This window comes from Nicotiana tabacum, chromosome 3, assembly GCF_000715075.1.
Source record: "Nicotiana tabacum cultivar K326 chromosome 3, ASM71507v2, whole genome shotgun sequence".
Lineage (NCBI taxonomy): Eukaryota > Viridiplantae > Streptophyta > Magnoliopsida > Solanales > Solanaceae > Nicotiana > Nicotiana tabacum.
Window position 1 is genome coordinate 109,020,227 of NC_134082.1, and position 72,089 is coordinate 109,092,315.

The 72,089-nt window shown below is 38.8% G+C and overlaps 2 protein-coding genes and 1 pseudogene across 5 annotated transcripts; 1 reads left to right on the plus strand and 2 right to left on the minus strand.

Annotated features, from left to right (window-relative positions):
• The first annotated feature begins 25,277 nt into the window (after positions 1–25,277).
• Positions 25,278–39,058, plus strand: LOC107787060 (uncharacterized). 4 transcript variants are annotated; one of them, XM_016608579.2, is made up of 10 exons: positions 25,278–25,414; positions 34,755–35,069; positions 35,172–35,204; positions 35,800–36,575; positions 36,798–37,089; positions 37,173–37,394; positions 37,575–37,748; positions 38,098–38,286; positions 38,379–38,492; positions 38,579–39,058. In XM_016608579.2, exons 2-10 carry the CDS (start codon positions 34,938–34,940, stop codon positions 38,888–38,890), a joined length of 2,244 nt encoding a protein of 747 aa, XP_016464065.1. In that variant the 5' UTR covers positions 25,278–25,414; positions 34,755–34,937; the 3' UTR covers positions 38,891–39,058. The 4 variants fall into 4 exon arrangements, with proteins under 4 accessions (XP_016464065.1, XP_075105884.1, XP_016464062.1 ...); XM_075249783.1 differs by lacking the exon at positions 35,172–35,204; XM_016608576.2 differs by lacking the exon at positions 25,278–25,414 and having other exon boundaries at positions 34,328–35,069.
• A 20-nt stretch (positions 39,059–39,078) lies between these two features.
• LOC107787059 (cytochrome P450 81Q32-like) lies at positions 39,079–41,645 on the minus strand (annotated as a pseudogene).
• Positions 41,646–42,662: 1,017 nt separating this feature from the next.
• Positions 42,663–44,901, minus strand: LOC107787058 (xyloglucan galactosyltransferase XLT2-like). The gene has a single exon (XM_016608575.2). The coding sequence runs from the start codon at positions 44,627–44,629 to the stop codon at positions 43,091–43,093; it is 1,539 nt and encodes a 512-aa protein (XP_016464061.2). The 5' UTR covers positions 44,630–44,901; the 3' UTR covers positions 42,663–43,090.
• Positions 44,902–72,089: the final 27,188 nt, after the last annotated feature.

Sequence of the window (72,089 nt, forward strand, 5' to 3'; positions counted from 1 at the left end):
CCAATTGCTATTATTTTAGTTTCTTTTTGGAGTGATTGTCATGAAAACAAAAATCACGTGCTCACAGTGATTATAGTTGCGGGAATACTGAAACGACAGATAAGATTTGAATGTACAAAATTCACAACAGCCTTCTTAGTGACTGATTTAAGGGTGACGGCTTCTACCCATTTTGTGAAGTAGTCGATGGCGACCAATATGAACCTGTGCCCATTTGAAGCTTTCGGCTCAATCGGACCAATGACGTCCATACCCCAAGCAACAAATGGCCAAGGTGTAGACATAGGATGTAGTTCTGTAGGAGGCGCATGAATCAGATCGTCGTGCACCTGACACTGATGACACTTTCAAACGAAGCTAAAACAGTCCTTTTCCATGGTCATCCAGTAATAACCCGCTCGAAGGATTTTCTTTGCCAAAACATACCCATTCATGTGGGGCCCGCATACTCCTGCGTGTACTTCATGCATGATTCTTCCTGCCTCCTCGGCGTCAACACATCTTAACAAATTGAGGTCTGGGGTCCTTTTATACAATACCTCGCCGCTCAAAAAGAAACCACATGCATGTCGCCTAATAGTTCTCTTTTTATCTCCAGTAGTATGTTCGGGGTATTCTTGTGTCTTCAAGAACCTCTTGATATCATGGTACCATGGCTGGGTACTTGATCATGCCTCGACTACATTACAGTAACCGTGTCTTTCTCTGATTTGGATTTCCAAAGGATCGACGTGGGCGTTGCCTGGGTAGGGTAACATTGAAGCTAAGGTGGCAAGTGCATCCGCTAGTTCGTTGTGACGACGCGGGATATACCTGAATTCTATTGATTTGAATCGCTTGCCTAGATCCTCCACGTGCTGTCGGTAAGGGATAAGCTTGACATCCCGAGTTTCCCATTCACCTTGGGCTTGCCGGATAATCAGGTCAGAGTCCCCCATAATCAATAAATCTTCAACATCCTGATTGATCTCCATCTGCATGCCCATGATGCAGGCTTCATATTCAGTTGTATTGTTCGTGCAAAAGAAACGCAGCCTAGCTGTAGCAGGATAGTGCTAACCAGAGGGTGAGATCAAGATTGCCCCAATTCCTACACCTTTGGCATTTACGGCCCCATCAAAGAACATCTTCCAAACATGAGCGTTTTCCGAGACTACTTCTATGGTGTTTATTTCTTCATCTAAAAAATAAGTACTCAATGGTTGGTATTCCTCATCAACCGGGTTTTCGGCCAAATGATCCGCTAACGCCTGGGCTTTCATTGCCGTGCGGGTGACATAGACTATGTCAAATTCAGTAAGCAAGATTTGCCACTTAGCCAGTCTTCCAGTAGGCATTGGTTTCTGAAATATGTACTTCAAAGGATCTAACCTGCTTATGAGGTAAGTAGTCTGAGCTTGGAGATAATGTCTCAATTTTTGAGCGACCCACGTTAAAACACAACACGTTCTTTCCAGCAAAGTGTACTTGGCCTCGTAGCCGGTGAATTTCTTGCTCAAGTAATAGATCGCCTGCTCTTTCTTTCCGGTTATGTCATGTTGCCCGAGGACGCAACCGAAAGAATTTTCCAAGACTGTCATATACAAGAACAGGGGTTTCTCTGGCTCTGGCGGGACCAAAACTAGGGGATTTGAAAGATATTCTTTGATCTTGTCGAAAGCTTCTTGACACTCAGCCGTCCATTCGATCGTTGTATCCTTCCTCAATAGCTTGAATATGGGCTCACATGTGCTAGTCAACTGGGCAATGAATCGACTTATATAGTTTAACCTGCCCAATAGACTCATCATGTCTTTCTTCGTTCTTGGAGGAGGTAGATCTCGTATAGATTTTATCTTTGTTGGATCTAACTCGATACCTCTCCTGCTTACTATGAAACCCAAAAGCTTGTCTGATGGGACTCCGAAGGCGCATTTAGCCGGGTTCAGCTTCAAGTCATACTTTCTCAGTCTCTCGAAGAATTTCCTCAAGTCTTGGATATGATCGTCCTGAGTCTTGGACTTGACTATCACGTCGTCCACATACACCTCTATCTCTTGATGCATCATGTCATGAAAAATGGCAGTCATGGCTCGCATGTAAGTTGCCCCAGCATTCTTCAGACCGAATGTCATAACCCGATAACAGTAAGTACCCCAAGGTGTAGTGAAGGCAGTTTTCTCGGCGTCTTCTTCATCCATAAACACCTGATGATATCCAGCGTAACAATCTACGAAGGACTGTATTTCATGTTTGGCACAATTATCAACAAGGATTTGGATGTTGGGCAATGGGAAATTGTCTTTGGGACTCGCCATGTTCAAATCTCGATAATCCACACACACCCGAGTCTTTCCATCTTTTTTCGGCACTGGAACTACATTCGCCAACCATGTGGTGTACTGGACTACCCGAATTACTCCTGTTTTCAACTGTTTGGTGATTTCTTCTTTAATCTTATCACTGACACCAGTCTTGAACTTTCTCTGCTTTTGTTGAACTGGAGGACAATCAGGGTGAATTGGCAATTTATGCACCACCAGATCAACACCTAATCCTGGCATGTCATCGTATGACCAAGCAAACACATCTTTAAATTCAAAAAGGAGTTGAATTATCGCGTCTCGCATTTTCTCATCCGTGTGAATGCTTATTTTGGTCTCTCGGATTTCTTCAGGAGTTCCCAAATTAATTGGTTCAGTGTCATTTAGATTCGGCTTAGGTTTATTCTCAAAGTGTTCCAATTCTCGATTTATTTCCCTAAAAGCCTCTTCTTCGTCATATTCCGATTCTTGGTTCATTATTTCACAATTAAACAACTCGGTGTGATCTGCACGTGAAGTCCGCAAGCATGTCATATTATTTAAAGCCGCTTTATTATAACCGGATTTCTGCCTAGTTGGGAACGGCGTGGCCTCCCAATTCTGAAGCTTGGCATTTGGCCCCACATATAGCATTTTAGCGGTGCTTGTGCCTTCTCCCGGTTGAACCATGTGAGCTTCGTAGAGCATTCCTCTCATTGCCCCACATATTTCCTCGATTTCCTCGGCCGTGAAAACCTCATCGTCTTCTTCTTCGATGTATTTCGGTCCGACGAAAGTCTCGTATAAATTTGGCAATGGTCGGGGTAGCTTCCAACCCTCATTTTTCCTCTTCCTTGCCCACTCTTCATCTTTTGGAGTGGGTTGAAAACCTATCCCAAAAAGTTTCTTGGTGGAAGGCAAGGTGATGGGTTCCGTTATTCCTTGCAGCGTTCATCTAAGCCCTTTTCCTTGACTGAATCCATGTCGGATCATTTCTTTAGCCACCATGATTGAGGCGTTGGACAGGAAAGGTTGGGGCAAGGTCTTCCTTCTTCATACTGCTCCGCTAGCACAACTTCAAAAGCCTGATAAACCGTGTGCTCGCTCCCTTCCCTTGCTTCAAGATATGGGATGGATGGGTCCCGATAAATAGACTGTTCGTCTTCTCCGTGGACCGCAATTTCCCGATCTTCGTATTCAAACTTCACCATTTGGTGAAGAGTGGAAGGTACAGCCCCTGCCGCATGAATCCAAGGTCTGCCGAGGAGAAAATTGTAAGACGTATCCATATCAAGCACCTGGAAAGTTATTTCGAACTCCGCCGGTCCTATAGTCAACATCAAGTCTATCTCCCCGAGGGTATCCCTCTTGACGCCATCAAAAGCCCTTACGCAAACATTATTGGGGAGAATTCTTCCAGTTCCAATTTCTATTCTCTGCAGCGTGGAGAGCGGACAAATGTCAACACCTGAACCCCCATCCAATATTACCCGCTTGACGTAGTAGTCTTCGCACTTAACTGTCAGATGTAAAGCTTTGTTGTGAGTTGCTCCCTCTGGAGGTAAGTCGTTCTTGCTGAAAGAAACCTGATTAACTGCGAAGAACCTTTCCGTCATTCGTTCCAGTTGTTCAACTGAAGTCTCAGCTGGTATATATGCTTCGTTCAGGGTTTTGAGCAAGAGCTTTTGATGTTCGACCGACCTCATCAGCAGAGATAGCATAGATACTTGCTCTGGGCACTTGCGTAACTGATCCACCACTTCGTAGTCGGGCATTTTCATCTTTTGGAAGAAAACTTCCGCTTCTTCAACGCTTACAGGCTTCTTGGGTAGGAAGCATTTCCGTGTGGTGTTGTTTAACTCTTGAGTGTTGAATATCTTCCGATGAAAGTATTCTCCGGAAGTTCCCCCTGACTTCTCTGCCTTTGTACGTAACCAATGTTCTTTGGTAGTTCCATGGTACTGTGGACGGGTCTGTCATTGGCTTCTGTGGTACGCGTCCGATAACCACTGGCTCATTCAGCCGAGGTGATTGAATCGTCCCCCGGACCATATAGGCCCCTTTTGGTACGTACATTGGTTTTGCCCTTTTGACTTCGAATCTTTGCGTCTTCTCTATTCGACCTCGTGGAACATAAAGAACTTCATTCCTTGCAGGCACCATCGTTACTGTCTTTGTCTCGACCTTCTCTTCGAGCTCAACCTTGACAGTACTAGTCTTCTTTTCCCCTTTCTCTAGCTTCGGGGCGGTTTTAGGCTTTTTCCCTACATCGACGATGGCGATTATAGCTTTTAAGGCAGGATCAAACTCTTTGTCCTCACAAATCATTCCAATCAACGGCCCGTTATTGTGAGAGGGCAACGGATTGTTAGTCACATTTGGGACCTCCCCGTCCCTCAGTACTATCTTCCCCTGCTCTATTAAGTTCTCAACCACCCTTCTCAAAGTCCAACAATTATTTGTATCGTGCCTTTCTGCTCCCGAATGATAAGCACACCTAACACCGGCATTGTAAGCAGGTGATGCCGGATTGTGCCTTGTCTGAGGGACTGGCTGCAGGAAACCCATCTAGACTAGCTTTGGGAAAAAGGTAGAATATGGTTCGCCGATGGGTGTGAAATCCCGTCTTCTAGGTGGTTCCTGAGGGCGGAAGTTATTTTGAGGTGGCTGTGGATTATAGTGGTTCCGGTAAGGAGGTTGATTTCTAGGAGGTGGAGCTTGGCCTCGATTGGCTTGCTGTGGTGGATGGACATAGGGTTGGGTATTCATGACCAGGTAGGGTTGAGGAGCATAGGTCACATTTTGGTGGGGGTAGTAATGCTGTGGGGTTCTTTCGGGAAAACGGGACCTGGGATTACGATATTCCCTCGCTTCTGATGCTGCCATGGACGTTTCTTCCTTTTTCTTTCCTCTTGCCATTCCTCCGGACCCGCTTTGGACGGCTTGGGAGGTTGCCCTTATGGCTGCCTGACTTAAGATTCTACCCGTTTTCAAGCCATTCTCAACCATCTTCCCGATCTTGATTGCTTCCGCGAAAGGCTTTCCCATGGATGACATCATATTCTGGAAATAGTCTGATTCTTGAGCCTGGAGGAAAGTAGTGACCATTTCTATCTCGTCCATAGGAGGTTTTACCCTTGATTCCTGCTCGCGCCATTTGATAGCATATTCTCTGAAACTTTCCGAGGGTTTCTTCTTCAAGTTTGACAGAGAATTTCTGTCCGGTGCGATGTCAATATTATACTGAAATTGTCTCACAAAATCCCTGGCGAGATCATCCCATATATGCCATCGAGATATGTCTTGGTCCATATACCACTCTGAGGCTATTCCTACCAGACTTTCCTCGAAGTATGTCATCAACAATTCTTCTTTGCCGTTGGCTCCCCGCAATTGGTTGCAATACTTCTTGAGATGAGCAATGGGGTTGCCCTGCCCGTCATACTTTTCAAACTTTGGTGTTTTGAAACCCACGGGTAGGTGCACGTGAGGGAACATGCATAGATCGGTATAGGAAACACTCTTCTGCCCGCTTAAACCTTGCATGTTTTTCAAACTCTGCTCGAGGCTCCTCATCCTTTTTTCTATCTCATCTTGTTCAGAAGCTTTAGGGTTCTGATCTTGCCCAGGTGCAAACTCGTATTGAGGTTGTTGAGGATGAGTGCTGGTGGTGAACCGAGTTGGTTCCAGTGAGAAGGATGGTGCTTGAAATGTGAATGAGGACGAGTCAAAATTCGGCCTGTGTGTAGCGGGTTATGCCACGATTGGACAGGGCAGTGCATTGAATATGTTCGTAGCTACATTTGTTGTTGACATCCGGGGATAAGAATAAGAGGGTGATCCAGCAGAGTGGGCTGAAATGGCCGGGTACCCGAACGGGGTAGTTGGATAGCTTATGGGGACATTGAAAGTCCCACTTGTCCTGGAGAACAACTTAGGGAACCCAGGGACTACACTCGGTGGCTCTTTTCTGTTATTCCAGTCATCCAACATTTCCAACATGCGGAGCCTTAGGATTCTGTTTTCCTCAGCAGTCGCTGACTCGGGAGTTGGGATGGCCGAGATTGAACTCTCCTCGGAGACAGGAATTGTCGGCAAAGGAATTTCCGAAGACATCTCTACACTTCCCTTTGATCTTGTGAAGTAAGTGTGGACACTTCCTCTTGATTTAACGACGGGCAACTGAACACTTCCTTTCGACCTCATGAAGTATGAATGTGAGGACAGACCTCCACCAAACCAAACCACCTTTTCTAAAAACCTGGAACTTAGCAGCAAGTAAACGGTTAGTTTGAAACAAATAACAGATAGGTAATCTCACCTTGGGGCGTGATGCACTTATACAGTTAAGTGAATTTCCATATGTTTGCAACAAAGACATGCGTCATTCCGGCTTCTCTTTAGGCTTCCCTTTATTTATCATGTATTTTTTATTTATTATTATTTTTATTTCCTATTATTATTATTTTTCATTATTTGCAGATAAAAACGTGACCGGATCCGATGAGGATTGCCTACGTATCACGATGCCACGTGAATCAGATCATTACGTAGTTCAAAACAGACGAGTGTAACAGAAGCACACATCTTATTACTGAAACAATCTATTACAAACTAACATTTTTGAAAAAGGGGAAAATAACAAGACTAAGTACAGACTCAACAAACTAATACACCCTGATGCAAAAAGACGGACAAAATATGCTAACATGGAAAATACAGACTCGACCTATAAATTCATTAAAGTTTCGAGAATTAGCACCTGTGGGGCATCGTTCGGCCTCGCCGCGGTCTTAGGTGTGAGGTCCCTTTCAAGTTGTTCCAGCTCATGCATGGTCTGTTTGACATAAATCATCACTGCCGATAGAACGGTAACGCTGGTCATGTTTTCACATCGTAGACACCTTCTGATGATGGCATGGGCAATGGTCTTAATCTTATCCCTGGTTTGCCTCTTTTCTTCGAGTAGGCGCTCTATTTGATCATGACGGGCTGCCATAATCCGAGAATCCTGGAGGTATTGATTTTGCCACTGCTGAATTTCAACTTCCATTTGGGCTAAGAGCTTGTGGCAATGTCTATTTTCAGCTCCAAGGGTTCGGGTTTTGCTCAAGCGCTTTGTTCACCTTTCCCTTCAGATTGGCAATGGTTTGCTCATGATCCCTTTTCAACTGCTGCAGGTACCGGTTACGCTTTTCTGTCATTCTTTCCCAGTGTGCTTCGAGTTCTGCTATGGTATTTTCAAGATTTTCTGACTCACTCCGGCATTCCCCAATTTCCATCCTTAAACCTTTTATCAATCGTTCATCCGACCGGCTCCTTTGCTGGTTATCAGCGTCTGTCCTCATCTGTTTGATCTGGGCCCTGAGCATCTCGTTTTCCTTAGTCAACCTGTTCTTTTCTCCCAGATCAGTAGCAACTTGCACGTTGTGCTCATATTTTAGACTTTCAACTTGTTGCTTCAATTTGCTAATTTCGGCACGATAGCCTCTTTCTTTTGCTAACCAATCCCACTGCTTTTGCGACGACTTGGCAAAATTCAAGATGTGGGGTCTTTTAGCCGGCCTTTCGTGTTCAAGTTTTCTTCTGTACCACGCAAGGTAACCTGGCGCCATTTCACTTTTGGCCCGATCCTGCACACAAGTATCCGCTTTCAGATATTGACATTCATTCCAGATCTGGCGGATTTTTGCTTCAGGAAATTGTCCGTCAGGGCTAATCTCAATTGTTTGAGCACTAAGATCTTCCTTGTGTGGCACTATCTGGCATCTTCCGAGTTGTCTCAAGACTCGGCATGGCGCGTAAGGTTGAATGCTCTTAAGTCCCATCAGTAGAAAGTGAGTTCTAGCTGCCGGCATATACATGATCTCATCAACAGGCAACCATCCCAGTGTCCACTGTATTTGGCTGGCAGTGAGAGTCTGAAAGAATGAAGTCCACGCCATAACTCCTTTGGGCAGACTGACCTCCTTGGTTCTCGTGTAAAACTCTTCTATGCAAGTTTTCTTTGAGGAACCATGGCCCAAAATTTCGGAACGATGGCAGAGATGTTCAGTCATCCATATTTGTAGCAGCAAGTTACACCCTTCGAAGAAGTTCCTCCCGGCTTTGCAGGCTGTGAGAGCTCGAAAGATATCAGATACCAACATAGGCGCGAGCGTACTTTCATTCTGAGTGAGCAAAGTACTGACGACCCCAGATATTTTCAGATCAATATTTCCGTCCTTCCTTGGAAATACCAGAAGGCCCAAAAATGTTATCATGAAAGCCACCCGTTTGTGCTCATCCCACTTCTGACGACTACCTTTGCTGTATAGCTTGTTAGTCGGATTATTGAATCCTCCTACATGACCATACCTGTCGTATATGAAGCATGGATTACAAAAACCGGCGGCCAAATCTGGGTTATGGACCGTCCTGGGTATTTTTAGTGAGTCTAGAAATCGATGCACCGTGACAGCTCTTGGGGCAACCAGGTATTTTTGCCTTAATGGAAGTTCAGCATTTCCGATGTACCCAGCCATTTCCTCTAAAGTCGGGGTGAGTTCAAAATCGGAGAAGTGAAAAATATTGTGCGATGGGTCCCAGTAGGTGACTAAAGCTCTTATGATATCTCCCCGAGGCTGGATTTCCAATAAACCCGTGAGACTTTTCAGATATTTCTTGACCTCATCTTGCCCTTCAGCACCTAGATCATTCCACCATAGCCGTAACTTGACAGGGATTTTAGTCATTATTGAAAAGTGTTCATTTTGCATTGTGCTCATCCTGCACATTTATTAAGATGGCTTTAAGCAAAAAATGATTTGACTCAAAATGTTTTGACTATATATTTTTTAAAAGAAAATCCGATTTTCGAACACGGCCTTTCAGCACTTCGGGGATGAATATTTTAAGGCTGTGAGGGTCAACCGATCAAAAACTCTAAAAGATGACCGAAAGTGGCCATTTATGCAAAATCAGCCTTCCGCCGTCCCTTTCGGGAACATTTGGCTATTTCTGACAAAAACAATCACTTGATTTATTTATGACTTTTTTTTAGTAATGAACCAATCATGGGAAACACGGCCTCACAGAGCCTCGGGGACGAGGATCCTAAGGCCGTTGGGCAATTTGGTCAGGAAAATAAAAATGACCAATAATGGCCATTTGTGCAAAGTCGCGTCCCCTTCGGGAACATTCGGCTATCCTGACCAACGGCATTACCCGACTCATTCATGACGAAATTAAAATTCTAACATTTTGGCTATTTTGAAAAGGGGAGGTTGGACCCGATGAGGGTTGCCTACGTATCTCGCACCCTGTGAGAATCAAACCGGCGTAGTTCGGGATGATCAGAAATAGGGGAAACAAACTAAAACCTCTCTTTTTTTTGAATAAAATCTTTTAAAGGAAAGGAGAAAATATTTTTGGATTTTTATATTTTTGTTTTTTTTCTTTTATTATTTTTTGGAAAAGACTAAAGATATATTTTTCTTTGAATTTAAGACCCTTTTTTTTACTCTTTTTTGAAACTTCGAGAAATTTTTTAAGGGAGTATTTGGACTATTAGTATGCATTCATGAAAGAGATACTACAAAAGAAAAAATATTATATTTTTTTTGAATTTCTTTTTTTTTTTGTTTTTAAACAAATACCTTTTGGATTTTTAATAAATCAAACTAAAAGACAAATTTTGTTTTCATTTTTCTTTTTTAGAAAATTCCGGCGAGGTTTTGACACTACTTGGACATTGGTTTTATTTTCCAAAAATAAGTAATTATCTCCCTACGCAGCTTTTTTTCTTTTTTTTTAAATTTTTTTTTTAGAAACCGATCAGCATGCAGAACTGAAGCAGATAAATGCGTCAAACAAACGGGATGCAACAGGATGGTCTTTTCATTTCAGGTTGTCTGTCCTAGACGGACCCAACCCCTGTGTTGAGTCCCCTATGTCAAATGCAACATGATGCAAATCAGCGTTCCTACTAGGGATCCGGCATGAGGTTTTGTTATACTAGGTTTATAACCTGGGTATATGTTCTAAAATGTGTACCCGAGCAGACAACTCGAGTCGAGGAGGGGGTTACGTACCGGGGACCCGCGAGATCGTCCGGCTTTGTAACTTGTCCGGCCTCTTTCTTATTTCAGGTATTGACACTAACAGAATAGGGAGTCTCAACCAGCGAGCTTCTCCCCGGAGGTAAGAAGAGAAAGGTTTCGGCACAGTTTATATACAGTTCAGATAATATCAAAGCGGTAAAAGACAACATTTAGCACGTTATGCCCAAACATGTAATAAAGATCAGATAATAAAGCCAAATATAACAATTATTCTAAGCTCGAATTCTTGAACCCTGAACCAGAGATTCTGGGTTCGTTCCCCAGCAGAGTCGCCAGAGCTGTCACACCTCCTTTTTGCGCGCCCGCCCCGAAGGGTAAAATGCGCGAGGGAGTTTTTCCAATTTAAGTGACAATATTCGAAAATTGGATTATTTATTTATTTCAGAGTCGCCACTTGGGAAAGGTTTGGTTTTTGGTGTCCCAAGTCACCGGTTTATCTTGAATCCCAAATTGAGGAAATTTTCGACTTTCCAAATGAAGTCTGCGAACCAGAAATTCTAAGTAAGGAATTTTGTTGACCCGAGGGAAGGTGTTAGGCACCCTCGAATCCCGTGGTTCTAGCACGGTCGCTTAAATTGTTATAAGGGCTAAATATCTGATTTAATACATGTTATAACTTATGTACTTTTATTAAGTTTAAGCCGCTTTTATTATTATTATATTTTATAGAATAGCAACGTCGTGAAAACGCATCTCGAACCACGTCACAATCAATGCACCCGTGATTGTTAATACATTCCGACTCCATCGAGATTTGAATTTGGGTCACATAAATGCGCACCCGAATTTAAGAATGTAATTTAATTAAGTCGCGCCAAAAGAGTCTAACGCGTTATTATCTTTGGGGAAGGCAGTGAAATTCACTAAACAGTCCATCCCAAATTCTAAGTATTTATTATGATCATTTATGAGGGCCCTGCGATTTGTGCGTTTTATTTGGCAAGGCTCGTCTCATTTATTTTTTAAGGATATCCTAAAGCGACTACATTTCTATTAAATTCGTTTCTAAAATAAATAAGAGAAAATCCTAAACCGTTACAGGCTTAAAAAGAGGCGTAACATATTAAATGCTAGATTGAGACGAACGTTAACTGAAAGGAATATTACTAGAAATTATAAACAAATTCGAGAATGATAAAATAATATATTCGAACATGATTAATTATCCTATAGCTAGATTAACTCATCCTAATTATATAAACAAACGAATAATTGTTCGCGGCTATTAGCACTGAAATTAACCTTAATTATTAATGCTTATTCGGGAGTTTATTAGATCTAAACGCCAAACCATCTTACTAAACTCATGCCTATTAGATTAGTGTTATTAAAATTGTTGCGTTGTTTTGTGCTTCAAAATATGTAAAACCTGTTGATCCTATTAATAGCCACTTCGTTTAAATGATGGGCCGATGCCAATATTAATTATTAATCTGCCTTATTAAAACTATGTTGAAACAAGGAATCCAACAAGAGAGTTGACATACATGGCTAACCCGTTGGTACTAACATAACACAATATGAAAATTTGTTTGGGATACGTTTTTCTTGAAATCAAATTGGACCGGATATAACGAGTTTGACAATTCAAAGATCCAAACAGGAGTACATATAGATGCTTGCCATGATTCTACGTTATACTGTCATCACTAAATTAGACTAAATTATTATGCACATGGAGATACGTCTGATCTAACAGCATACTATTTAACAGTCCATATCAGTTAAGGTACATTCCAATTCATACAGAATAAATGTAGTCGGAATGGGCTTAAACAAATACAGGCTAACTATCATTCAACCTATCGCTATATTTTGAACACAAGTACTGTGAAGCAAGCGACGTTCATTTCTTTATTTTTACTTCAACTTCAAGCTTTCAACAACACATGGTTTCAGAAATATGTACCTGGAAGCACTTACAATTGAAGAAGAAGAAGGGTCAGTAGAGTAAAAGTGGCAAACGAACAACAACACAGCAATTTCAACCGCAGAAATACACTCAAAGGCAGCCCGGAATGTTTTGTTAAAACCCAACAGCACAATCAACACCCGAAAAAAAAACTCAACTGAACTTGAACTTAAACCAAAGCTGAACTAATAGATTGCAGAAGAAGTTCATGCAAATTGAAATCAAACTGAGATGTCGACTTCAACTACTAAACTCGAAACTGAATTGAAAAATTCAATGGAATAATCTTTCTGTTGTTTTTGGTTATCAACTATTTTTGAAACTCATTTAAGCCTCCCCTTTCTGTTCTGAAACTCTTAGTCCGACCCCGCCTTCTAATTCTCAAAAACCCTCTGTTTTTATATCTAAAAATCAAAACATTCCACAGCCTGTTAAAACCCATTAAAACGAACTCCCCCATGTTCTCTTTTCTATTTTTCCACTCATAAGTTAAAAGAAAGGTATCCCTGCTGAGATTCCCCCTGATAGCCCCATTTTTCATTGTTAAAGTGGTTTATCCTTATTAAATTAAGCAAGTATGGGCAGCATGAGTATGTCCTGACAGCACATGTTGTCTATTCTACTTTAATTCATTAAAAACTACAATGCACATGCTGCCCAAGGTCTAAAATGAGTGAACATGCCAGCAATTTCATATCAATTCAAAACTAAACTCTGGGATCTATATCAAACTGCAGCTATAAACCAATCCTTAAATGATTTCTGACTTAACTAATAGAGTAACAAACAATTGTAATCAATTCTCAACTGATTCAACAATGCCTTAGTAAGAACTAAACAGCACGAGTCAAATTACTACCCATTCCAAACTGAAACCAATTGACGACATATATCGAATCGACAATGCGAATTATAACACATACAATCAAAAGCCAATGATCAGAATCCAACAGTATTAACAGGTGATTCAAGTTGTACTGACCAAAACAAAAGTTGCCCTGGAAACTAATTAATCGACCAAATTCATTTCAATCGATTATATAGTTTAAAACACATATACTCAATCAGTGAATAGAGAAAAATTCGACCAAATAAAAGGTCCGGGCAAGGTGGATAGAATAGTTGACACAAAAATGAAAACAAATCAACTAACATTTAAACACATGAACAAGCATCAACAGAAAATAACATGAGACTGACAAGGAAAAGAAAAAAATACCTTAAGGAATTGAAAATCAGATGACCCTGTCTCGGATTTTGAATCAAACCTCTTTTGGGATTGAATGGACTTTAATCGAAGTGTTCTCAACTGAGAACACTTCGATTAAGGTCTATTAGACCCCAACCCTTTCGTTTAATTGGACAAAACCCTCAAATACTGGATTTCTAGGGTTCTTGGGGCTGGTTTGGGACTTGGGGTTTTCTGGTTAGATTCAGACCAAACCAAGCTTGGTGGGGAGTACCTGGAATGGATTTGGGGGGGTTGGCATGGGTTGGGGGTGCGGCTCGAATCTTCAAATGAAGATTCGAGACGGTGGGGGAAGATTCGAGACCCACGGCTTGTGGATCTGTGTTCAGAGGGTCGAGGTGCCCTAGGGATGTCAGTATGGTGGTCATCGGCGTTGTTGCCGCCGGGTTTATGGTGAGGGGAAAGGGGGCGGCGCTAGGGTTCTAAGGGGTTTGGGTTTGGTGAGGGAGACGAAGATGGGGGAGGGGGGTCTGGCTTAGGGGCAGGGGTAGGCTTTAGATTTATATATGGGGTGGGTGGTTTGATCTTGACCGTTGGATGAAGTGTGGTTGACGGACAGGATCTTTCATTTAGGGGGAACGACGACGTTTGGTCCCAGAGGGGACAGGGTCGGTTTTTTGACGGGAATGGGTCGGGCTAATGAGGCGTGTTGGGGACCGTAGGATTGAACAACATGGACGGCTTCGATTGAACATCCTATACGGCGTCGTTTGGTTTTAAAATGGGAGTTGAATTGGACCGTTAGATATGTTTGATCAACGGTCCAGATCTGATAGGCCTTAAACGACGTCGTTTGGTGAGGCCATAGGGACCAGGGAACCGGACTGGGTCATGAAATGGATTGGGCCTGGTCCTTGGTCTCAAATTTGAGCCCAAACCCGGGTTTCTTCAATTTAAACTCCTTTCTTTTCCTTCTTTTAATTTCTAAACAAAACAATTTTTAACTACATTGTAAAAAATCAAAAAAATAAAACTTATACAAATATTAATTAATACTTAAACAACAATTATCAACCACATTAAACATTCAATTAAAATAAAATCACTCAATGACAACAAATAGAATAAAAGATGCATATTTTTTTGTGATTTTTCCTTTTAAAACCAAATTATGGTTTGATTAATTCCTAATAGTAGAACAAAATCCTAATTTTAGGCGCGACATATATTTTTGTATTTTTTAATTGGTAAAACTAAACAATCACAGATAAAAACTACAAATAACTATCAAAATGCCACGCAAATTCACAAAAATTGCACAACAAAACCATTTATTTTATTTTTCGATTTCTTTTGGAGTAATTGTCGTGTAAACAAAAATCACGTGCTCACAATCACAACAGTAAAGAGAAAGAAAATGAAAGATGACTAGAATGTTGATGGTAATAAAAATAGTCACTTTCATTTTTATTTCCTTTGGATGTGTATTTTCCCGAAAACTTTTGGGGTTGACGTGAATGTGATGACTCTAATCTTGAAAGGTTTCTCCATATTGTGTTGTTGATAAACGAGGTAACGATATTGGGAGTTTTTCCATGAACGCAATTGGAGAAAAAGCTCAAAATCATCCATTATCTGCATTATCTTTGGCTTTAGGCCCAAAATCATACATATTCTTTCGCGGGAAGCACTTATAGTCCATTACTTTTACAAAGCGGTGCACTTTTAATCATAACGCTAAACACTGTTAGTTTTTTAACGTTTCTGTCACATAATTTTTGTTCCCTCCAAACGAATCGCTACTATGTCTCTCTGTCTTCAATTGTTTTTGCAAAGATAGTACACATCTATAAAGAAACAATTAGAACAATTCTGAAAATAAAAGAAGCATAAGAGAACAGTTCTGAAAATAAAGAAAGAAAGATAACACGTGCAGTGCTCAATCATTTACTACAGAAACTATTGCAGACAATAAGTTAAAATGTGAAGCTAATTGCTGGTGCAAAGGGGAGAGCTTGAACATCTTGTGAAAAAAGTTAAAAACCTCAATGCTTTCCTAACTAAGAGGATGCTGCGAAAACTCAAAGCAATAACAAGCACAGGAAAAAGCTTGTCAAAATGACCTGTAATAATATAGATTACAAAGCTGAGGATATCTATCAATCTTGATAAGCTCTTGGATCAAGCCAACTTTATGTAGAGACAAACATAATTAAAAGAAGTTGATTGTTGCCTATAGAGTCAAAGAGCTCGAAAATCAAGTGAGAATCGTCATTGAAAGGTGAAGAAAACTTAGTGAAGAAAAGCTTGGCGATATCTCAGATTTTTCAAAAGCCATTTTTGTTTTCAGAAATTTCAGCTGCTCTTGGTATTACTCTCTTTGCAAAAATGATGGAAGATAGAGATAGCTAACCGTTTGCAGTGAATAAAAGGGCACGTGAGGAGGTTACCGTTAAATATCTAACGGCATTTAGGGTTATGACTAAAAGTGCACCATTTTGTTAAAGTAAATGGATTATTAGTACTCTATGTGAAAGAATATGCATAATTTTGACTCTAAAGCCAAAGATAATGTATGTTTTTGGGCTTTTTCTCTAACACAATTGGTTTAATAAAGAGAAATTTTCATAAAGCAATATTTTTTAGTGGTAATTAGATGTATATAGATACCTTTTTGCTATATTACGGATTGTAGATACGTTTACTGTTGTTATAAGATGTATTAGATGTATTTAAGCTACTGTATTCATGAGTACAATAGCAAAAATAGGCGTGAATCAGGGAAGTCCAGCTAATCAGTTGTTGTATTTGAGTGTATTCGACTGTATTCATGGCGTGAAACATTGGATTACAGCTGGACAGATTATTGTATTCGACTGTGTTCAAAGCGTGAAATAGGGGATTACACTGTTTTTAAATGGAAAGTGAATCAATTAATATAATAGACTCCTAATATAACTCAACAAACTCAATTACAACACACAAATTTTGTATTTTCAGTTATAAAAAAATTTCTCAACCGAAAAACACCCCATTAACATAGCAATTTTCAGAGAAATTATATAATACATCTGAATACATAAATTATATTAATTGAAAAAATATATGAATATATTCATGGAATACAAGGATACAGTGAATACAATGAAATACATTGAATACAGTGAGAGACATTGAAATACAATGAAAAAAAAGACAATGAATACAATGAAATACATGAAAATACAACGAGATACATTGAAATATATTAACAGAAAATTCAAGTTGCTCAGCCCCAAACTCCGTTGTCTTTGTTCAAGAACAAACCCTAATTTCCTGCGAATCTACCGTCGAGCAATGGTGGTAGAATAAGGACTCTGTTAAAGAGATGTAAAAAGTCATTCGTTGAATTTTTCTCTTCTTACTTACAGCATACATCATATACTATCAAGCTTCATGATTTCCAAAGAATTATAACTTTCTAAATGACATGGCTTCACTTCAGTTTATTCGTCAATATGAATATCAAGGCACTTGTATGTCATTCCAATTCATTGGTAATTGAGATTCGCACTTGAAGTTGGGCCTTGATTGGCAGCATAATCTAGACCAAGAACAATCTGGCAAGAGACAAGACTTGTGTGATTGTAAACTTCAAAATTACTAAATGAGGAGGCATTATGGAAAGTGAATCAATTACAATGGCGAAGAAGAGCCAAAGCAACGTCCAATGGGATTGGAGAAATTGGGATCGGAGAGAACGTAGGTGATGTGGGTGAGAGGAATTTTGAGATGGAGCATCGTGTTTTCAGGAAATGGGGGAAGAGAATGGCATGTATCAAAATAGAGAGAAAAAGGAAATAGTGTAACTGAATAGCATATTTAGTGGCTTATGTGTAATACCATAATAATAATAATAATAATAATAATAATAATAATAATAATAATAATAATAATAATAATAATAATAATAATAGTAATAATAATAATAATAATAATAATAATAATAATAATAATAATAATAATAATAATAATAATAATAATAATAATAATAATAATAATAAGAAACAACAACAACAACAACAACAACAACAACGACCCAGTATAATCCCACAAGTGGGGTCTGGGGAGGGTAATATGTACGCAGACCTTACCTCTACCCCGAAGGGTAGAGAGGCTGTTTCCAGGAGACCCTCGGCTCAAAAAAACAATAGGAGATGATATATTAGTACCATAAAAATGCGTAATAAAAATAACAACAATATATAAGAGATATGAAATATGAAATACAGGATACGAAATATGAAATACGAAATAGATGGCTGGTATAGTACAACTAGAAGGTAAAGCCCTGCATCAATAGACGACCACTGACATTCCTAGTCTAACTCCTAACTAGATAGTCTCCCTCACTTGTGCTGTAGAAATATTCACACTCTCCCCTAACCTACAACCTTAATGCTCGACCTCAATAATAAGAAACTAGCTATAAAAAATAAATAAATGAAGAACTAACTAAATAAACAAAACAAAACAAAACAAAAAGAAAAAAGGTAAGGAATTTAGAATAAAGGGCTGAAAGGGCCAAATACAATATCTGCCAACGAAGAATTGAAAAGGGTTAACAGACACCCTTATAAGGAAAACGAAAGCTTCGAAACGGCAAAAAGGAAAATGAGCAGAAAAAGAAAAGGGGAAAAGAAAAGAAGAAGAAGAAGAAGAAGAAAGCTTCGGGCAAAGGTTTTAAGAAGAATTGGGAGCTGAAATTGAAAGTATTAAAGCTCTCTTTCGACTCAAGAGGTTAACCCTCTTCTCCTCATCTGTTGAATTATTTCACTGTATCTATACAATTTTATGTAGTACAAAACAATTCAATATCAAATTTCTCCTATATATATATATGTATGTTTGTGTGTGTGTGTGTAAAATAATATACAATTACTATGGAGATAACAAGGCTATAAAGGTTTGGTTTAAGCATTGATAAGTCTATTTCAAGAGGAATAAATTATACCAAATAGTTTGAAATTGATAGAATTATGGACTAGTTCTATGATTAAATATAAATCCACAAACTAAGACTCAAACGTGAACCTCGATGATTGGGTATTCTAAATTAGTGATGGATTTAGCCTAAATGAGCAATTAACATGAGATCGATATTATGTAATTATAGATTGATTGGAGGAATTTGTACGAATTGCTCGAGGTGAAGCATTTGGTATTTCGGCACGAGTATTGTGAGTAGTAATCTTACCGCAATTTGTGTTTTCATAACTTGTATGATTTACACGTGATTTTTAATATGAACATGTTACCGATTATTTTGAGTTGCATGTGGGACAAGTCTTTTACTCGATATGATATCGAAATAGTTATTTGAGATATTTTTATTGTCACTAGATATGTTTTACCGTTACTTGAATTTACTGTTATCAAAATGAAATTATATGATTTGATAAGAACCGAAATGCTCTATATTAGTTTAAAATATTTTCTAAGAGTATAGACGGATTACAGAGACAAGTATAAATGGGAGTAGACATTGAAGGATCACGTAGCTAACGGCGGGTTCGTTAGACCTGGTGCACCTTGTAATTACAGATTACCGTTATAGCCCTCTCTAGTGGGAAGGTAGAACTAGCATACCATTACCGATTTTCCTCGAGTAGGGACTACCGTTATATTTGACTTCTTGCGAAGAAGTTCACAGTTATATTGATTACATGATCCGTTCATTGAAACCTCCCAAATTTAAATATTGATATTATACAGTGGTTACCGAGCTTATTACTGAACTGTTAATTGTATTATACTACAAGAAAAGCATGATGACACTGAAAATTATTTATTGTTTCTGAAAGGGCATTTTTATGTTATTTTCTGTTTGATATACTAGCATGTTTTCTAACTTGTCCCTAATAAAAATGGTTGTGGTTAAATGTTATTACTCACTGAGCTACCGACTCATTCCCCGCTAATTTTTTTACAGAGACATCAGTTGATGCGAGCGAGAATTTCATTAATTAGAGCACACAAGTTGATAATTCTTAGTGAGCCTCGCACTTGTTCGCGTGGGCGGAAATTTTATCAATTGTTATGGTCTTTTCTTTGAACTCTTAGAGTTGCTCCATGGTCATTCTTTTAGTGTCTTGAGTAGTTTTTGTTATTATAGACTTATGTTGAGTAACGCCCATTCTTATCAAATTTGGAGATATAGTAGTATTTATAGTTGTTAGTGGGTGGATTGCTAAAGGTAAATATTTATTTTGGTTAATTGATAAAGTTATTGTCATTTGAATTGCTATTAGAATGTTTGGTTGCTGATTTGAGAAAGGAAAATTTTTGGGATGGTCCAAAAAAAGGGAAAACTCTGTCCGATTTACTGTGAAATTTTCGATAAAGCTTACTTGGGAGCACTCGCTCCTGAGCGCCGGTCACAGTCCTAATTTAGGTCGTGATAAAGTTAGTATTAGAGCTTAGGCTTTAAGTTCCGTGTCATGGAGCAGTATTTAGTAGAGTCTTGCGCATGGGTATGTAGGCGCCCATACTTATGATCTTGAGGCTACTGAATATTTAGGAATTTTTTCCCTTCTTTCATTCTTTGATCGTGCGTTGAGATAACTTGAGATTGACTTTGGAATATTTCTTTCGCAAATGGCTAGGACACGCACACCCTCATCTGCTGGACGTAGTACTACCCGGGGTGGCAGTCAAGTTGGGGTTCATCAAACTAGAAGACATCATACCCCTCAACCTGAAGTTTGGAACATGGGTCAACCCCAAGCTGTTATGCCAGATCAAGTGCAAGGGCAGGGAGTTCAGGACGCTCCATCACCAGTGCCAACTGTTGTACCTAATGTTGCCTTACCTGTAGATGCAGTGACAAGGTTATTGAATGTGTTAGAGGCATTAGTGCTTGCTCAGGGTGGAAGTCCAGCTCCTCAGGCTACTTTTCAGACACAAGCACCTGCACAGACTCAGACATTCGGAAATAAGGAAGTATCTCTACAAGAGTTTCTGAAATTGAAATCACCAAAATTCACAGGTTCCAATAATTCAGCAGATCCTCAAAGTTTCTTGGATGGGACACTCAAGGCATTACGTGCTCTAGGATGTTCTAGTGAGAGAGTCGTAGAGCTCGCAGCATACAAACTAGAGGATATGGCTAACACATGGTATGAAATTGTATTGCTAGGAAGGCCAGCAGGAGCAGCACCATTGACATGGGACAAGTTCACTAAGTTGTTCAAGAATCATTTTCTTCTAGACAGCCTGATGAAGAAATATGCTAGAGACTTTGAGAGATTGGTTCAGACTCCAGATATGGATGTGTCAACATATAACACTATGTTTTGTAAGTTGGCCATATATGCTCCTTACTTAGTGCCTACCGAAGAAGCTCGAGTTCAGAGGTTTGTTGATGGATTGGTTGGTCGTCTATACACTGCAGTAGCCCCACAGATGAAGACTTTATCCTACTTTGATGTAGTCGACCTTGCTAGAAAGATTGAAAACAGGGAACGTGATGAGCGTGCAGCTAGTGATTTATGTAAGAAGGCCAAGACAGGAGGGTCTTTCAGTGGCAGTTTTAGTGAAAATCGAAGAGCAGGAAATCAAGGATAATAACAATAGGGTTCTCAGAAAGGGATACATTTGTCTTTATAGTCCACATATAGGCCACATTATAGACAGGGTACTAGGGGACCGTCAACATCTGGACATCGTAATTTTGGATAGATATATGCCACAACTCCAGTCTTCCAGACCTGTGGTAGATCACATTTGGGCCAATGTCGTGTTCTAACTGGAGAGTGATTTCGGTGTGGCCAGTTGGGACATCACTTGAGGGATTGCCCTCAACCTCCGAGAAATTTCAACCAGGCTTCTATTCAGTCAGTTGCACCGACTCAGACTACTCGTAATACTTTAGGTGCTACAGGTACAGGAAATAGAGGTCGAGGTGCTGGAGACCGTGCTATTATGAATCAAGGACAATGGAATGCTGGTAGAGGTCAGGCGAGAGTTTTTGCATTTACTAGACAAGATGCTCAGGCCTCGAATACTGTGGTTATAGGTATTCTTTCTATCTGTTCATTTGATGCACTTGCGTTGATTGATCCGGGATCTACTCACTCTTATGTGTCCTTGTACTTTGCTTTGAGGTTTAGTAGACAGCCTGAGCTATTGAATGATCCTTTCTAGTTGTTACTCCTGTTGGAGAGTCTCTATTAGCTGAATGCGTGTATCGTGCTTGTCAGATTCGAGTTGAGGGTAGAGATACTCTAGCTTATCTTATTGTACTTGATATGATTGACTTTGACATGCTGATAGGAATGGATTGGTTATCTTCTTGCTATGTAAATTGTCATGCAAAGATAGTTAAGTTTAAGATACCAAATGAACCCAATTTTATTCTAAGAGAGAGTCAGGTTCCAGAGACTTGCAAAATTGTATCTTTTATGAAAGCTCAATGAATTCTGAAGAAAGATTGCTTGGGTCTATTAGCTATTGTAAATGACACAAGAAAGGAAACAGTTAGTATAGAAAATGTACCGGTAGTGAGAGAATTTTCTGATGTATTTCCTGAGGATTTACTAGGATTGCCTCCAGTACGAGAAATAGACTTTGGTATTGATTTGATACCTGGCACACAGCCCATATCGAATGGCACCAACAGAGTTGAGGGAGCTAAAACAACAGTTATAGGATTTGCTAGATAAGGGTTTTATTAGACCTAGTATATCACCATGTGGTGCACCAGTACTGTTCGTAAAGAAGAAAGATGAATCCCTGAGAATGTGCATTGACTACCGACAGTTGAACAAGATAACAATACGCAATAAATATCATTTTTCCTTGTATAGATGACATGTTTGATCAGTTACAAAGAGCTGCCCACTTTTCAAAGGTTGACCTCCATTCTAGTTATCATCAACTTAGAATCAAAGATGAAGATATTTCTAAGACTGCTTTCAAGACTCGATAGGGGCACTATGAGTTTCTTGTGATGCCTTTCGGACTGACTAATGCTCCAGCGACATTCATGGATTTAATGAATAGGGTGTTCAAGCCGTTTCTGGATAGATTTGTAATAGTATTTATCGATGATATCCTGATATATTCTCGTAGCTAAGGAGAACACGAGGATCATCTCAGGACTGTGTTGCAGACATTGCGAGAACATCGGCTCTATGCTAAGTTCTTGAAGTGTGAATTCTCGCTAGACTCGGTAGCATTTCTACGACATATTGTATCCAAAGATGGAATTATGGTACATCCTAAGAAGACAAAAGCTGTGGAAAAATGGCCCAGACATGCTTCTCCTACAGAGATTCACAACTTTTTGGGCTTAGCAGGATATTACTGGTGTTTTGTGCAGGATTTCTCCAGAATAGAAGTGCCACTAACTAAGCTAACGCAAAAAATGCAAAGTTTCAGTGGACGGAGGAATGTGAGCAAAGCTTTCAGAAACCCAAAATGTATCTGACGACTGCACCAATATTAGCCTTACCATTAGGTTCCAGAGGATTTATGGTGTTTTGTGACGCATCGAGGGTGGTATTAGGATGTGTTCTCATGCAAAATGGTCATGTTATATCTTATGCTTCAAGACAATTGAAAAAGCACAAGCAAAACTATCCTACACATGATTTGGAGATGGCTGCAGTGGTATTTGCTCTAAAAATTTGGAGGCATTACCTTTATGGCGAAACTTGTGAGATTTATACTGACCATAAAAGTATGAAGTATATCTTTCAATAGAGAGATCTGAATCTTCGGCAGCGTCATTGGATGGAACTACTCAAGACTATGATTGTTTTATTTTGTATCATCCTGGAAAAGCCAATGTGGTGGCTGATGTATTGAGTAGAAAATCTATGGGGAGTTTGGAACATATAGCTCCTGCAAAGAGACTTTTGGCCAAAGATATTCAGAGACTAGAAGATACAAGTATCAGATTTAGTGTCGGAAATTCAGAGGCATTGTTGGCTTGTGCTCGGGCTAAGTCTTCATTAGTTGAGCGCATTAAGGCCACCGAATATGAGGATGAACGATTATGCAAATATAGAGATGAGGCCTTAGCTAGTAAAAGAAAGGATATGATGGTTGAAAGTGATGGTGTTCTTCAAATGGGTGACAAGCTATGTGTAGCAGACGTAGATGAGTTGAGACATGCTATTCTTAAAGAAGCTCACAACACTAAATACACTATACATCTTGGATCTACAAAAATGTACCATGACCTGAAGCAATTTTATTGGTGGGAAGGTATGAAGAAAGATGTTGCTAACTTTGTTTCTAGATGTTTGACTTGTCAGCAGGTCAAGGCTGAGCATCAACGACCTGTAGAACTACTACAACAAATTGAGATTCCATAGTGGAAATGGGAAAGAATTACTATGGATTTTGTCACCGGTCTACCACGAACTCTTAGAGGTTATGATTCGGTGTGGGTAATTGTAGATCGACTGAAAAAATCAGCACACGTTTTGCCAGTAAAGACTATATATGGAGGAGTGAGGTATGCATAGATATTTATGAATGAAATTGTCCGACTTCACGGAGTTCCGGTATCCATCATCTCTGATAGAGGATTACAGTTCACTTCACGTTGGAAATCTTTTCAAGAAGCATTGGGTACACGAGTAGATCTTAGTATTGCATTTCATCCACAGACAGACGGACAGTCGGAATGTACCATACAGATCTTGGAGGATATGTTGAGAGCTTTCATTCTTGAGTTTGGAGGTAGTTGGGACACTTATCTACCGTTAGCTGAATTTGCTTACAACAATAGCTTCCAGTCCAGTATTCAAATAGCACCATATGAAGCATTGTATGATAGAATATGTCGTTCTCCTATAGGATGGTTTGAAGGTGGTGAGACTAACTTATCGGGACCCGAACTAGTACAAGAAGCTATGGACAAGGTCCAGTTGATCAGATAAAGATTATTTGCAGCTCAAAGTAGACAAAAGTCTTATGTTGATAAGAGAAGAAGAGATTTAGTATTCACAATTAGGGACAAAGTGTTCCTACGAGTCTCCCCTATGAAAGGTGTGATGCGGTTTGGGAAAAGAGGCAAGTTGAGCCCCAGGTTATAGGACCGTATGAGATACTAGACCGAGTGGGTGCAGTGGCTTATCGTTTGGAACTTCCTCCTGAGTTGTCCTTTATTCATCCAGTGTTTCACATCTCAATGCTAAGAAAATGTATATCAGACTCATCTCAGGTGATTGAAGCACCTGCTACACTGCTTGATGAGAAGTTGTCTTACGAGGAGGAACCGATGGCTATTGTTGATAGGCAAGTAAGAAAGCTACGGTCAAAAGAAATTGAGTTCGTAAAAGTCTCATGGCGAAATCATACAGTTGAAGAAGTTACTTGGGAAATAGAGGATACTATGCGAGTTAAGTACCCCCATTTATTTCAGTCTACAGGTACGTATTTGAGTTAAATTCGGAGACCGAATTTCATAAGGCGGGGAGGATGTAATATCCTATATTTTATTATTATGTATTAATAATAATAATAATAATAATAATAATAATAATAATAATAATAATAATAATAATAAGAAGAAGAAGAAGAAGAAGAAGAAGAAGAAGAAGAAGAAGAAGAAGAAGAAGAAGAAACTAGCTATAAAAAACAAATAAATGAAGAACTAACTAAATAAACAAAACAAAACAAAAAAAAGGAAAAAGGTAATGAAATTAAAATAAAGGGCCGAAAGGGCCCATTACAATATCTGCCAAAAACGAATTGAAAAGGGTTATCAGACACCCTTATAAGAAAAACGAAGCAGAAAGCTTCAAAACGGCAAAAAGGAAAACGAGCAGAAAAAGAAAAAGGGGAAAAGAGAAGAAGAAGAAAGCTTTGGGCAAAAGTCTTAAGAATAATTGAGAGTTGAAGTTGAAAGTATTAAATCTCTCCTTCGACTCAAGAGGTTAACTTTCTTCTCCTCATCTGTTGAATTATTTCACTGTATCTATACAATTTCATGTAGTACAAAAGAATTCAATTTTCTCCTATATATATATATATATATATATATATATATATATAATATACAATTACTATGGAGATAACAAGGCTATAAAGGTTTGGTTTAAGCAGTGATAGGTTTACTTCTAGAGGAATAAATTATACCAAATAGTTTAAAATTGATAGAACTATGGACTAGTTCTATGATTAAATATAAACCCACAAACTAAGACTCAAACGTGAACCCCGATGATTGGGTATTCTAAATTAGTGATGGATTTAGCCTAAATGAGGCAATTAACATGAGATCGATATTATGTAATTATAGATTGATTGGAGGAATTTGTACGAATTGCTCGAAGTGAAGCATTTGGTATTTGGTCACGAGTACTATGAGTAGTAATCTTACTGCAATTTGTGTTTTCATAACTTGTTTGATTTACACATGATTTTTAATATGAATATGTTATTGATTATTTTAAGTTGCATGTGGGACAAGTCTTTTACTTGATATGATATCGAAATAGTTATTTGAGAAGATTACCGTTGTTTTAAATATTTTCGTTGTCACTAGATCTGTTTTACTGTTACTTGAATTTACTGTTATCGAAATGAAATTATATGATTTGATAAGAACCGAAATGCCCTATATTGATTTAAAATATTTTCTATGAGTATATACGGATTACAGAGACAAGTATAAATGGGAGTAGACATTGAAGGATCCCGTAGCTAACGACGGGTTCGTTAGACCTGGTGCACCTTGTAATTACAGATTACCGTTATAGCCCTCGCTAGTGGGAAGGTAGAACTAGCATACCGTTACCGATTTTCCTCGATTAGGGACTACCGTTATATTTGACTTCTTGCGAAGAAGTTCACAGTTATACCGATTACATGATCCGTTCATTAAAACCTCCCAAATGTGAATATTGATATTATACAGTGGTTACCGAGCTTATTACTGAACTGTTAACTGTATTATACTACAAGAAAAGCATGATGAGACTGAAAATTATTTATTGTTTTTAAAAGGGCATTTTTATGTTGTTTTCTATTTGATATACTAGCATGTATTCTGACTTGTCCCCAATAAAAACGGTTGTGGTTAAGTGTTATTACTCACTGAGCTAGCGACTCATTCCCTGCTAAGTTTTTTTACAAAGACAACAGTTGACGCGGGCGAGAATTTCGTTAATTAGAATGCACAAGTTGATAATTCTTGGTGAGCCTCACACTTGTTCGCGGGGGCGAGAATTTTATCAATTGTATGGTCTTTTCTTTGAACTCTTAGAGTCGCTCCATGATCATTCTTTTAGTGTCTTGAGTAGTCTTTTTTATTATAGACTTATGTTGAGTAACACTCATTCTTATCAAATTTAGAGATATAGTAATATTTCTAGTTGTTAGTAGGTGGACTGTTAAAGGTAGATATTTATTTTGGTTAATTGATAAAGTCATTGTCATTTGAATTGTTATTAGGATGTTTGGTTGCTGATTTGAGACAGGAAAATTTTTGGGATGGTCCAAAAACAGGGAAAACTCTGTCCGATTTGCGGTAAAATTTCCGATGAGGCTTACTTGGGAGCACTAGCTCCTGAGCACCGGTCACGGTCCTAATTTGGGTCGTGACATTAGGGGTAGGAGGTAATCAAAATTAAATATTTTGCTATAAACATTAAAAGGTATCTATAATATAATTTTTTTAAATAATATTTATTTAAAATAAATAAGGAGTTAGTCTTTGCAACCGGAGGTAAAAATTCCTTTAATAAATTGAGACGAGAAACTGTTTGTGAGGATGCCCAAACGTGCGGGGAATAGAAGCAAGGTTTCATTTAATTGTGGCAGTTGCTCGTGTTCTGAAATTTGCACTTTTCCATACATTTGTAAATCAAAATTATGTCTAGAATTGAAAGGATCGATACAGGAGCTTCGTGTGCTCTTTTGCTTCTACTGTAGCATTTTTATGAACAAAATTCAGAAGTTAAAAATGCGAATTGATTATATCGAAATGATTTTGTCCTTGAAACATTCGCTTTCTAATTGTGTACGCTATTTAGCTCTTGTACTACGAATTCAGTAATCTATTGGGAATAAATCCCGTAAAAATAATATTTACGGTATTAGTGATAAATGAAGAACACTAAGTTATGGTGAAATTAGCAAGAATAGAAATGCAGCAATAATGACATCAAGATTTTACGTGAAAATCCTTCTGAATAAGGGAAAAACCACGGTCAAGCAGAGCAACTGATATCACTATAGTGAGGAATTTTACATTGTGTAGTAACGAGTAAAAATACTCCTAAAACCACTACACCCTCAAAAGAAATAAACACTCTTTTGCTTTTTCCACATCACTACAATATCTCTTACACTCTATTTTTCTTCACAAACTATTTTCTTATAGTTTATGGAATACCTTGCTCTCTCTCTTTCTCTCTTTGTTCGTGTGATGAAATGAGAGTTGAAACTCTCCTTTTATAGGCAAAACCTTACTCTCTAAATCCTACAATATTTGACAATTTACACACACTTTTCACAATCTCAACAAGGTTGGCTACCAAACCAAACCAAGTCAACAAAATTGGCTACCAAATCATACCAATTCAACAAGGTTGACTACCAAACTAATATCAATTCAACAAGGTTGGCTACTAAACCATTTGAATGAGATGGACACAATCAATCTCCCCCTCCAGTCTCATTCATCTAGAGGAGGTAGCACTGTCTTCTAGTCTGAGTGCATGTCGACAAGTTCTTTGCATAGCTCGAACTTGTCTCTTAGTACCACCTTGGCCAACATATCAGCAGGATTTTCACTTGTGTGAATCTTTTTGACCTGAAGTGATTCGTTCTCCACTTGCTCACGAATCCAATGATATCTAACGTCGATGTGTTTTATTCTCGCATGGTACATGAAGTTTTTGCTTAGGTCTATTGCACTCTGACTGTCGCAATAGACAACATACTCCATCTGTCGCAATCCAAATTCTTGAAGAAATCTCTTGGGCCATATCATCTCTTTACCTGCTTCAGTAGCCGCAATATACTCCACTTCAGTTGTAGACAGTGCGACACACTTTTGCAACTTCGAATGCCATGAGATAGCTCCCCCTGAAAATGTGAACAGGTATCCCGTAGTAGATTTACGATTATCAAGATCACCTGCCATATCAGTATCCGTGTAGCCATTCAAGATTGAATCAGATCCTCCAAAACACAAGCAATCTCCTACAGTACCTCTTAGGTGCATGAGTATCCACTTGACTGCTTCCCAGTGTTCCTTTCCAGGATTTTCAAGGAATCTGCTAACAACACCGACTGCATGAGCAATATCTGGTCGACTGCATACCATTGCATACATCAAACTTCCGACGACAGAGGAATAAGGAATCTTGGCCATTCTTTCTTTTTCCTCTGTTGTTGTTGGACACATCTTCTTGCTCAACTTCAGTTGACTAGGAAGGGGTGTGCGAACCAACTTAGCACTTTTCATATTGAAGCGCTCCAGTACATGTTCTATGTACTTCTCATGTGACAAGTAAAGCTTCCTTTCGTTTCTCGAACGAGTAATTCTCATGCCCAACATCTGCTTAGCATGACCCAAGTCTTTCATTGTAAAAACTTATTCAACTGTTTTTTCGACTTATCAATCTTGGAAGCATTCCTGCCCACAATCAACATATCATCCACATATAGCAAGAGGATGATAAAGTCATCATCAGAAAATCTTTGTACAAACACACAGTGATCTGAAGAAGTCTTCTTGTAGCCTTGCTCCCCCATAACAGACTCAAACTTCTTGTACCACTGTCTGGGAGCTTGCTTCAATTCATATAGACTCTTTTTAAGTTTGCATACAAAATTTTCCTTACCCTTTGCCTTGAATCCCTCAGGTTGTTCCATATAAATCTCCTCTTCTGAGTCACCGTGAATAAAAGCAGTCTTCACATCCATCTGCTCAATCTCCAAATCAAGACTGGCAGTCAAACCAAGAACTGTCCGAATGGAGGACATTTTCACGACAGGAGAAATACTTCGTCAAAGTCAATACCTTTCCTTTGACCAAATCCCTTGACAACCAATCTAGCTTTATATCTGTGCTTCAAACTATGTTCTTCAGCTTTAACTTTGAACACCCACTTATTCTTCAAAGCTCTCATGCTCTTAGGCAATTTCACCAACTCATAAGTATGGTTCGCATGCAGAGATTTCATCTCATCTTGCATGGCTTCAATCCATTGATCCTTATGCTCATCTTCTATGGCCTCCGCATAACATTCAGGTTCTCCCCCATCAGTGAGTAATACATACTCATTGGGCGAATAACGGGAGGAAGGAGTACGAGGTCTAGAAGACCTCCTGAGTAGAATATCTAACTCGTCCACAGCTTCGTGAGTAGGAGCATTTACCTCATCAACATTAGCATTTTTATTACCATCACCATCAATATGCTGATCTAGAATATGGTACTGGGCATCACCATCATCATTGAGCCCTCCAATGTCATCCGCATTTGTATGAGGAATTTGATCAAGATTAACTAAACCTTCAGAACTTGGAGATTTTAGCTTCTCCGCTTTGTTAATATCTTCAATGGTTTGATCCTCCACGAAGATAACATCACGGCTTCTCACGACCTTCTTCTCAATTGGATCATATAGCCTGTAACCAAACTCATCAAGGACATAACCAATGAAAATGCACTGCCTTGTCTTAGCAGTTAATTTTGACCTCTCATCTTTAGGCACATGTACAAAGCTTTGCAACCAAACACTTTCAAGTGGTCATAAGAAACATCCTTGCCATACCAAACTTTGTTTGGAACATCACTTTGCAAAGCAACCACAGGGGATAGATTAATAACATGTGTGGCGTGACACAAAGCCGCACCCCAAAAGGAATTCGACAACTTTGCTTCAGAAAGCAAACATCTGACTCTTTCCATCAAGGTCATGTTCATCCTTTCTGCTAAACCATTAAGCTGAGGAGTCTTTTGGTGTTTGATACCTTGTTGCTTGCAGTATTCGTCAAACGATCCACAATATTCACCACCGTTATCAGTACGAATACACTTCAGCTTTTTTCCAGTTTCTCTTTCAACTGAAGCCTGAAACTACTTAAAGATACCCAACATTTGGTCTTTAGTCTTCAAGATGTAGACCCAAAGTTTCCTTGAGCAATCATCAATAAAGGTAGCAAAATAAAGTGTACCCCCCAAAGTCCTTGTCTTTATTGAACCACATAAATCTGAATGCACCAACTCAAGCAACTCTGTCTTTCTTGAAGGAGGATGAGACTGGAAAGAAACTCTTTTTTGTTTTCCAGCCAAGTAGTGCTCACATTTTTCTAATTTTACACTTTCAAAATTTGACAACAATTTCTTCTTGGCCAGAACATTTAGTCCTTTCTTACTAATGTGGCTAAGCCTTTTATGCCATAACGTTGAAGAGTTATTGCTCTCAACGACATTCACCATATCAATACAAGCAGAGGCCGTAGTCCAGTATAGACCACGACGTTTTTTCCTACTAGCCACAATCATGGAACCCTTAGTGAGCTTCCACTTTCCAGCACCATTGGTACTGACATATTCCTCATCATCCAAAACACCAATAGAGATCAAGGGCAAACAAACATCAGGTGCATGTTTTACATTGTTTAAAACTAGTTTAGTTCTAATACTAGTTTTCAAACAAATCGTTCTAACACCGGCCACCCTAGATATAGTCTCATTACACATACTCAAAGTTCCAAAGTCACCTTGCGTATAGGATGAGAAAAATTCCTTCCTTAATGTCACATGAGATGCGGCACCACTGTCCACAACCCAGCTTGACTCATCACAAGCAATATTTATCAGATCCGCATCAAGGACGGTAACAAGATCTTCTGTAGTGACGGTGGCCACACGATTGCCATCTTCTTTCTGTTCTTCCTTGTCTCTATTCTCCTTTTTCAAAATCTGGCAGAACTTCTTTGTGTGTCCTTTCTTCCCGCAATGATAGCACTCAATATCTTTAAGTCTGCTTCTGGATTTGCTTCTATTATGTTCTCTATTTTGAGAACCCCGATTCTTGCTTATCCCTCTAGAGTCAGTCACCAAGACATCTGAAGAGGAGGAACCCTGAGATTTTCTTCTCATCTCTTCATTTAAAAGGCTGCTCTTGGCAAGATCCATAGAGATCACACTATCCGGAGCAGAATTTGATAATGAAGTTCTAAGAATTTCCCAAGAATCTGGTAGGGAACCAAGTAGAAACAGGCCTTGAATTTATTCATCAAATTTAATGGCCATAGCAGATAACTGGTTCATGATCCCCTAAAAATTATTCAGATGATCTGTCATTGCGGAACCATCAAGGTATTTTAAATTCAACATCTGCTTTATCAAAAACATCTTGTGTTTCCAGTTTTTTGAGCATACAAACTTTCAAGGTGCTCTCATAGGGTCTGAGCATATGTCTCCCCAAAAATATGGTTCAAAATATTATCGTCAACCCACTGTCTAATAAAGTCGCAAACCTGCATGTTTAACAAATTTCACTCTTCATCTGATTTATTATCAGGCTTTATAGTAGCGAAGACAGGTTGATGAAAATTCTTGACATAGAGCAAATCTTCCACTTTGTCCTTCCAAATGGCATAGTTTGTGTCATTCAAAGTAACCATTCTACTAGTATTGGCTTCCATCGTTTATCACAAATACAAATACTATTTATTATGAGATCAAAGTAATTCTTTCTGATGTGGAAGTTCAGACTGTGTTGCAACCACAGAGTATACTCAGACAGAACCTTGGCTCTGATACCACTTGTTGGGAATAAACCCCGTAAAAATAGTATTCATGGCATTAGTGATAAACGCAGAACACTAAGTTATGGTTAAATCAGCAAGAATAGAAATGCAGCAATAATGACACCAAGATTTTACGTGGAACCCTTCTGAATAAGGGAAAAACCACGGCCAAGAAGAGCAAATGATATCACTATAGCGAGAAATTTTACACTGTGTAGTAACGAGCAAAAGTACTCTTGAGACCACTACACCCTCAAAAGAAATAAACACTCTTTTGCTTTTTCCACCTTACTACAATATCTCTCACACTCTATTTTTCTTCACAAACTATTTTCTTATAGTTTATGGAATACCTTGCTCTCTCTCTTTTCTCTCTTTGTTCGTGTGATGAAATGAGAGTTGAAGCTCTCCTTTTATAGCCAAAACCTCACTCTCTAAAGTCTATAATATTTGACAATTTGCACACACTTTTCACAATTTTAACAAGATTGGTTACCAAACCAAACCAAGTCAATAAAATTGGCTACCAAATCATACCAATTCAACAAGGTTGGCTACCAAACCAATACAAATTCAATAAGGTTGGCTACCAAACCATTTGAATGAGATGGACACCATCATAATCAAATGATCACTCAATTATTTGAAATTATATAGTAAAATTATCTTTTTTTGTTTGTAATAGAAAGGTAAAATACCTTAGATCACCTTTAAACTTGGCTCAGATTATTAGTATCCTCTCCAAACTATACCTGATCCTAATTATCTCCCTACACTTGACAATATGAATTTAGAAACCCCCTGATCTGTCACATGACATAGCAAGTGGTATTAAGTGCACTATGGCACGTGAGAGAGCTCTCAAACAACAAATATAGGCCCCCAAATAACATCCCAACGGCAACAATTTTCCTATTTATAACATCCCCCGTTACCCAAACTCAAGTTCATACATTTCCCTATATTTTTTATTTCCCTATAACATCCTCCAGGGAAATGCATGAACTTGCGTTTGGCTTTAATGGAGGATGTTATAAACGGTGTAAAGCGAGGCATTTTGCATATGTCTCAGCGAGACGTAAGCCCCATGGTATTTAATTTTTAATATTTTATAAAATAATATAATTACAGTAAATATTTATAAACAGGTAAAATTGCATAAAAATTAAAGAAAACTATAAATATGTATATATATATATATATATATATGTGTGTGTGTGTGTGTGTGTGTTTGTATGTGTGTGCGCGCGCACTCTATTCCCACAAAAAACTAGTTAAAATAATTTATTATACGCTACTTACAAGGACAAGTAACTTGAGTCAACGAATAAAGTTTTCTACATAAAGTAACTTGAGAGCTCTCTCACGCGTCATGGTGCACTTAATACCACTTGCTATGCCATGTGGCAGATCGGGGGTTTCTAAATTCATATAGTCAAGTGTAGGAGGTAGTTAGGATCGGACATAGTTCTAGGAGGACACTAATAATCTAAGCCAAATTTAAAGGTGGTTTAAAGTATTTTGCGTAATAGAAACATCACTTAACTGTTTATAGCGCACTTAAAAAGGCACTCAATTAGAATTCTCAAATGAAAAAATATCTAGCCGGCCCCTCCCATATAGTTCTTTTTCATCGAAGAAAAGGGGAAATCAAAAATGTATTCTTATGGTAACAACACCGCTAGATCAGCAAGGGATTGGTTTATCCACTTTATATCAATAGCATACAGTAACCCTTGTACCTTGAGGAAAAGGGATTAAAGCTTATTCAAAAGGTAAGTGTTAATGTTACGTTAATAATCACAAATCAGATGAATGCACAAGAACAAGTAACAGATTATCTAGTCCAAACCGAATACAGTATTTAATTTAGCTAATGGTTAGGCATTAGTCAATATTAGTGGCAAACCACAAAATTAGTAAGTAGAATTCCCAAAGTTGGCCGGTGGAGAGTGCGTTAGAGACATTAGTCCTAAGTCACGTACATTTGTCAACTCTGTCACGTAGTTGGACGCACGCATAATAACTTGTTCATCTTCGTTTTCCATTCCTCTTTACTCATTATTTTCCAAACAAACAGTCTCCCACAAAGAAGCCAAATTCAGTGTACCCTCAAATTTAAAGGTTTAGTAACAAATTTGGTTTTTGGTTAGTCTTAGTTGAATTAAGTTCAGAGAAGGAGAGTTGCAAGTTACTATCAAGCCATGGGTCTTGGGAAGAAGAAGAAAAAGGGTGCTTCTTTCCAAATTGATTACATTGTACATATCCAGTCGATTAGGCCATGGCCCCCATCAGAATCATTGAGGTCTGTTCAGTCAGTATTACTTCAGTGGGAAAATGGCGATCGCAATTCTGGATTTGTGACTTCCTCTGTTGAGGATGACTATCTTGAAATTAACAAGACTTTCACCTTATTCTTAACTTTATGTCGCGAGAAAAAATCCAAAGATAAATTTCTAAAGAATAATTTGGAGTTCTCCCTGTATGAATATACAAAGGAGAATGCAGCTCAAGGTCAACTCTTGGGGACAGCTTCAATTAATTTTGCAGAATATGGAGTTATCAAAGAAACATTAGCTATTAGTGTTCCTTTAAACTGCAAGAAGAGTTCAAAAAGCTTGCTGCAGCCATCTCTATATGTTAAGGTTCAGCCAGCAAAAGATAAACAAGAATCAGACTTAATGATTGATGATGCTGAAGATGATTCGGATGTTGCTTCTTACACTGATGATGATATTTCGTCGCATTCATCCTCAACTTTTGCCTCTTCTGTTTTTGAAGCTGCTTGGGCTTCACCATCTAACAATGTAAAGGTATTTCACATTCAATCAAATTCCATCATTATGATTAACTGCTTGTGCTTCTTTTACTGATGATGATTCTTCCTTGTGGACTATGACTCTTCTGTTTTTAAGGTGGCATGGCCCTCACCATCTCGAGTTGTAAAGGTACTTGAGTTAAATTACCTTAGGATTGTGTATTTTAACCTATTGTAGCACCTAATTTGACTGACAAAACTGCCTTATTTTTCAGCTTATTATGGACGATTATCATTAGTTATCTTTTAACTTATATGATTGTGTAAAACACTATAATGTATTGATGTTAAACTCATTATCCTATTGGTTAACAAGCATTCAGTTAGCTCAACCTCATTTAAATTCCATGGAAAATCTGAACGGTTTTGGTTGAAATTTATCTGCAGCTTGAGGATCCTATGAATCTAGTTTCATATCGTGCTTCTACTTTTCTCCGGCCGGGAACTTTCGGCTTATATTCCCTATAGGCCACTTGTAACAACTAGACATTTGACTCCAATGTCAGCCTCCCTCTTCCTCAACAGAAAGGGGAAATGAAAAAGAAGCATTAAATCAAGCTTTTTAAAGTGGTAGTTGATCTAGATTGCAATGTCACTAGTTATGTACCAGTAGAGGACCTAATGAATTAAGGATAAGGTTAATTATGGGATACCATTGTTAATTGTATTTTCTGTCCATTGTAGTGTTATTTTCTGCTTAAGATTTTACTGACATTAAATTGCAGAATGACATGCATGAAGAGGCAGCCAGCGGAATGAGCAAAACTGAAGAAAATACTCAGATATCTAAAGAAAAATACATTGACAGATTGATATCAAAAATTACGTCTTCACATATGCATACTCAGGCAGGTGTGGACAGTCAAAGTAGTGCGGATGAAACAACAGAACATGATTTTGGACAGGACGAACTGTTCCTCGATGACACAAGAGACTTGTCAGACAACAAAATAGCTAAAAGTATGAAAAGACAAGGTACGATGAGTTCCATTCGTAAAGCTCTTGGAGCTCAGATCACACATGGTCGATTGAAGGCAGTGAAGTCTGTTCAGATAAGAGACTCTGCAAGTGCAAATGTATTTTTGGGAAACACAGAGATTATTAAGAAAGAAATGAAAGAACACGCAACAATAGAAACTAGTAGTATTGCTAAAAGTACAGTAGTGGAGGACAAAAAACCAAAGAATACTACCAGTACTTCAGCAACTGAAAAAAGGGCTCCTGCAAACGTTATGTCAAAGAGTAAACCTGAATCAGAATCTAGAATTCAGATGCTTGAGGAAGAACTGAAAGAAGCTGCAGCTATTGAAGTTGGCCTTTATTCTGTAGTTGCTGAGCATGGAAGTTCAATGAACAAAGTTCACACTCCGGCCAGGCGCCTTGCTAGATTTTATCTCCATGCTTGGAGAACAAAATCCACTGCTAAACAGGCAAGTGCTGCTAGAGCCGCTGTCTCAGGATTAGCTTTGGTCTCAAAAGCATGTGGAAGCGACGTTCCAAGGTACACTCTTGTGATTGATTGTTTTATTAGCTACTTAATTTTCTTGGTACTTCTAATTTTCCAGCTTTTAATTAATAGATCAGCATCAATCTTCCATTGATTGTAAATTAAGTGGATAGTGGACCCAAAAAAACAGCTTATCAATATGTTGAAACAAATATGTTTAAGGATAAAATTGGAAACTTTACAGGATTTCTCTAATTTTATTATTTTCACAAACAGGCTAACTTTCTGGTTGTCGAATTCCATTATGTTAAGAGCAATCATCAGTCAGGCTGCTGCAGGAGTGCAATTTAATGAAGGGGCACCAACTGAAACTACTGGCAACAGAGGTAGGTCTGCGTTGGAAAAAATATATATGCAGCAAAGCATCAAATCAATTGCTAGCCAAGGGAACAAGAGTCATTTAGTTAAGCAATATTATAACTGGGAGGACATCGAATCATTCACTCAAGCATTGGAAAAGCTTGAAGCCTGGATTTTCTCCAAAATCACCAAGTCTCTTTGGTGGCAGGTTGATCACCTAATTTTTCTGAGCTTTTCTCCCATAACAAGTGCTACTTTATTTACAGTTCAGTCACTTATTTTTGCCTGCAGACTCTGACTCCACATATGCAGTTTTCGACTGCAAAAACTAGTAAGACTAGGGGCTCAAGGGTGAAGAAAACATATGGGAGTAGAAATTCATTGGGTGATCAAGAGCAGGGCAAATTTTCTGTAAAACTTTGGAAAAGGGCTCTGAAAGATGCCTGTGAAAGGCTTTGTCCACTTCGGGCAGGCGGCCATAAATGTGGCTGCTTACCTGTTCTGCCAAAGTTGGTGAGTTGATTCATCAGAATGAGGTGTTTTCTGTTTTTTCAAATAAGCATCCACTTCATTTCACTTGTACTTCCACTTCTTGTTTGAGTGATTTGTGGTTCTAGTCATTAACCAATTTTCCAACATTTTGTTCTTTCTTTAACAATGGCTTATTGTGAAATGTATTCATTGTGTTTCCAGGTAATGAAGCAGTTGGTGAGTAGATTGGATGTGGCAATGTTCAATGCTATTCTTCGTGAATCCATCGAAGAAATGCCAACAGATCCAATATTTGATCCTATAAGTGACCGTAAGATCCTTCCAATTCCAGCAGGAAAATCAAGCTTTGGTGCTGGTGCACAGTTGAAAAATGCTGTGAGTAGAAAAAGTTAGCTTAACCATGACTAGCTTCATGCTGGTTTTTCATTCTTCAAGTATTATATTTATATCATGTACTTCTATTATGTAAGCATAGTTACACTAATAGCAATGACCAGTATTTGGAGAGAATATGCAGCATCCTATTAGAAGTGAGATATGGTAGTGCACATGTAGTTTCCACTGCTTAAGTTCTTTCCCTTAAAAATACGTGAAAATATTACAAGTGTCAATTTTTCTCAAAAGTTGAAGATCTCTTGATTAACTCTTTAGAAGGGAAACAAAAACTATTTTGGTTCAAGGGAGTATTTATTTATCGATCATGACTATTTTGGTTTGTTGATAGGTTGGGAGCTGGTCTGGATGGCTTACAGATCTTATTGGCTTTCAAGATGAAGTTTCACCCGAGTATAATAACATCTTTGGGAATGACAAGAAACAAGAATCATTCAAGGCTTTTCATCTCCTTAATGCATTGAGCAACCTCATGATGCTTCCATTTGAAATGCTCATAGATGCATCCACAAGAAAAGAAGTTAGTCCAAATTTCCCTTTAAAATTTATCAACAGATCAGTCTCTAGTAAATTTATTTTCTCCATACTTGTTTCTGAACTTGCTGTTGCTAGGTCTGCCCAATATTTGGTCCAGCTTTGATCAAAAGAGTTCTCACCAATTTTGTTCCAGATGATTTCCGTCCTGATCCAATTCCAATGAATGTCTTTGAGGCCCTGGATTCTGAAGTAAGTTTTCCATCTCATTTTGTCCTATTTATGGAGCTAATCTGAAGTCACATACCCTTTCTTACACAATATTTTTCCTGATTAAGGATGTAACAGATGCTCCTGGAGAATTGCTGACTAGCTTCCCGTGCACTTTCACATTGCCTGTCTATACATCTCCTCCAGCATTGTCTCTCACTACTTTTATAGAGAAGGTTGGCAATCAAGCTCCAAAGATTAGGGGGTCATCTGTACTCAAGAAAACGTACACCAGCGATGTTGAGCTTGATGAGCTGGACTCACCGTTTACTTCGTTCCTCGCTGATAGCTTCAAGGATTATCCAAATTTAGCAAAACCTGCTAGAAATATTGTCAGATACCAGCTTCTCCGTGAAGCGTGGAAGGAGGTTCAACAGTGAGGAGACCAGCAAGTTTACATATTTGGTCAGTTCCTGCCTTGTAAGAAATGATGTTATTTTCCTTTCCACTGAAGAACAAACATTTCCGAGTACTTGTTGCAATTGGGAGTTGTAACTATCTTTGTTTCTAGTTTTTACACTGTTAAAAAGAGTACCACATATATTTGATCCGGAGTATCTCAATGACATATCAGAAATGTAGATAGTGCAATATTATATGAGAAAATGAAAATACATTTTACATTATTAATTCAGACTCCCAAAACATTAAGATATTTCTGAAAGAACTTTGTGAAAAATGTCACGAGCTTCGCACCTAGCCATGAGTGGCTCGGGTTTTGGCATAGTGAGACCTTTTCCTTCCGTCAAATCAACCACCTCTTCGCTTACCCTTTTCCACTCAAAACACTGCACTAGAGTTGCTAAAGCTAAACCAACCACACATTGAGCAAGTCCAGAACCTGGGCACGCTCTCCTTCCCATTCCAAATGGCAATAGCTTCCATGATTCGGCTTGCACACCTTCAAACCTTTTTGGCTTGAAGCTCTCTGGGTCCTCCCAAAGTAAGGGGTCCCTGTGGATGGCCCAAGCATTCACCAATAGCATCGTGCCACGAGGAATGTGGAAGCCAGCGACCGTGCAATCATCAGATGATTCATGAGGCACTAGCATTGGTGCTGCAGGGTACAATCGAAGTGTCTCTGAAATAATACTTTGAAGGTATTTCAGCTTGGGTAAATCTGCTTCATCCACTAAACGATCTTTACCCACATGGTCGTCTATTTCAGCTTTGGCCTTTTCCAACACCTCTGGATGATTGAGTAGAAGAGACATTGCCCATTCTATTGTTACAGATGATGTTTCAGTCCCGCATTCAGCATGACCTGCAGTTGTTAGTTAATGAGAAAAGTGTCTGGCAACTGCTTTTGTTAGTTGATATTTTGATATTCCCAGGTTTCTATATGCAGAAACAATCTAGAACTTTAAATCAGTGGATACCAAGACAACTATACTATGTTTTGGTGACAATTGCTTCGACCTTAGTATAAATATATAATTATAAAAATTTCAAGCACCTGATGCGGCCTTTTATATACATCATGTCAAGAAAATGGGCATTGGGCCTAACTCAACCACAAGCTAGTTCATGAGATGAGGATTGGACAAAATCACATAAGAAACAACAATCCAATCCTTCAACCCCACGAGCTAAGGATTGGCCAAACCAGATAAAGAGACAACAATCCAATCCTTCAACCAATAGGGACATTCTAATATCTTGTTGCCTAGAACAGATACCCAGAACAAAACACATAATATGTGTGGACCAATATTCACTAAGTCAAGAATTGGGATGATTAGCCTGTGGCTAAGTTAAACAAAGATTCTCAATTTAAACATAGAGTGGGAGATGCAGCAGTGAAGAGAGCTTACCGATATTATTCCTTTGATGATTTGATCAGAGTAATATTCTGGTTCTGATTCTTGCAGAAAAAGCAAATGATCAATCATGGTATTTCTGCTATTATCACGACGGTGTTCATCAATCAAACCTTGCAAGAGCGCGTCCATTTTGCTACCAAGCCTGGCCAAATTCTTCTCCATACTCCTGAAAAAGCAACGAAATACTGCAGGCATGAAATCCGCGGGGTTTGATGCACCCCCATATGAAATAACCTCTTCTACAAGCTCCCGAAAATTGTTTGCCTCCTCGTTATCTACCTCTTCACCATAATATCTCTTTCCAGCTACCATTCTCATGATAATATTGTACGACATCTGAAATAACTTGGACTTGAGTTCAACAGGGGTCCCAAAACTCCCACCCGAGTTTTGAAACACTCTATGAACAAGAAGCTTGACTTCATGTTGTCTAATGGGCTGAAAATTGTTGAGACGGTTGGTGGAGAAAATTTCAAGTGCGCAGAGGCGGGGGAGGGTGCGCCAGTGAGGTGAACCAACAACAGTAGTATAATTATAGCCTATGTATTTGCCTATCATTAAACGAGGGCGATTGGCCAAAACAATATCGTTTTTGGTGAAGCATTCTTCAGCAGCAGACGAGGAGGACACTACCACAACAAGACAGGTACCAAAATGAAGAGAGAAAACAGGGCCATATTTAGTTGAGAGATTAGCAAGAGTGCGATATAGAGGTTGAGATAGAGATGGCCTATAATAGGAAGTTTAAGTGCTGGGGTTGGTGGGAGATTAATATGTTGTCTTCGACTTGAGGAAACAAGTTTCAGAGCTACAAGTAGAAAGAAAATAGAGAGTGAAGTATACAACAAAGTTTCTGAGTCAACAAATCAATGGTCCTATGTGTTAGTTACATCGTTCTTTTGTTTGTGCCCCAAGTTAATTCTCCACCAGTCCATCTTATAATAATCATTTTTCTCTTCCTCCTTTAATTTATTAAAATAAAAGCTGGACATGATAAGGAACGAGAGGTTAATATATATTATGCTGCTCCAATATTTTTTGTTGAAAAAATGGGACAAGGCGAGAAATCAAACTTTCACCAATGCTTCTAAGATTCCCATGCGTTTCAAAGAATTATTTTAGCTTATCAACTGTCGGGTCAAAGTTTGCTATGCTCTTGATATTAGCATAATCCCCAAGCAAACTATATTCATTGGCTGGTTGTAAGCCAAGATTTCTACACCCAAATCGAGTGATAATTACCAAGCAAAGCAAGCTCCTGGAAACTCCTCCCTCCACCCCCATGAGCTTCTGGAATGGCACCAAGATGCATATTACTCCGACGATGTACATCTTTAATTTGACATGTTTTGGTCTGGTTTATGCATTTTACCACAGCTTTAATTTGCTTTCTCAAGTTATATGAGATATTGCAGCACTTGTACCTTCACTATTAGTTAAACTAGTTGAGAAGAGAACAAAGAGTACGACTTTTTTACTATTTCTGGTACAAATACTATGTTATTCCTGTACCATTTCTTTGATCTTATTTACTTGGCACAAAATTTAAGAAAAAAAAAGAATATTTTTGAAACATGTGGTCCTAAGGAGCAAAAGATTTGTGGGTCATAAAAGTTTTTCAAAGGCTAAAGTGGATAAAATAAAAGGTTTAAAATTAAATTGTTTCGAAATATAAAAATGTGTCTTTTTTATTTTTAACCGACTAATAAGGAAAATGTATCATTTAAATCGAAATGAAGGAAGTATTAATTAGCGGATAAATTTTAATACGGTGATTACAATTAAATTTCAAATCATTTTAACACACGGAAGTGATGGAAAAATATCTCTTGCCAATGAAGTAGTTGAATGTCTATGGAAGTTCCTGAGATTTTAGGAAAAGTTCAATCGACATATCAAACGCATTAATTTCCTTCCGCTAGAGATTATACTTTTTAATGCACGTTGAATTATGTCATTTACTTAATTACCTCGATCTTTCTTTCATATCAGCAAACGATCTCAATTCCTTTTCCCAAATGAAAATATCATTAATGGAGTTTAAGCAATAATTTTATTATATCGTCCTTAAAGTTCAAACGAGAGCTTTTTCTCTAATTTTTTTTCCTTTTGTTTCAGTAATTAGTAATGTAAACTTTCAAAATATGCCATTTTGCCTTCTAAAATTGTTCTATTAGCTAAAGTCACATTCTAAGCTAAGCAGATACGACATTACATTCAGTGCGAATGAAAATGCATTACTTTTTAAAGTTTAGGGCTATGTTTTCTCGACGAGAAGCTAAACACTGTTAGATACAAACGATAAGGTAAATGTACTTTGTCTGCACTAGGTAGAAAGGTTAATACATACTATAAATATAAATGTGAGAGACAACAAGAAATGTTGCTCTCAATAAACCCTTATTTTAGTGCATTGAACTGAAAGACAAAATCAGAAAAGAAATTGCCAAAATCTGATCAATATAACTCTTACCTGCAGATTAACATGACTTGTCCTCACTTATTCGTCTGATCTTAACACAAATTTCTAGAAATATTTGGTACATAATACATGTATAAAATCCGAGCTCGCCATCATCCAGCAACCTAAGCTGATTCTAAAAACTGAGAATCATGTCAGCAGCAGCCACACAGAATTACCCATCCTGCTTCAAACTTGTCCCTATATTTATAGGATTATGCTTATAGCTCAATATAAAGGGAAAGAATTATATACTTTACATTCATCAAATCTCCCAAATTATGAACTCATCATCTTCAACTGCCCATATCAACGTATTCCTTCCATTCATTTTCATCCTTGACTCTCTTCAATACTCCTTCAACTGCAATTTCAAATGCATCCTTTACACTCCCAAGACCTCCACTTGGCCTTGCATACACTATTCTTGGAATTGTTTCTACTACTTTCTCCCTCATTTTCCTTACTTGATCTTTACTGTAACTTTTCAATATTTCCTTAATGGACGCCGTTCCATTTCTCACTGCTTCCGGGTCTATGAAAACCGAATAACTCCCCGGTTTCTCCGGTAAAAACCACTGGTACTGCGTGTAAGCCGTTCGTCGCCAGAAAAAAACCGGCACTGAACCGGTCACCATGCAATCGAAAACCGACCGCCGAGTCAAGCTGTCCCCTTTCGGCTGTAAGCAAAAATCGGAGCTCAAAAGTGCTTTTTGGATTTCTGACGAACCGTTAGAGCACTGAGTCACGGCACAATCCACGACTCGGCACGAGTCCGACTCGTTTCTGCAGTAACTCATTAACCTCGATCTGAAATCACTGTTGATATCCCCACGCGCCGCGCCAATGAACGTGAAAAGACTCGTGCGGTTATAGGAAAGCACAAAGTTCTGCCATTCCCTGAGTTCTTTCTCGGAGTGAGGGTGGAATCCAGTAGGGTAAGGTACACTGATATCATTTGCATCCCACGGAGCCCTCTCGATGGTGAAACGCGAAACGTTCTGCATCTGTGGCCGATTGAGAAAAGTGGAACCCCACAGTTTCTCCGGGTCACCTAATCGCCGGAAATCCCACGTTATCCGACCCAGAGTCAGGAAATGGTCCGACCCGTTATATCTTTTCCAGTACTTTTGCCTCTGGACCCATTTCAATACTTTATTGCTAAGCAAATCACGGTTTTCAATTTCATCCGTCCATAGGTATTTCCCTACAGCCTGTCCGGCGTAAAACGGAATGTAGAAAGCAGTAGCAGAATCCGGGTCGTTTGTTCTACATCTGTAGTTTAAAAGCCGGTAATGAAATATTACCTCCGATGAGAACTGATTTGTCCGATACCACGCTGCGGAGAGATTTCCCGGCAAGATTCCGGCGAGGTCCGTTAATCTTTTTCCGTATCCGTCATTGGTGACAAGTCCACACTGCCACTTCCATGGGTCTAGATCGTCGCAGGTAGTTAAAGCTAAGTCTTTGTTGAATTTGGAAGGGAGATTATAAACATAAACACGACCATACTCGCATTGGGGATCTCCGAATGGATAAATAACATTTGGATCATGATGGGGGGGTCTCTGTATGTCGGCAAATAATGCAGTTTCTGAAGGGAAGTGGTGGGGTGGGGAGTGGGTTGAAAAAGGGAAGGGGGAATTGCGGGTGAAAATGAGAACAACGAGTTGGAAGAAGAGGAAGAAGGTGAAAAGCCAGAAACGTGGGTGTGTAGAAATCTGGTACTGGAAATTGCTCAGTGCATTCTTGAGAAAGTCGTTGTTATTGGCTTTGGGAGGTTTGCGTAGGGTTTCATCGGCTTCTAGGGACTCGTCTGGGTAAGGAGGAAGCATTTGATGAGAAATGGAGACTGAATCTAGTCTAGCAAATTGGGAGAATTGTTAGAAACAAGAAGTGGCTGTAAAGTAGAGAACAGAGCAGATGGAGGACAAGTGAGAGTGATAGTATAGTATTCTTTAGGGAGTAGTATAGTATTCTTTAGCAGAGTGGTGCTTCGCTTTGTGTAACTGACGTTAAACAATTTTAGGTTCTCTTCACTATTACCACCGACAGAGACACCCAGCTTTTACTTCTCCTGACATCAAGGGCAAATCATTTGTATAATTCAACAAATAATTTTTAGGATTCTATATATTATACATAAAAGTTACCTATTGTTCTAAATAGGAAAGCCAATCCATCAGTAATCACGCAAAGAATACTTAGACGAAAAAGTTAAGGGATTTATTAATCTTTCGGATCTTACTTTATCAAGACTCCAGCGGGGTCCCTGTGAAATAATACTACAGTAATTTTTTCTCTTCTCTTTTCTTTTACGGAAGCTAAAGACCGAGTCCCGCTCCTGGGTAATTCTGAACGAGACAGAATAAATAATTTTGTGATGGTAGACCTACTTTGTGTCATAGGATTTTCTCCATCTTTAATGTAAATGCTATCGTTTAACTTGATGCAATTATTGAAATTCCAAATCATTCATTAATTTCTCAATAGTACGGAAACAATCGGTTTTAAAACAATTCTCTGTTCTCTCTCTTCCTTTCCTTCAGAATTCCATGCCAGTAACAATATGTCCCAAATCCCAAATACAGATTTGGATCTACACATCCCTCCAAAGCCACCAGACATTACCACTTTAGCTAACTCCGAGGGAGAAATACACAAAATACTCTCATTCAAAGAAAAACTTCGAGCCTATGAATCAATGTCAGACCCTAATCTAATGCACCTTGATACTCCCATATCCCCCTACAGCACGAAATCCTACCTCCGGCTATGGACACTATGGGAAAGGATGTCATAGACCCAGCCAAATACATCACCAAACATATTAAAGAAATCAATCTCACTGAAGAGGATCGGAATCGGATGTACACCCCATGGAAATACTCTCTTATCATAAAATTGATAGGGAAAAGAATTATGCACCACTACTTAAAAGACAAAATCTCCTAATTGTGGAAGCCCACCGAACCTTTTTCACTAATTGATTTGGGTCATGACTATTTTATCATAAAATTCACTAAAGAAGAAAATATGATGAAAGCTCTGCAAAACGGACCATAGTTCATCAATGGTTATTTCTTATCTGATCGTCAATGGGAGCCGAACTTTGTGGTGGAGAAGGCAAAGCAAGTGCACACAGCAGTATGGGTGCGCCTACCCCAACTTCCTACGGAATTCTATGATTGTATATACTAAAAAAGATAAGAAATTCCATAGGAAAATTTCTCAAGATCGATGCATGTACCAGTGCTACCCTTAGTGGCAGATATGCGAGATTATGCATCGAATTTCCTACGGACAAACCGGTTCTACCATGCATAGTAATAAGCCCACATCTACAACTATTAACATATGAAGGAAGCAATTTTCTCTGTAAAAGTGTGGTCACTTGGGACACACAGATCAATCTTGCCACCAGGATCAAAACACTTCACAAACTACACAAGAACACACCGAAGACACATGTCGACCTCAATCGTCATCGGAGTGTCAGTGGCAAATAGTGAACTTCCATAAAAGAAGAACTCAAGGTAGGAGAAAATCAATGGAAAATCAAACAATTCATCCTGCAATCGTCACCCCAAAACTAGGTAACAATATTGTTGTTAAGATATATGAAGCGGCCTCAGGTAAATACCTTAATACTCAAAATCTTTACTACAAAGAAAAAATTTATGATCCCCCAGAAAACACAAATTCTAACATAAATCCAATTATTACCTCCTTAAATAATACTCAAACCCCTAAAAAGATGGAAGAAAATGTCTCTATCCCCACACATAATAAATTGTCTAATTTAATGGACTATGAGTCCAACTCTAACACCCAGACGGCTGATGCCAGGGACAAACATTCCCTCTCTCCAACCTCTTCGATAACTCCAAAGTTGTTCCACTCCTCAACAAATCTAGCCACTACAAACATAACATGTGGCAAACCTTTAGCATGCACTAATACAAACCCTAAACTACTATACCACTCAATGACAGCTAAGCACGAGTCTAATACCTACCCTAAAGAAATTACAAAATCTTCTGTCGCTCGTAATTTTGCCAAACAAATGGCAAATCCCATTGGCCATGTGTCAATATTGCTCGATAATCCAATCACAGTAAATCAACCTCTCCAAAGCTCTCTTATCCTCATGCATGGAAAATCTCTTTGCGAAGATTTGCAATCATTTCATACAATTGAACACTCAACAATTATGTATATATCTCCCCCATTCTAAACACTGAATCATCAAAAACCCATATTCACGAAGAAACAGTACCTTCTCCAAAAACTCTAATGGAAAATTTTCATCCCTTCCCCCGCAAATCCCCTTCCACCCTCCTACTTTTGTATCTCCTCCCCTCCCTCCCAACCAGGATCCTCTAACCTGGATAGAACAGAGGCTACAGGGTTATGCATCCTTTTTTCCGATGATCATCACCGAACAGGAGGTTTGGATTGTCCTTCAAACCCCACATTTTCTTGCGCAACTCATATCGGAGGGGATGGCACTAGCCATGGGGAACTACATCAACCACATGTGGTTAGCAAATATCCTAGACCCACTAGCCCCGGCCTTAGCTCCGGTACTCTTCCACAACATGCAGGTACACTGGAACTTGCACCAACAATTCAACCCTCTTAACAACATGGAGCTACTCTATCAACTACCATTCTTCACCCCAGTGGACCTAGTAACGAACCAACCCATCTTCTACCCATGGCAACCAATTCCCCAACATCACCCAAAACCACTGGAGATCCACCGTCAACACCCTCACAACCTTCAAGAACAAGAGGAACACGAGATAGCAAAAGAGATGGTAGAGGAGGTCACAATCCCACAAGCCAGGGGATCGTTCACCGAAATTTCAAGCATCAAAGAATCATCTCTCATGCTATTCCAGGAGATGGAGGACAAGAAATACATCTTCAAATGTCCAATAGCTCTCTTCAAATGCTCCATCGACTTTTGCCCTCCACTACTCGAGGCAATGAAAAATTTTGCAGTGGTACTCAGTCTATCCTTGAGGAAATTTCCTCCATTCCCACAAGCGGGGATATAAATCACACCACCCAATAACAATCATCTACCGGTGAATAGACCAATAAGCTTAGTTGCGTGGAACATTCGTGGTGCAAATAATAAGGAATTCAAAAGAAATTTCATAGACCTCATCAACACTCACAATCCTTGTATGGTTGCTCTCCTCGAAACAAAGATGACAGACCATACGTCTCTCCGAGATGAATTCCATTTCTCCGACATGCTTCAAGTACCTGTCATAGGCCATGCAGGCAAAATTGCTATTCTTTGGTTTGACAATCTAGTCACTATCAACCAAATCGGTAATTCTCACCAGGAAATTCATGCCATGCTTCAGGTAACTCCAAATTATAATCCCTTTATTATTAGCATTGTTATGCCAGTACCTCCCTTAGTACTCATATAAATCTCTGGAATAACCTTCGTACTATAGCTGATACATATACGGGCCCTTGGCTTATGTGCGAAGATTTTAACGAAATCTTAACTCAAAATGAAAAGTGGGGAGGCAGACCTATAAATCCTACCAGCTCCTCACTTTTCCGTTCATTATCAACTATTGCAATTTAATTGATCTAGGATTCAAAGGGGCCAAATATACTTAGACCAACTCTAGGATTAATTCTAATGGCCTAATCCTCGAAAGGCTAGACCGATGCCTAGCTAACACCCTTTGGGTAAACCAATACCCCAACACAACTATCACACACCTCCCATATACATACGCGGATCATACTCCAATACTTCTTAACCTTAAAAAACCCTATCACCTCCCCAAATTAAAATTGTTCAGTCTTGAAACGTACAAGTGCTATCATCCCGAATTTGATAACATAGTCAGAGATGCTTGGCATACAAATAGTATTCCTGATGCCACTACTTGTTTCCAGCAAAAAGCTTCAGATTGGGCTAAAACAACTTTTGGCAACAATAATAAGAAAAAACAAAGAATCATTGCTAGACTTAAAGGAATACAAGTCTCCCCATGTTACCCTAGCAGCCACTTCCTCCGCTTACTAGAAAACGACCTTATTAAAGATTATAATGACCTGCTGAAAATTGAAGAGGATTATTAAAAAAATTCGCTCACTCATTAACTGGCTCAATGATGGAGATGTTAATACAGTATTTTCATCTTTGTGTAGTAAACCGTAGAAGAAACAATAAAATTGTTGTCTTCAAGGATAGTGAGGGCAACCGGATCAATAATCCGGCATAAATATTAAACCACACATATGCCTACTTCCAGAAAGCCTTTCACACTAATCACATAGAAACACCCTTAAAAGATATCATTGCCTCCCCCACCTCCTTTGACAACACATACCTTACAATCCTAGACCGACCCCTACAAGATTCAAAATTACCCGCGCTATTTTTTCTTTCAAACCGTTTAAAGCACCAGGCCCTGATGGTATTCACCCTTTTTTATCAAAAGTATTGGCATATAGTTAAGAACTCTATTTTTACTTATTGCTGGGAAATCTTTGAAAGCCTTTCCATACCTGAGACACTGAACTCAACCTACATCTACCTAATACCTAAATTTCACAATGCAAACAACCTCAAAAATTTTCGACTCATAGGTCTTTGCAATACTATCTATAAGGTCGTTACTAAGATTATTGTTAACAGATTCAAACCCTTCCTTGACAAACTGATATGGCCCTACCAATACAGTTTTCTCCAAGGCAGACTCACTAGTGATAATGCTATTATTATTCAAGATTATTAACCATTTTCAGAAAATCAAAGGGCGCCAAGGTAAAGTACTTTGACCTTGAAAAAGCCTTCGATAGACTCGAATGGTCTTTCATCTACAGAACCCTTCTTTTCTTCAAATTTTCTCCACGAATCACTAAGCTTATCATGAGCTGCGTTAGTACCTCAAGAATTGCAATCTTGGTCAATGGGTCAAAAACTAACTTTTTCAATCCATTTAGGGGCATCAGATAGGGTGACCTGATGTCACCTTACCTCTTCATCCTCTGCATGGAACTTCTCTCAAAATACATCAATCACCAAGTTAACATTGGACTCTAGGATCCAATTAAACTTATTCCTTCTGGACCCTTATTATCCCATCTATTCTATGTTGATGATCTCACCCTTGCGGCAAATGCAAATTTGAAATCGATCTAATCAATAAAGCATTGCCTCCAATTCTTCTCTCAAATCTCCGGTCAAAGAATCAATATCAAACAAATCCAAAATTATTTTCTCAAAAATTTGCGATAACCCTACAAGAAATAATCTAGCCAATATCCTCAACTTTAAAATAAGTGAAAACTTTGGCAAATACTTAGGATTTTATATTCTTACACATAAGCCAAAACCTTCTGACCTCCGTTACATCATTGATAATATGAATTCTAAACTGGCCAACTGGAAAATCAACTTTCTATCTATAGCAGGGCGAACTACTCTGACTAGATCAATCCTTAACTCCATCTCAAACCATTCTATACAATATATAGCTCTCCATGCCTCAATTCTCAAACAAATTGATAAAATCCAACGAAACTTCATTTGAGGAACAACTAATTTAAAAAAGAAAATCTACTATATTAAGTGGGGTACCATGACCTCACCAAAAAAAGCCGGAGGCTTAGGACTTAGGAGAGCATTAGATAAGAACAAAGCTTCTCTGGCTAACCTTGTCTGACGGCTATTAGCCAACCCAGGTTTCATTTGAGCAACCACTCTCATTAGCTAATGCAGTAATAAAAGAAAGCACACCTCATACTCTTTCATATGGAGTAATATTCTAACTGGTGGGACACCTGTGTAAAGGGTCTCACATGGATAATTGGTCCGGGCAATATTAGCAGCATAGATTCCAAATCTACCCTCCCCCCCGAACACAGTTGTCCAAGGGCCCAAAAACCAAAACGAATCTTCCCTAAAAGTCAGTAATCGGTGGTCCAATGATCACTGGGACCTCTTAAAAATATCTTTCGAGCTCCCCCCACATATTATCATTAGGATCCTTTCTATAAACAAGCCCAACACTGAATGCTCTAAAGATATTCAGCGGGCTATTCTCTACCAACTCACTCTACAAAATAATCTCTCCCCAACCTCTCAATAACTATAATTATAACTGGATTTGGAAGCTTAATACTCTTAATAAAATAAAATTCTTCCTATGGCAATGTTCTCATAATCATCTCCCAACAAAAAGTTACCTTCATCACATTGGTATGAATGTAGACACCACCTGCTCAGTTTGCAAAGGGGTGGAGGAAACTATTACTCATATCTTTTTTGAGTGTCCTATAGCACAAACGTTTTGGAATGAGGTTCCCCCTAATATTCTCCTATTAAATTTTGACGATGCTCACTGGCTCTCTACTCTTCAAAAAGCTAACATCAGCACTGACCATATGGGTATATCATGGCTAGAGTTCTTTCCATTTGCTATTTGGCACATGTGGCTAAATAGAAATCATAACTCCTTCGACAATCTTTGGAACAACCTTTCCGTTAATACTATTTTGACGCGTTCCATGGAATATAAGTATTGTACCAACTCTACATTTCAAAATCCTCTAACCTCAGTTATCACTGTCGACTGGTATCTCCCTCACACCACTGCCTTGAAACTCAACATTGATAGAGTTTTTACAGGAAAATACAAAAAAGGTGGTATTGGTGGCATTTTTCGGAATCATCAGGGAGACTGGAAACTAGGATACTATATCGCTACTTTTGGTCTCACACCAACTCATATGGAATTACTTGCCCTCGAATCGGGTTTACAACTTGTGTGTGACACAAACCTCCCCAGCTTGGAAATCGAAACTGATGCCACTGATATATTTTACCTAATTGATCAAAATAACTGTTCTATTTATGCTAACATTATTAATGAGTGCAGGTCATTACTGAAGAGACTGGGGAATCCGATGATCCAGCATAACTTTCGTAAAGGTAACAAGGTGGCTCACTTTTTGGTGACTGAAGGATCAAAGCAACCAAACATCAACTTCTTGATAACCTTGCACCAACCATCTACAAAGTTTTTAAAGCTACTATGTGATGACAAAATTGGTGCAACTACTACTAGACTTGTTTCTATGAATGTACTAATTAAACTAGCAGAACTTGGGAATCCTAATTTAGTTGTTCTACTAGTACTAGTAGCTATGATAGTTAGAATACTGGCAACTCCCTTGGGGAATCATCCTTATGTAGCTACGCTTGTTAATGAATGATAAACTTCGTCTTTCTACTAAAAAAAAACTTTATATCTTGTTTGATCGAGCTTCTTTTTGGCCAATTTTTTTTTAAAGTTGAGTTGTTTGGCTAAGCTTTTAGAAGGAAAAAAAATGCTTATGAATAAAGGGAGAAACAGCTTTCTAAAAGCAAAAGGAAATAATTTTCTTTGCAAAAACACTTTTTTGAAAATTACTTGTGGGAAAATACACTTAGAAACTTTTTTAAAGCTTAGCTAAATACTAATTATTGCTTAAAAGTCCTTTTTAAATTAATTAATTAAACATAAATTGCTTCTATTTTTTAAAAAGTATTCTTTTAAAATATTTTTGAAAACAAAGTAATTTTAGAAGTTTAGCCAAATAGTTCTATTTGAAAAGTTGAGAACGTAGAAAGAGGAAGAGGGGCAATATCGCCGCCGCCCCCACTGCCACAAATTAAGGCGCGACCCCTGCTTTGGTGGAATGGTAGGCAAAGGGTTTAAAATTCCTATGCGACTAAAATGTACGTGTCCCGTCTTTGTAGAAATTAAATTTAATCTCTAGCTTTATTTGGACAAAAAGTCAATAAATGCGATGCATGTTCTATGGCTCGGGAAAGTAATTGTTGTCGGCTCTTCTTTAGCCCCTCAGTCCATTTCTCTTCTTTCCGTCTGTTTTTAGCCATGGCAGCAGTGGCGAATTTAGGGACGGAAGGGTTCACCGGAAAAAATTACACTGGATATATAAGGTAAAATTTATTTTTTACTTTTATATATTATGTTTTAAACCCTTTAAAACAATTCAAAAGTATAATTTAGTGGTCAAGGAAATTTAAAATCTTCATAAGATCATAGGTTCAACTCTCACTAGCTACAAATTTTTTTGTGGAGATTCATGCTGCCTCCGCCGCTGATGGCAGCACTTCATGTTATATACATAAAAGCTATGCAACACAACATTTCGTAAATAACGCTGATTTTAGTTGGTCCCCATCTTGTTAAAAACATATACGCTGATTTTAAATACTTTTATTTGCTTTTTGGGTATCTTAGCTTCTTTGGTCTAGCTTAAATCTAGATGACTTCTATTTTATCTTTTCGAACTGTAATTTTTAATTTGTAAGAACTAGCCATAATAAAAAGGAAATACTATTAACTTCTTTTACTTTCCTTCTGAGTTTGTCGAATTCGGAACTAGTTTTATAATAATAGAATTAACGTTTTTGCACCGCATTCGAAAAATATTGTAAATAATTTAAAATATGAACGGAGAGACTGATCGACAGGTTGAATATCTTCCCCTGTCATGATTAAATAACTAAAATGAGTGTGTGATGCACGGTTGCCGACGGTAGATGTGAAAGAATTATGAAAGAGAAATTTCCATAAACCATTTACTAAATTACTTCCTATAGCTAAATTACTTTCTATATTTTCATTTTTAGTTGTTATAGATTGCATTCGATATATTTTTGTTATTGTATTCATGAATACAGTAGCAAAACTCGGCGGAAAACAAGGGAGTCCAGCTAAGCAGAGAAGGTATTCGTGACCTGTATTCGCGAGCTATATTCGTGAATACAGTAACGGAATTTACGAAAAAAAAGGTCTTCAATTGTTTAAAAACGGAAAGTGAATCAATTAACGTGATAGACTCCTAATATGACTCAACAAACTCAATTATAACACACAAAATTTGTATTTCCAGTTATAAAAAAGTTTCTCAACAAAAAAATACCTCAAAAACAGAGCAATCTTCAGAGATTCAATCCATCCTTTCTTTTTTTAGTGGTATCTTTACTAAAATATTTTTTAGTGGTATCTTTACAAATAGATTTATATATTGAAATTATATAATTACATTGAATACAGTTAAATACATAAAAATACATGAAGTATAACAGGTCATCTATAGTGCAAAATCATATGAATACATACTGCAGATACACTTGAATACATATATACATCTGAATACATAAATTAGATTTATTAAAAAAAAATATATGAATACATTCATAGAATACAGTGAGATACATTGAAATACAATGAAAAAAAGATAGTGAATACAATAAAATACATGAAATACAACGAGATACATTGAAATACAATGAAAAAAAAGGTAACAGACTCTTTAAGTTCCTCCGTCCCCAATCCACTGATACTCGGGTTGCCGCCACGTAGGGCGTCGCTGCCGGTTAAATGAAGACAGTTGTTGAAGAGCACCAATTTAAAGGATCAAACGGAAACTAGCGACAGAACTTCTTCAGATCTAACAAGGCAAACATGAACAATCAATACAAAATCTAAGAAAAATTTAGAATGTGTAACACAACTGTGTGAAAGAAATCGCCGGCCGGAAGAGGGGGTTAGAGGGTGACACAACAAGGAATGGGGGAAGTGGTCGCAGGCCGGATCTGTCGTTGGCGGAACACAGCCCCTGCTAGGATTTCTAAAAGCAGGGGAGGAAAAAACTGGGGGGAGGGGGGGAGAGAAGAAAGAGGAAAGAGAAAGGAGAGAGGGAGCGAGAAAAATAATGCACATCATATTTAATGGCTTAAAAATAGGAAGTAGCTATAAATAAATATTTTGCTATAAAAATTAAAAGATAGTTATAAGAAATAATTTTTTAAAAGAGTATTTATTTATAATAAATAAGATATTAACTTTTGTTATAAGAGGTAAAATTTTCAATTATGAAAGCTGAATTTTTGGGCTTGTTAACTCATTAATTTGACTGGCTCATTTACACATGAGATGGGCCAAGTGTCTAGCAAGAGGGACATGGGGTTCGGCAGGTTGGGGAACTGTCACATGCAAGATGGGCAAGATAATGGAAGATTACTAGTATTAAGTTTTACGTTTAATTCCACCTAACAAATGTGGTTATTTCTGTAATTGTGGTAATTCATTAAATGTGTATTACGATTTGGCATAAGGTACAAACAAATGTATTGTTTACCCTAAAAATTGAAAAACAATTAAACTTATAATATGATTTTAAGGATATGTGATTTCACCTAATACAAATTGATAAATGTAAAGATAAGTAATGCAAATTGAAAATAATACAAAGCAAACTAGCATTTGGACAGAACCCTCGAGCTCGGACACCCTCGAGCTAGTTATGCAAGAATAGTTAAAGGAACAATAAGCTCATGAACAAGAAAGTAAGCTGAAAAATATTATATTGCTTTGATATTCGTGAATATAGTTCTCTACAAATGATGGGGATTCCTCTTTATATAGTAGAGGAGTCCTAATTATGATATAACTCTAATTACAGAAGTAAATCTCATGATTAACCTAAACAACCGCCATTGATCTAATCTGTTCTGGAATTTTTGACCAGTTACGGATATCTCGCTTTTCATTATTGCGCTTCGTTCGGAGTCTATCATATATGGTTTCAATCGTTGTTGGCCTCGATCTCTACGAGCACCTCGATTCTCGAGCTTGATACTTTATCTTAGTGCTCTGACCTGATCCATTATGAGACTCACCCTCGACGTGATTCCCTGGTCTTCGATTAAATGGCAGAATCGGACAAGTCCTTTTTTACCCGTATACAAATAGTCCCTTCGTTTCTTGGAGTGTAAGGAGAAGAAGTGAATTGAGCCTTCGATTTTATGTCTCGACCAGTTATGACATCACCCTTGTGACGTAAGCGATAGAAACAACTGATCGCGTCGATACAGTTCCCAAGATCATTAATGAACGTCAATTGATGGTCGACCATTAGTGCCTCTGAACCGTCGTCGTAAATCCTTAAATAGGTCTCCCTATCACTTCTTAAACTTTTACTTTGAATTTTTCTTGCACCAATCTTCAAAACCCCTCTGAGTTTTTCAAGTCTTTCTGCAATTCTTCAAAATTCTTCATATCCAATTAAGCCTCTCCGTTCTTGCATAGTTTCTAGGCCTCGTTACCAACCTTTCTTCAAACTACAAATCTCATCTTCTTCTTTCTCTAAATCCATATAAAAATGATAAAAACATCCAAAACTATTCCTCAAAAGGAAAAGGATTCTTTATAGCAACTGACCGGTGATAAAATACCGGTGGAGTCGTGCCCTGAGGAATGCGTTTCCGAGATGGGGTGCGATCTTTCTTCCAACTTCAAAGTCGAGAAAACTTCTTCTGTCCATGGCCTGTGTGAGCCGATGACTAGGTACATGTGCTCGATAACTTAGAGCGACCTCGAGCAGGTCAAGGAAGACTGCCATTGGGAGAAGAAATAGGAGGTAATTCCGTCTCACGGGGAAGACAATACTCCCCGCGTGGAAGGGTTTCTAAGTGTTTACATTTATCCTTTCACGTTGGGCCCTGCCAATCTCATTATCATCGACTTCTGCCGCCAATACCAAATAACCCTAGGCCAAATCCACCCTTTCTTTGGCAGATTGTCATTTTGCTTCGACTTTTCGCGAGCAAAAAAAGAAGGGACGCCTTTCATTCTTGACCACCTCATTAGGCTGTATAGGCCCCTTCTTTTTCGAGGTGGGTTGATGAAGATTCAGCGTCGGGCCACCAAGGTGTTGTTCTCAAGCATAGACGAGGATAAGGATCGAGGGTAGATGGGTCGGTTTGTTCGAGTAAAAACATCCAACCTAATTCCAATCGAGAAGATGCCATTTCCCGAGAAGTGGAATATGGAGCATAAGTTTGATCCTTCCTTTGAATTTTATTCACTATTTTGTTTCCTTTACTTCTTTTACCGACATCCTTTTTCGTGATGTAGCGGTCGCTTGGATGCTTGGTGTAATTCCGGACCTCGAGAGCTGGGTTCGGACCCTAGCTTCGACCTCCTCGTATGCTGAGCGCTCGTAGCGCGATTTAGCAAGGGGCCGATGGAAGGCCAAAAATCACGGTAAGCCTTTTCTTCACGTATCTGATGGCTTTAAAATGTTTTCCCTTTTATGCTTACTTGATTTCATTTCATATAAGCATTGGGAAAGATGCCGTCATGAGGCCCCCGTCCGGGGAGGAGGAGGTTCCGCCCCCGATCCCAAAACCATCTAAGGAGAATAAAAGAAAAAAGCTCTCGCCCTTCGAGACTCCAAATCCTAAAAAGAGCAAGGCTCGTAAGTCGAAGAATGACACCGTTGCTCTGTCTGCCGATGTAGCTCTGCGACTATGAGATGAAGAAAAGGAAAAAGAAGATGCCGACTATGAGCTGGTGGCTCGAAAGAGGGGCACCGAGGTCCCAAAGGTCGCAGAGCCGTTGATGATCGAAGAGTTTCAACCTTGGACCGAGGAGGTCTCGATAGGTGGCCCGAGCAAAGTCCTCGAGTCCTCGGGGGTTGAAAATACCTCCCGCCGTGATGAGCAATCAGCGGATGTGCATGAAGGGGCCGGTTCTGAGGCCCTTCGGAATGAAGAGAATGCCCCAAGTGACTTGCTTGGGGCAATAAACGTTGATGATTTGCCATTCCTCCCCTCATTTTCCGAGGGGCAAATTCAAGAAGCCTAGCCATGGAGACCCCCGATGTGGGAATGGCCCACGAGGGAGAGGACTTTTTCCACGGTTGCTTCGCGAGAGTCGAAGATGCTTCCGATCTTGATGCATCAATCATTTTCGATGAGGCTCAGCGACTCCTGAGCCAGGTAGACTTCAGCTCCTGTTATTAGTTTTATGTTTGCCTTTTTTTCCTTTTGCCTGATTTCCTTTCTTTCTCTATAGGCCATGACGCTTCATCGGGAAGCGTTTTCCAAATCCCGGGCCGAGCTAAACTGGTGTGAAGCCGATCTCAAAAGGCTCACGGAGGAGAGATATACCCTCAAACTCTTTAGTGGGCAAAAAGAAGAGGAGATCAAGGATCTTCGAGCTAAACTGGCTAAAGCTCACAAAGAGCAGACTGACCTGATCAAACAGGTAATGAAGAGTTTTCTTAGAAGTTCGATGTATCAATTCGGGGATGACGACTAATACTTTGATCCTGCAGGTTCAACAGAAGGTCGAGAAGATCGAGCAGCTTCACGAGGAGGCCAAGATGAAGGAGGCAGAGACTTTGGGGTGGAAGCAGAACATGGACCACCTCGCCTCGAAGAAAGATACTGCTTGAGCCCAGCTATCTTTAGCTGAGTATCAACTCTAAGGCATGAAGGAGGAGAGCTTGGCCCAAGCCAAGAAAATTGAGGAGCTCGAGACTCGGTTGGCCGCTGAGCTTGCAAAGGCCACATCTGAGGTAGGAAGAATAAAGGCTGAATCTGAGGTGATGGTGGTTGTCTATCGAGCTGATGCTGAAGTTGCTCAACTTCGAGAAAAGGCAGCGGCTGACATAGCCCAGACTCGATCATACTGGTTCGTTGAGTATTCCAAGCTTCAATCTCGAAGAGAGACTCTCGAGGAGATGCATGCTCGTGGCTTCTACGTTGCCGCCGATATCGAGAACGCGAAAATACTTGAGGCCGATGCTAGAGCGCTGCTTTCTTTCGATGATGATGACTCCGAGAGCACGAGCGGATCCGAGAACGGAGAAGATGAAGATAAGGCTCTCGGGGAAGATTAGGCACTTAGAATTTTTTCTTCTTTTTTGAATTTTTTGTGTAAGACCTTGAGTGGTCTTTGTAAATATTATTGCATATATGAAAGATGTTACACCCTATGTTTTCGTATGTTAGAGTATCCGTAAATCAATTGATGTAAGCTCAGAAATGAGATCAACTTTAAAAGTACGTAAAGTAAGTTAATCCTTTAATAATGGAGGTTACAAATCTTTATGATCATGAATAATGAGTACCAAAAGGGTTGGAAAGCTTAGGCGCTAAATGAATTAAAGAAAATAAGTTTCGTCGAATGTCGACAAGTTTGGAATGTTATAACCTATACTTTTGGGGTGAGACAAGGGTGATTAACATGATGATGAGTTTATTTTATGAGTTAGTTTAGTCGTGTTTATGTTTTTAAGTCAAGCAAGTTGTGAAACAAAAGTTGGAAAAGGTCATCACAAGTTACATTCAAAAATGAGTTGAAACTTAGGTTAAACGTAGCTGAGCTTTTCTCCCAACATACTTTGAATCAAGGGATGATCTACATATGAAATTTAATATCTATGAGTCTAGTTTTCAACTCATTAAACCGTTTATCAATACGATCTCGGAGTATAGAAATATTCGCATTTTCGCGAGACCGCGCAGCTAGTAGGTGACAAGTAGGTGCATCACCTACTTGCCAAAAAGAGAGGCCTCAACTAAGCCGGTCAAGAGGGGACTTTTAAGGGATTATAAACTCAGTTATTTCACCTATCTTTCAGACAAAGAAAACCTAATTGAACCCCTGCAACTCCTCCCCAAAAATCCCACACAAACCCTAGGGTATTCCGGGTGTTACGACGTGATTCTAGTGTTGAAAAATCCGGACAGCTTGCTAGTTTCTCTTTCTCCTTCTTGTAGCCGTGTTGAGGAACTTATTTTTGATGAAAAAGGGCCAGGTTTTGTGGGTTATACTCAGTACAAGGTAAGTTTATGCTTCTCCTTCCATTATCTATGCGTTTGCGAGTTGTAACTCGATCATAAAGAATAGACCAAGCTAGTTTCGAAAGAATGGTATGTTGTTTGTTCTTGTGTAATGGTTGGCTGGTTGTAAACTTATTTTTAAGTTGAATTCATGGCTGGTTTATTGGATAAGAGGTATAACGATGTACTTTTGGTTATATTTCCCAATTTGAAAGAAAAGACAAGTCGAAACGTGTTTAAGTAAACTGAAAAATTATTTTTGAGTTGATGAACTTGAGGGAATATTTTTGGGCTGTTTCGTGTTGATATTGGGTTGTCTCTTTTACTACTATTTTTATGGAGTTGAGAGGAGGAAGGTTGTGGAGAAACACCACATAATGTCAAGGTTGTTTGTTGGTCGTTCGTTGTAACATTTTCGGGTTGGTTGACACTATTATGGTTGTCGTGTTGTGTATGAAGTGATAGGGGTATGTTGGTCTGTTTGTGATTGTTTTGATAGTGTGAAGTCATATATATAGGGGAGGTTCTGTCCGTTTCATTGTAAAATAGGTTGTGGTCGATACATAATAGTTACGACGCTTAAACGATAACGAGAGTGTCATTTCTCTTATTGTAGACTAAGGAGCTGTGAAATTACATAGCTTGAGGTTGGGAAGAATATACAAGGTATGTTAAGGCACTTACCTCTTTCTTTTGGCATGATCTAAAGTGACATGAACATAAACGGTACGCTAATTCATAACGGATCTACTCCTAGAAACTAAGGTTGTCCATGTTGTTCTTTCCTTATAAAGTTATTCTAAACAAGTGTGTATGATCCTTAAATCCCACTAAGGTTCATATTGATGGTAGGGATGTCCATAATGTTAATCGAAGGTGCAATGACCTTACATCACTCCGAAAGGGTTAGAACGTGATTCCATGAGTCGAGCATGCATTATATATATGTATCTATTTTACTCTACCGAGCCGCGCTATAGTCGGCCGGGTATGGCACCTATTGTGCAACCACTGATCAGTTAGGTTTACCGAGCTCCACGTGGCCGGGTACAATTCTACCGAGCCTTATGATGGCCGGGTACATTTTTACCGAGTCCTCTTTGAGGCCGGGTACGATATGATGATGATGATGCCCACCGAGGTGAATGTTTTTAGAAAGTTCATGTATATATATGCATTATGCATTTCATGTCAATATCCCCCAGAGGCACTCAGATGTTACAGGTTGTATTTCCTCTATCTCTCTCTTTACATTACTGTTCTTGTTTATGCTTTCTTGCCTTACATACTCGGTACTTTATTCGTACTGACATCCCTTTTGCTAGGGAATGCTGCGTGTCATGCCCGTAGGTCCCGATTGATAGGTTGACAGTCCTCCTAGTAGGCTATCAGCTCAGCGAAGGTGTTGGTGCACTCCACTTACTCCAGAGTTGCCTATTGGGTCAGTATGCTTTGGATATGTATTGATTGATATGGCGTGGCCCTGTTCCGACCTTTATGATTTTATGTACTCTTAGAGGCTTGTAGACATATGTCAGGTGTATGGATAATTGTATGACCTTGTCGGCCTATGTTTCGAGTTTACTAATGGTCATGTCGGCCTTATAGGCCCATATGTCACATATATTAGTCTGTATATCATGTTGGGTCTTTATATGTTGAGTATTCCCTTATGTTTTATTCTTGTTATCTCATGATGGGTTTTCTAGCTCATTTACTCATGATAACATGATAAGAAAGATATATTACATTGGTACTCGGTTGAGTAAGGCACCGGGTGCCCGTCGCGGTCCTTCGGTTCGGGTCGTGACAAAAGATCCCTTTTCTTTTTAATTTGTCTCTAATTTCTGTTTTGTGAAAACTCTGTTTTGCTTTCGCCTTATGATAATTCTGATATACTTTATATTTTGTGAGAATTTTGACTCACTTCGTTGCCTTGCAAAAAATTTGTTGAAGTCAAATTGGTATAGTCTCTATAATCGAGTGAGTACTTGCTCGAACTCGGAGTAGAAAAAAAAACTCTTAGGTTTCGGTTGAGCGAGGGTGGATCCTCGAACTAAACAATATAATGGCCCTTAGGCTCTTGAATCGGGCCTATATGGCCTTAAAAGAGTGGTTTTTTCCCTTTTTCGGCTTAAAAAATTTTAATCATATAAAAAGTTGTTATGTCTTAGAACGAGATAAGTCTGTACCCATTAAGATTCAGTGTTATCGAAAAACTTTGTTATGCCTTAGCATAAGTTAGTTCGAGAGTTCGAACAATTTGGTACCTCTTAAGGTTTTTGAGGGTTGATATTACAGAAACCCTTTGTAACTTTACCGAGGGTAGCCTTTTCTAACCGGTTTTATGAAAATATTTGAAGGCATGTTTGATTACAGAACACGGACGTCTCTGAACCGTGTTAGTTTGGCCATAGCCTTTAACTTGAGATTTTCCCTTTGGGCTTGTTTCTCGATTATAGTGCGAACTTGTTCGAAGTGTTAGTCCGCGAGTGGGGTGGCTGCGGCCTATAAAATCGAGGATTTCCTTTTTAAGGTCTTATGATTTCAAAGTTTAATAATTTGAGCATGTCAATTTTCGGACGGCAATCCCCGAGTATGGGGTTAATTGCTCGAGCTTTAGTTGCGATTGGCTCTTGAGCTGGTTTCCGCAATAGATCGTAAGTATGAAATTGTAAAGTAGAAATCTCACCAAGGCATGGAACATCTGGTAAGGAAAAAATACTTCTTTTCATAAATCATTCATGCTTACATGTTTTGTCATCTTGTTAATACATAGTATTTTCATAATATCTGAGAGTGATCACATCAGAGGGTGATGCCCCCCGGTATTCGAAGTTGATTGTAAAGAACTCTTAGATACTATTGAATTGTCCCCAGGTAGCACAAATAATTGTTTCCTAGTTAAAAACCTCGTCGGAAAAACCTATTTGGGACAAAAACCGATCTAAGGGAAAAAGAATGCAACGCGTGCTTTAAAACCTAAGGTCTTCGTGTTGAAGAATTTCTCGATGTCTTCGATCGAACACCTACAATAAGTTAGTATCAAACATAAATGAAAAAAGGAGAGAGTCATACCTTAGCGATAGTATCGTTTGAGAAGTGATATGTTCCAATTATTTGACAATTGTTCGTCGTTCATCTAGCCAAGTTTGTATTATCCCTTTCCGATGACGCCGAGAACCTGATATGGTCCTTCCCAATTTGGGCCGAGTTTCCCCTCGTTTGGATATCGAGTGTTGAAGGTGACTTTTCTCAGGACTAGGTCCCCGATTCGAAAGTGGCGAAGATTGGTTCTTCAGTTGTAGTATCTTTCAATGCGCTGTTTCTTTGCTGCCATTCTAGCGAGGGTGGCTTCCCTGTTTTCATCTAGAAATTCGAGGCTTGTGTTTTTGTACTTAGGGTAAAACTTTTCAACTATATAAAAGGGAAGTTTATTGTTCAATACACATACTGTAGCATGCATATCAAGGCAATATACTCTTATTTTCTCGGCTTCTAAAGTTATACAAAGTTCTTATTTTTGCTCATAGTTCTTCATAAGTATTTGGCTTCGAGTCGAGAGCGGAACAATTACTAAGCTCAGACCCGAGCTAGAATCTGAAATCCCTATTGGTTTGGTTATTCATTCTATCTTCAATTCATTTATTTAACGTTATTGATCACTTGTATTAAATTAGTCCACATATCCTTAAAACCGCATATAAATTCAATTGTTGCCTATTTTAAGGTAAACAGTTCGGCGCCCAACGTGGGACTAAGGATAATAGTGGTAGTTTGATATAAATTTCCATAACACATTCTATTTCACACTTGTTCTTTAATGTGTCTCAATTTCAGGTTAGCTTAAAAATGTCAAATTCTCAATCCATTCACGTATATGTTGAGGATGGGTCTGGCCATCATGACGAAAACAACAATCTGGCGCCTAGCAATGAGGTGCCTCCCGCTGATCCCAACGGGGTCATGATCGTAGACCCAGTCGATGCTAACTCACATGTGGCTGATAAGTAGGGATTTTAACGTATTATTTTCTCTCTTTTACTTGTGTTTTGAGCCAAAAATGCACGAAGGTATTCCCGGAAACTAATGTAATATGCTTTCTTGTAGGAATTGATCAAAATGAGCCAAAGGAGTCATAATCAACTCATAAAGAGATGAGCCAAGAGATTTGAAACGCGGACTGCACAAATATTGTGCTGCTGCGGAAGCCACAACGCGGACGCGATCGAAAATATGCGGTCCGCGAAAGGGAGATTCAGAGAGTTGCATTTTCAGGCCAAATGATAAAGGAGGTCCATGCCAAAAATTTGTGGCCGCGAAAGTCTCACCACATCCGCGATGGAAATTATGCGGACCACGATGCATGAAGTTCAGAGAGCTCAACACTTGAGCAAAAGTAGGAAGTGCGGTCCGCGTCAGAATTACGCGGTCTCCGAAGTCTATTACATGGCCGCGATTGAAATTATGCGGCCCGCGAAACTCATCTCAACCCAGATACAGATTTGAAGAATGCAGACCGCAGTCAGAATTATGAGGCCGCAAAAGCAAGAATGTGGTCGTACTCAAAATTACGCGGCCGCACAACCTCTGCATGGGTATTTTTGTTCGAAAATTTTAGCTTATTATAGATAGATCTTTTTGACATTTTTAGGTCATGTTATGTTTTAGTTGAGCACGTGAGACGACTGTATATTCCATTTTGGGAAATTTTGTACTAGAATTATCTTTCAACATTAGATTTTCATCTTTTAATCTAGTATTATGAATTTTATCTTCTTTTCCTCTTTAATTTCTCATATTTTCATGAGTAGCTAAACTCATAGCTAGGGTTGTGACCCAACCCTAGTGTGGGTATTTGATGGGTACTTGATTTTAGGGCTTGAATGTGTATGGGTTGGTGATATTTAGCCTAGTTCTTGCTAGAACTATAGAATTAGTAGTTGCAAACACCGATTCATGTCTTTATGACTTAGTCTCTACTTGAGAAAGATGGACTACGTCTAGGAAAACAAGGCTAACAAGGAATTGGGGTGAACTCAAGAAATTGATAGCCTCAATTAAAGGGTTAAACCTAGAGATAGTAATACCCGACTTGAGCTACATCACTTGAATTGCATGAATACCCATTTGGACTTGAGAAAGCCAAATTGGGCAAAATCACTCAAACTACCGAGAGGTATAAGTGAGTATCCGGGTGTGATAGATATATTACGATCCCAAATAATCACGAACTTTCCCTAAATTTTACTATCCTTTAGATATCCACCTAGGTATAAGTCACAACCCTAGTCTCTTTAAACATTTGAAAACAAACAACAAAAAATATTGTCTTTAGATTTAATTGTTGCAATCTTTAGAGTAAAGTTAGAAGTAAAAATCAAACCAAACATGTGTGGAAGTGTAATTAGACTCAAAGCCCGCATTTAGCTTAGATATAAACCTAATTTCAATTATTAACTCTATGTGAATTCGATCCATATCTAGTTGGGTTAAAACTTCATCGACCATTCTTTGTACTCAATAGTAGTGTAGGCTTGGACTCGATTAGTGGCCATCAATGCCAACCTTCCTACCGACCTCGAAAACAGCATTCGCATAGGAGCTTGACCAATGACTCAAGGAGCACCCGAAGGCGAAGGCGACGAGGTCAGTCTACTATTGATCTTTAAAATGCTACAAGCTTAGTAGGTGGCGATGGCACAACTGCAAAACCAAAGTCGCGCTCCCAGCAGAGCTAAGTCTGAATTGCCTCAGGAAAACACCCGAAGAAATGAGCATATCACCAAAAGACCGGGCGAAGCTTAGTCCAATGTCAGCCCTGAAGTGATGAAAATGCTAGAAACATTAGCGAAATGAGTGGAATCTGGTGAAAAGAAAATCGAGGCAAATGATAAGAAGGTGGAGACATATAATTCCCGAGTTGATCAAATCCCAAGAGCGCTACCGATACTGAAAGGCCCTCACTCCAAGAAATTTGTCCAAAAGCCTTTCCCTTCAAGCGCGGCACCAAAACCAATCCTAAAGAGGTTTTGTATGCGCGACATTCAAATATATAACGGAACCACGGATCCAAATGAGCATGTGATTTCTTACACATGTGCTATTAAGGGTAACGACTTGGAAGACAACGAAATCGAGTTGGTGCTGTAAAGAAGTTTGGGGAGACTCTATGTCACACCTCAAACCTCGGGAGGCATGGCTAGCACCCAGTGTCGCACTGGCCCGAGCGAACCACTTTGTAACTCATTTTTTTTCTTCCAACTATCATGGACCAACATGGCCACAACTCGTAATGTTTAACTATAAGTGGGCAAACGTTGTATCAATGAACCATCAATCTTAAAACATGAATTTATATGGGTCGTCAAGGCCTCTGACATACTGTACAAAATGAACCTCTGTGTACAAAACCTCTAAGATTATTCAACATCAAATGGGACAGGGTACCGACCTACCCATAAGTGTGTAGACAAACTCTGACACGATGACTCATAGACTCGGCTGCACTCCGAGTGAGGTGGAGTCTTACCGATTCTTTGCTGAATACCAATCTCGTCTACTATGAGGGCTCGTCAAACTAATTATCTATACTTGCAGGTATGAATGCGGCATCCCCAACAAAAAGACTTCAGTATGACTAATGTACTGAGTATGTAAGGCAGAACAGAAATATAACAATAAGTCAACATTAATTGAAGACATATAAGAATCAACCTGAATCTCTGAAGCGCCATCGTATATGCATACTTATTATATATAAATATATATATAAAATGCTTCTCCTTGAGACTATTATCCATATCTTATGATGCATGACTGTCCAACTAAACAGTGGTAAATGCATGACTGCCCGACCGGCCGTAGCTCAGTGGTAAATGTGTAACTGCCCAACCGGTTTTGGCTCAGTGGTAAATGCATAACTGCCCAAATGGTGGTAAATAATGATACATAACTGCCCAAACGATGGTAAATGAATATGCATGAAGATGCATATATCAATATATTATAAACATTAACATCTTTAGCATATACCTCAATAGAGATTTAGGAACATGCTTAGACTTGCTTGAATATTATTTTACAGGAATGAATAACATGGACATCCTTAACTGCTAAGAGTAGAACCACTTATGGAATAGCATTACGTTTACGTATCGTTACTTAGATTATGCCAAAAGAAAGAAGGGATAGCCTTAACATACCTGAGTCGATTCTCTTGACAATCCCTCTAACACACATTAATTGCGATAAAACACGTGACGACAAGATCGGAGTAGGAAAAAATCCGTATAATATTCTTGAGAAAGATTTTATCGTACTGCCTTATAATTGAAAAATCTCACGTTTTGAATTGTTAGAGATGCTATGAAATCTCACGTTTTGAAGGAAAGATTGAAGCAACTCACGTTGCTAAGATGATAATGAATTTTTGGTTGAATTCTTGTTGAAGATCGTTACTTAGAGATGGGATGTAAGCATCTCTATTTTGTTTTTGTGTAGTTGATCATAATCTTGTGTGATATCTTTCCTAAAATGAATGAATAGATTAGAAATGTTCCTTAATAAAGTGGTGTAGGCCCCACTTGATAAGAATGAGTTTTTTTGGGCTAATTCTCCTAATTATGCCACCTTGTTTCATGATTTAATAGTCACCAAATATGGCTTATTTGCTGCCACATTAAGGAGTTCCTTGGGTTTATCCTAGGTTCTTAATTAATTATCCACTAATTCTTAAAATCTCTCATTAACTAATAATTAACCAATTTCCTACATAGTTAAGAATTATCTCAAATTACTTAAAATACTACTCACTTTTAACATACTTTATGTATCTTACTATAATATACTTTACTATCATGGTCGTGTGGTATATTGTATAGCACTAATCCATAAATACGGGTATTATAGCTTGGAATGTATTTTATCCCAAATTGTCAAACTTCGGCGATACTCAATTTTTTCGATTCGTTAACCCTTTGACCTTTATAACACTTACTTATCACTTGTTACAAATAGCATAAATATTTATAACCTCAAAAATAATCTAATGAGTGGTCTTAATCCCTTCAAGCTCATATAGATTGCTACGACTCATCCTAATATTAAAGTACATGATGTAATATCCTTCCCCCCTTTAAAATATTCGTCCTCAAATATTAACTCTTAGAGATTTACAAATTTTTTTACTAGGGTCTCTTCTGTAAACTAAACTAAAATCCAAACTATATCTGGAGTCTCGACTATTCACAACCCTTTGTACTTGAGTATGTCGTATCTTCTTCACCTTTAACTTACTTACCTTTTAATCCGCATCGTATCTTTTGTTTCTTTCATAACCTCCCTTCAACATAGGTGAAATTACGCTTTAAAGCTCTATTGTAATACCTGCACCTCTGGTGCATACAAAATCTGGTGAAAATTTCATATTGACTTCTTACGACTTAGCTCTATAGCAAGATCTGGAAACAAAAGATGGGTAATATTTCCTAAATGCCCTATAGCCTCTCAATTATAAATGTAGCGCGCAACACACCTATAAGTGAGACTTTATTAGGCATGGCTTTGAAGACTCGCTTGGACACGACGCGTTATGATACCACTTTGTCACGCCTCAAACCTGGGAGGCGTGACTGACACCCAGTGTCGTACTGGCCAGAGCGAACCACTTTGTAACTCATTTTTTTCTTCTAACTATCATGGGCCAACATGGCCACAACTCGTAATGTATAACTATAAGTGGGCAAATGTTGTATCAATGAACCATCGTTCTTAAAACATGAATACACATGGGCCTTCAAGGCCTCTGACATACTGTACAAAATGACCCTCTGTCTACAAAGACTCTAAGATTATTCGACATCAAACGGGACTGGGTACCGGCCTACCCATAAGTATGTAGCAAACTTTGACATGATAACTCATAGACTCGGCTGCACTCCGAATGAGGTGGAGTCTTAACGATCCTTCACTGAATGCCAATCTAATCTACTATGAGAGCTCGTCAAACTGATTATCTATACCTGCAGGCATGAATGCAGCATCCCCAACAAAAGGACGTCAGTACGAATAATGTACTGAATATGTAAGGTAGAACTGAAACATAACAATAAGTCAACATTAATTGAAGACATAAGAATCAACCTGAATCTGTGAAGTGCCATCGTATATGCATACTTATTATACTTATATACATATATAAGAGTCAACCTGAATCTCTGAAGTGCCACCTTATCTGCATAATTAGCATACTCATATATATATATATACAATGCTTCTCTTTGAAACTATTATCCATATCGTATGATGCATGACTGCCCAACTGATCAGTGGTAACTGCCCGACTGGCCGTAGCGCAGTGGTAAATGCATGACTGTCCGACCGGCCGTAGCTCGGTGGTAAATATGTAACTGCCCAACCGGCCATAGCTCAGTGGTAAATGAATAAAGATGTATGTATCACATGATACATAACTACCTAACCTGTGGTAAATGAATATGCATGAAGATGCATATATCACTATATTATAAACATTAACATCTTTATTAGATAACTTAATAGAGACTTAGGAACATGCTTAGACATGCTCATGCTTAGACATGCTTGAATATCATTTTACAGGAATGAATAACATGGACATCCTTAACTGCTAAGAGTATAACCACTTATGGAATATTATTACATTTATGTATCGTTACTTGGATCATGCCAAAAGAAAGAAGGGATAGCCTTAAGATACCTTAGTCGATTCTCTTGACAATCCCTCTAACATAGGTTAATTGCGACAAAAGACGTGACGGCAAAATCGGAGTAGGAAAAATTTCGTATAATATTCTTGAGAAAGATTGCACTGTTCTCCCTTATAATTGCAAAATCTCACATTTTGAATTGTTGGAGATGCTATGAAATATCACATTTTTAAGGCAATATTGAAGCAACTCACGTTGCTAAGATGATAAGGTATTTTTGATTGAATTCTTGTTGAAGATCGTTACTTAGAGATAGAATGTAACCATCTCTATTTTGTTCTTGTGTAGATGATCATAATCTTGTGTGATATCTTTCCTAAAATGAATGAATAGATTAGAAATGTTCCATATTAAAGTGGTATGGGACCCACTTGATAAGAATGAGTTTTTCTCGCCAATTCTCCTAATTATGCCACCTTGTTTCATGATTTAATAGTCACCAAATATGGCTTGATTTGCTGCCAAATTAAGGAGCTCCTTGGGCTTATCCAAGGTTCTTAATTAATTATCCACTAATTCTTAAAATCTCTCATTAACTAATAATTAACCAATCACCCACATAGTTAAGAATTATCTCAAATTACTTAAAATACTACTCACTTTTAACACACTTTATATATCTTACTAAAATATACTTTACTTTTATGGTCATGTAGCATATTATATAGCACTAATCCATAAATACGGGGTATTATAGCATGGACCGTATTTTATCCCAAATTGTCAAACTTCGGCGATACTCAATTTCTTCGATTCGTTAACTCTCTGACCTTTATCACTTACTTATCACTGGTTAAAATTGCATAAATGCTTATAACCTCAAAAATATCTCATGAATGGTCTTAATCCCTTCAAGCTCATATGTATTACTACGGCTCATGCTAATATTAAAGTACGTAATGTAATACTCTATCAAAAGGAGTGATGATATGGTACCACAACTTGTCCCCGAACTCCATTGATTCGTTCGCTATGCTTGCGGATGCTTTTGTAAAAGCTCATGCCGGAGCCGTCAAGGTCAAGACAAGAAAATCAAACCTTTTAAAAGTCTAGAAAAGGGACAACGAGATGCTTAGGGAGTTTATGTTAAGGTTTCAAATGGAACGGATGGACCTGCCTCCGGTTGCAGACAATTGGGTCGTTCAAGCATTTACTCAGGGACTCAATCCTTGAAGCTCCTTGGCTTCACAGTAGCTGAAGTAAAACTTTGTAAAATATTCAGCAGTAACTTGGGCCGACGTCCATAACAAGTATCAGTCCAAAAATCAGAGTCGAGAACGATCAGCTTGGGGGGCCATCCGGATCCGTTTATCCCATCAGAACTAATGACAGGTATAAAAGAGTCGTCGACCATGAACCAAGAACGAACAGAGACCGGTATTAACCGTATAGTGGAGATTGAAGGAGTAACGGGTATGGGCATAACCCTATAAGAAATGAGAAGAGGAGCGATTGGGGTCATAGTAGCCGGGGACCATGAGCAAAAACGGTTTCGATAGGTCACTCGGGGCCAGGGAGGCACCAAGGTTGTCGGAATATAACTTCAATTTCAATGCTTCCAACATCGTATCTGCTATCGGGCACATCAAGGATACTAAGTATCCTCGGCCACTACAGTCCGATCTTACCCAGAAAGACCCTAACCTGATGTGTAAGTATTATGGCACTCATGGCCATAGGACTGAGGACTGCCAGCAATTAAGAGAAGAAGTCGCCCGTTTATTCAATAACGGACATCTCCAGGAATTTCTGAGTGATCGAGCCAAAAATCACTTCAGGAACAGGGACTCCCACAAAAAGACCGAACTAGAAGAGCCTCAACATATCATCAACATGATCATTGGAGGAGTCGATGTCCCCTAGGGACCAATTCTAAAGCGCAATAAGGTGTCCATCATAGGGAAAAACGAACCCGAGATTATATCCCGGAGGGAACCATTTCATTCAACTATGAGGACGCTGAAGGCATCGTACAGCTACATAATGATGCACTTGTAATATCTATACTTATAAATAAGTCTTGAGTTAAGTGTGTGTTGATTGATCTAGGTAGCTCGGTCGACATCATTAGATCGAGGGTTAGAGCAATTGGGTCTACAAGACCAAATAGTTCCAGTAGTCCGGGTTTTAAACGGATTCAACATGGCATGCGAAACTACCAAAGAAGAAATAACCTCGCTAGTAAATACTGCCGGGACAATTTAGGATACCAAATTCTACGTGACCGAGGGGGATATGAGGAATAACACCTTATTCGTAAGGCCTTGGGTTCACAATATGAGGACAGTGCTCTCGGCACTACACCAAGCACTCCAGTTCTCCACACTGGGAGGAATCAAGACGATTTACGTAGAGCAACCAGCTACAAAAGAAATGTTTGCAATCGATAAGGTGATCCCGATATCCGCACTCTGGATATCAAAGAACATGAAGCTGGTTAGGAAGGAAGAAACTAAATAGCAATCATTGATACCATCCCCGGCCGAACTAGAGAAGCAAGGAGCAGGCAAGGATGATGATTACGGAGTTCCTAGGTCATTCATCGCCCCTGATGATTTCGATGCCACCAAGTCAACGGTCAAGGAGCTGGAGCAAGTCATATTGATCAAACACTTACCTGATCAGAAGGTATACATAGGCACGGGGTTAACTCCCGAGCTCAGAAAAAAACTCATTGAATTCCTTATAGCTAACATAGACTGTTTTGCTTGGTCCCATCTTGATATGACAGAGATCCCGCTATAGATAACCACTCATAAACTGAACTTGGATTCAAAGCCACCCGGTTAAACAGAAGAAGAGGCTCAGTCCGAAGTCAAGCATGCATTCATCAAAGATGAAGTATCT

What these genes read in the sequence shown, in the direction of transcription:
- LOC107787060 (XM_016608576.2), top strand. Translation starts at nt 34,461, where the DNA reads ATGGGTCTTGGGAAGAAGAAGAAAAAGGGTGCTTCTTTCCAAATTGAT. An exon ending in TACCTGTTCTGCCAAAGTTG is followed by an intron (nt 37,395 to 37,574) that starts GTGAGTTGATTC and finishes TTGTGTTTCCAG; the next exon opens with GTAATGAAGCAGTTGGTGAG. An exon ending in TTGAGGCCCTGGATTCTGAA is followed by an intron (nt 38,493 to 38,578) that starts GTAAGTTTTCCA and finishes TTCCTGATTAAG; the next exon opens with GATGTAACAGATGCTCCTGG.
- LOC107787058 (XM_016608575.2), bottom strand. Translation starts at nt 44,629, where the DNA reads ATGCTTCCTCCTTACCCAGACGAGTCCCTAGAAGCCGATGAAACCCTA.